Source organism: Chinchilla lanigera, unplaced genomic scaffold (assembly GCF_000276665.1).
Source record: "Chinchilla lanigera isolate Chin_1 unplaced genomic scaffold, ChiLan1.0 scaffold00022, whole genome shotgun sequence".
Lineage (NCBI taxonomy): Eukaryota > Metazoa > Chordata > Mammalia > Rodentia > Chinchillidae > Chinchilla > Chinchilla lanigera.
The window spans coordinates 56681-128769 of NW_004955423.1; the positions used below are offsets into that span (position 1 = coordinate 56681).

At 40.7% G+C, this 72089-nt stretch overlaps 2 long non-coding RNA genes and 1 pseudogene across 2 annotated transcripts in view; 1 reads left to right on the plus strand and 2 right to left on the minus strand.

Moving 5' to 3' along the window:
* LOC106148527 overlaps positions 1-2281 on the minus strand; it is a 4975-nt gene extending 2694 nt beyond the window's left edge. Inside the window, exons 1-2 of the long non-coding RNA XR_001234063.1 lie at positions 2201-2281; positions 193-351 (exon numbers count right to left, since the gene is read on the minus strand). This is a non-coding gene — a long non-coding RNA (uncharacterized LOC106148527). The remainder of the gene's footprint in view (positions 1-192; positions 352-2200) is intronic.
* A 12465-nt stretch (positions 2282-14746) lies between these two features.
* Positions 14747-43338, minus strand: LOC106148508. Its single transcript, XR_001234045.1, has 6 exons — positions 43254-43338; positions 42815-42883; positions 40257-40401; positions 16759-16839; positions 16273-16347; positions 14747-14844 (listed from the first exon to the last, which is right to left on the minus strand). It is a non-coding gene; the product is annotated as an uncharacterized LOC106148508 (long non-coding RNA).
* A 16503-nt stretch (positions 43339-59841) lies between these two features.
* LOC102018615 lies at positions 59842-61777 on the plus strand (annotated as a pseudogene).
* The last annotated feature ends 10312 nt before the right edge of the window (positions 61778-72089 follow it).

The window sequence follows — 72089 nt, forward strand, 5'->3', positions numbered from 1 at the left end:
GCTTTATAACCACAGCATCATGTTCTTTATGTAGATGAAACTTAAGAAAATTATTGCCCAACTTTTTATTTGCTTGGAGTTGCAATGTTGGCTTGCAGGAAATGGCCTAGAAATGTGTGGGGATACTCTGCAAGGCACCTTCCATTCCTCTCTTCCTTGGTTTTCAAGGACTGGGGCTGTGATGTTACTCACTCTTAAATAGAGGGAATAAGTTAATCCTGTTTCCAGGGTCTAGCACAGCACTTCATGCAGAGGTTAAAATCCTCCCACGGACCATTGTACTGTGTGCCAGGCAATGCCAGTGCACTGTTGAGTCTCTGGATCTCTTAAGCTTAAAAGCTTTTTTCCAACCTGGGGAAGAAAATACAGGCTTTGTAATTCATGTACATAAAACCCCAGTAACATTCTTTAGAAAACTAATTACTACTGTGACATGCTTGCTATTTCTCATATACAGTATAATGTTAGTTTTGCCATCCAAATGCTAACTCATTTAATCCTCAGTTCCACACGGTAGAATTTGTATTATTCTAAATTTTGTGACTGAGATGACTGGGGCTTATTTACTTGTTCCAAGTGACAAGCAGTCTGGAGTCAGGTTAGCTAACTGCAAGCCCTTCAATCTAGAAAAGATGATTCCTCACTTCTGAAGTCATGACATAGGGTTCCCTGAGATGAAAGACTCTTGAGGTTGGGCTGCTATCTCTTAGGAGATTCCAGACCCTGTTACTCTATGTTCAGACTTTAGAAGGGGGTGGGTAGATGCTTATTCATCTCTGCCTTCTCTGACCCCAATGCTGCATCTTATCCTCATGGAGGGAGGAGAAGGAGGAGAGGAGGCCAAGTCACTTCCACCTCTCCTCTGGATGTGTAAGAGCAGTGGCCATGGTGATTGGCAGGGCCTGGACTCTGGTGCCATAGCCTGGTGCATGTTCTTGAGTTTCCGGTGCCTGAGTTTGGAACACAGTTACACTTGCTCCATGGAAGACAGAGGGATGCTGTTTGCAAATATTGAGTATCTGAATTCATTTCAGTTGCTTTAGGAAGTCATTTTCCATGGGAATGCAAGTTATGATGAAGGAAATTTTTTTTGCTCCTTTGTACATGCCTAGGCCATGTGTAATTTACTATTGGCACTTGTGGCTTGGCCCAAGGCTTTTGTCATAGTCTATGACACTGTTTCCATGGGAAAATGCATTCTTAGTCCAAAGACTGACTTAGAAGTAACCTTTGGAAATATAAAACTATCTTAGCTGAGACCTGCTTGAAACTCTGATGCAACTGGGGCTATTTTGCAATTTTCCCACAAATAAAACATTGGTAGAAAACTTGAATGGCCTTTGTTCTTTTGGCTGGCAGGTTCCTAGCAGAAAAGGTGGTATAGGGTCAGGGTACTTCTTTTAGTGGCCCAGGGAGTCTGGAGGATATTAAATAGACCAGAGAGGGATCCTTGCAGGTATGTTAACATCTCAGATGATCTGGACAAAGAAGAATGTGACCCGGAGACATCACCAGCAGTCTTGATTTTCAGTGGACTACAGATGAACTGGAGCAAATCAAGGTGTTCTCCTGAAGGATCATAATGTCTAGTCAGCTCTGAAAGATGGCTGTGCCATTGCACATAATGACCAGCAGAGCAGTGGTGGTAAGGCCATAGACACGCAGGCAGAAGCCTAGCACCTAATGTTCTACATGAGGAACCTGAGGCTTCAGGAACAAGTGGAATGTCTAAGGCATCTGGCCATAGGGTGAGATCAGCTGGTGATGGAAGTGTTGGCAACAAAAATCTAACCCTAAGGCAGAAGAGCAATTTTTAAGTAGTCAGAGGGGTTTGGTATCCCAGTCAGGATGTAGAGCACCTTAGGTAAGAGACAGTACTGACCTCTTAAATAAAGTCAGTATCAGCAATCATGTGTCCAGCAGTTGGACACATAGTTGTCTCCAATAGTTGTCTCATGTTTTAGCAGGGGGAAAACCATAAAGGATGTTAGCCAGATTAACTAACCTAAGCAAAAATATCAACATTGTGTTACATTTGTTTGCAGCTAGGCTTTTCCCAAGTGATGACCAAGATGGGCACCTCTAAACCAAGTCACCATGCCAGCTGTCCCCTAGTTTGGTTGCCCAAAATGAGAGATATTCACTTCTTTCCCAAGAGGATTAGTGAAAGTTAGAAGGGTGATGCTTGACCATGACCTACCATGGATCGTGACCATGACCTCGAGGGGCAGACTTTGAGTCCTCAGACTGATCTTTGTGGAGAGGTGATTCCCCAAAAAAGTGGAGTTCTTTTCTTAAAGAGGAGGGTAGAACTGGGCATAACGGTACACACCCATAATCCAAGCACTCTGAAAAGCTAAGGCAAGAGGATTATAAATTTGAGATTATTCTGGGAAATTTAGTGACTTGGTAAGCTCCTGTCCCCAAATAAAAATGCTGAGGATGTAACTCAGTGCAGAGGCCCTGAGTTCAATCCCCAGTACTGGAGTGAGGGTAGCAAGGAGAGGAGAGGATGAGCAGAAAAACATCAAAGCATTCATTTCCACCCTGCCTGACTCCAAAATATGTGACCAGGTGTAAGTCAAAGTCAGAACTTAAATGAAGGACCGATCACATAAGATTTTTCAGTAGCTATCACTGTTCCTAGAAAGTGAAGAGGTTTTCCTCAATCTCTTCTTGAACACTTCATAAGTAAAGTACACTTAAGCACGTGCCCATAACATTATCACGTGATTTACAAATGTGTAAACTAGAAAATTGGAGAAGTAGGAAGAAGCCTAAAAGAACTCCTGTGCTCCGTCAATAAACGTAGATGGCATCACTCAGCATGAGGGAGGAAATGAAGCAAGACCTGAAACCATGAAGTCGGGATGTGTGTGTGTGTGTGTGGCAAAAAAGGAAAGCACTGCATTGTCTGTTAACACGTAGCCTGATGAGGCCATGGGTAATTTCCTTTATTGTGATGTGATTATATGGTAGTGACATGGTTTGCTTTCTTGTTTTTTTGTTTTTTTGTTTTTTTATTATTTTTGTAGTCTCAAGTTAATCTTATTATGCATTTAATTGTTCTCAATCAAGGGAAGTCTCTTCCATTTTTCGAGGGTGCCTTTATTCAGGAGGCTTTATCAGGTAAGAGCTGTGGGATTTGAGGTACATCCTTTGGTTTCTTTGAACTTCAGCCTGGGATATCAACATTTCCTCCCACTCAGGGATGCTGCTTGGACTAAATGAAATGAGTTGATGCATGCAAAGCATGTAGCATGGCACCTGCACAAAGCAAAGCTCAGCCGACATTGGCAATTCACTCTAGTGTTTGTTCCATTAAAATAATAGAAGTTGTGGTAATTATTATTGATACATTCTTTACTAGATAGTGAGGTCACAGCAGGTACCCTTATGTGGAAAGGAAGAATGAAAGAGAGAGGAGGGAAGGATTCAGGGAGGAGAGGAAAAGAGGAGGGAAATATGGGAGAAACAAAGAAGGCAGCGATGCAAGGTTTATCTAGAAGCAACAGTTCCAAGCAGCCAGGACGTCCTATCAGCTGGGTGGGATCTTTATGACGTTGTGTTTCATGGGTGAGGAAGCACAGGGGTCAGGCAAGGCGAAGGAGCACATCCATGACCACTGAGTCAGTAACAGTGAGGTTGGGACACAGGCTCCCTCCTGAGTCACTCCCTTTGGCCTTGGCTCAGCTTTATTAGCCTTTATTTTCTTTGGTAAATACCCATGTATCTATACGGAAGATAAACGTTGGCTGATAGATGCCCCTTGGAGAATAGGACACTCCTATCCAGAGGGCTTTCACAAGGGGCACCTATCAGCCATCTCATTTATTTGTCCCAAGTGACATGACACACTAGGTACAGTCTTTTGCCCTCAGTGGAAACTCACACCGTAGGGTAGAGAGCTAGCATTCTAATTAGGTAGCTAATACTCCGGAAGCAGCTCCCAAAAGAGATTCCATGATCTTTATCTATGATCAGTAGCACAGGCTTTGCTAGTTGATATATTTAATGCTAGAAATAGGTTTTTATTAATGAAATCAGTGGCTTTTAAATTAACAGTTGCTACAAATGGGGTTTTCTTGATAAGCTTATAGTAGTGTAGATATGTAGATTAAAATATTCTAGCTTGAAAACAGTATTTAAAAATCGACCCATTCTGTACTTTTATTAATATAATCTCATATCCAGATTTGGATTTGGAAGACTGTAGTAGCTTGATGCCTATTATAAGATTAATGGAATTTTGAAAATATTTGTTTACCTGAAATGATGTGATATCAGAAGCTGTAGCAGCTGCACTCTAATCATGAAGGGACAAACCCAAGGGCAACATGCCCTGTGTATTCTTTACCCAGTGCTTCCTAATAAGTTAGTTCGAAACTTCATGGCTTAAAACAACAATAATCATTTATTACCTCTCCTCTGAGTCAGGAATTTGAGAGCAGTCCTGGTTTGAAGGTCTCTCATGAGGTTGTAGTTGCATGTTTGCTGGAGCTGTGACTCTATGAAGGCTGACTGGGGCAGAAAGACCCCCCTTTTGAGATAGTCTGGCTGGTAAATTGCTGCTGCCTGCTGACAGGAAGCCTTTCTAATCGGATTGGCTTCTCATATGTCCTGGGCTCCCTTTCAACGGGATGGCTGATTTCCAAAGGTGAGTATCCTATGAGAGAAAGCCAAAGTAGATCACGGTGCCCGCACTTCCCCTCATGAAGATGCTGTGGACTTGTGAAAGAAGGTTTTCTTTCACAAATCTACACCATCTCTGGTTTTCTGGAGAAAAATAGCCTGATCACTTTATTTTATGAATACATCCTCTAAATAGTTGGAGAAGCAAATGAAAAATAAATGAACAGAAATGTGTGCTCCAGTGTCCTTTGAAAATGCCTTTATAATTGTCCATAGAATATTTTTTATTTGTTTGTTTAATTAGGGAAAACAAATTAGCTACCTTTTCTGGTAGCCTTGCATTTTCTGATCTTTTATTCCTAAAGGAGTCATTTAGCTCACTCAGGAGTAATTCCACTGCCCCAGCAAACACCCACTGCCTTGCTTGGATCTGGGTAACCCCTCAGGGGAGGTTGTGGGATATGCGGGCTCAAGAGCAGCCCTGAGGGAACGGCTCTCCACTCAGCCCTCTAGGCTGCTGCGCCAGGAGTCCAAGATAAACTGAGAGTGGCCAGGAGAGAAAGCAGCACTGACTTCACCATTAGGCCGGTCAGCTTCCCTCTGCCGCTTTGCATGCCCTAAAATGTCAAGTCTTCCTGCCAAGAAAATGTCCAGGCTTGTGCAGATACAAGAAGCAAGGCAGAAAGGTACTCAGTTTGTTTTGTTTGGAAGTTAATCTTGAACTCTCAGAGGGGTATTTAATGTCACGCGGAAACAACATCCTCCAAATAAAACAGCCCCACCCTTGGAGGGGAACAGACTGCCATTAACCTTAGTCTCCCCACACCACTCATTTGCAGAAAAGCTCTTTGAGCAAAAGGCAGATCACAAAGCCCAAAACCTTTTCTCAGGTCAGAAAGTGCAGGCAAATTAAGGAAGGAGCTGTAGGAGCACCCGGTCAGTGCCTGGGATACTAGTTTTGAAGAAGCACTAAAACCCCACTGGAACAAACATGTGATGGAAATTAACTCAGGATTCTGCTTACAATGGATTCTATGAAAGTAAGCAATTCTTTGTTGCAAAAACCACCCCTGGTATCTCTTCAAAGCACTTCTTTCTGCAATACCTTCATGCAAGTATTGGTGTCCAGCTGTAGCTAAAGACCTGCACCCACACCCAAGACTAGAGTCTCATATTGGTCAGCTGACATGTAAAATTGAATAATGTACGGTGTCACAGTTCCTGAGAATGAATGGTTTCTTTTAGCTTTTATGGTTAGAAAGATAAACTTTCTGACATGCTTCACTATATATATATAGCTTAGAAAATTGTCCATAACAAGTCCATATAGTCATTCTCTTATTTTAAATATAAAGAACTTGATTATTTATAGAAGATTCTGGCTCCCACTGAAGTTGAACAAAGTGACTTAAAGGGAAGTTGTATTATCAAGTGTACAGGGAGTCCTGGTGTCCCTGTGGGCCCTGCAGAGCAAGGTCTGGACTTGGTGGTTTGAACTGCTCATCTAGTGGGCTACTTCGCCATCCTTGACAGCCAGGAACAGATAATGGCAGAGGGCCAGGGGGCCGTAAAAGTCGAGGGTTCTGGCACAGTGTCCTCTAGCGGTCTAACTAGGGTGACCAATTGTCCCTGTCTTTCTGGACTGAGGGGTCTCATAGTGCTAAAACCAGGACCAGCTGTCACTGTGTCTTAGGTGAACTTGTACCTAGAGAGGGAACAGAGTGTAGGGCTGAAGACATGGGCCCTGGAGCCCAAGGACCTAGGTTAGGGTTTAATCTCCATTACTTAACTTGCTCAGGCAAGTCACTTAATCTCTCTAACCCTCAGTTTTTTCACGTGGAAACTGGGAAAACAATACCTACCTCTCAGGAATATTGTGAAGCAAAAATGATGTACACAGAGTGCTTCTGGGTATACAGTACTGGGCATATAGAAAGTGCTCCTGAGAATTAGCTCTTATTATTGTTGTCCTTAATATTGAAATAGAGTGGCTTGCCTCTGCAGTACTGGGATGGGCAATCCTGCAAGAAAACAGCAAGTAATATACATGCCATTAGCTTGGCTCTATCAAGAAGAGATCAGAAAGCACGTGGACAGTTTAACAAGGTAGAGTGTTGTGCAACTGCATGATTCCTTTTGGAAACTGTTACACCAAAATAAGATTTTACTTTTAAAAATTTTGGTGCCTGGAGGGCAAGTTTTGATTATCTGGGAAAATCTTGGCAATTGAAATTCTTGGCCCAGGGAGGCACCGTTCTGTTTACCTGCACAAGTCTCTGTAGGACCCTTTGTCCTCACTGGGGACAGATGCCAAGGGTGCCTGTGGGTCACAGCCCTTCCTGGGCACTGTGATAGGCTGCAGACCCTTAGTGTGTGCTCAGAAAACCTCTCAGCTCCAGTGCTGGGGCTCCAGGCACATGTGTTTTCCATCAGTGTCAATGGAGTCTGCTTTTGAAGATCTAATTTCCTGTCATTTGGCCTGCAAGTTTTTGCTGAGTCATTTAACATCAGCGATCTTCTGAGGCAGTTAGTCATGTGACCAGAGGAAACTGCTGTGGGCCCATGGCTTGGCTGCGGGCGCATATTTTTCCAAACTCTTTCAACCAGTATTCACAGATTAAGACAAAAGCCATGCTCTGCACTGAGTTAGAGAACTGAGGCTTACTGTGAGGCGCTAGACCTGGCTTTGTTTACAAGCAACTTGCTTTTGAATGAGGACCACAGGCCCACATTCAAGGACTACACACTGGACCATAAAAAGTTCCATAAATGAAATATATAGCATGTACTAGGATGCCCAGAGTAATCCCTTCTGACTGGGGAGAATCACAAGGCAAGTTCCTTTAAGCTAGGCTTTGGAAGAAAAAGAGAATAGGTAGGATTTTGACAAGCTGAGACAGGGAGGACTGTTTAGGAAAGTTTGGGCAAAGGATAGTCAGAAGCAGGACAGTGTGTACTGGTTTATGGCATTAAACCTGATGTTTAGTGAGTTTGATTGGACTGCAGGAAACACAGAGTGGTTTAGTGAGAGATCAATGAAATCAGCTAATGGTGGACCTGAAATAATTGTAAGACTTTGGAGACTTTATTTCATATGCAGGAAGGAAGGCTTTCAAACCAGGGAATAGAATGGCCAGGATTAACCCTTAGAAAATGCCTAGGTGGAAGAGGGAGGCTTTGTCAGCAGTTATATGTGGGACACAGGAAGATAGAAGAGAACAGAAGTGTTGGTTATGAAATACAGGTAAGAACTGATGAGGGGAGAGAGAAGGGGAAAAGGGTTGAGAAGAAATGTTTTGGAGTAAAAAGAAGATTTATTTCCAACCATTTTAATGTGGCAGTTGAGCAGGGAGGAGGGCAGTGGAAATGGAAGAACAACCTGATCACAATTAAGTAGAGACAAAATGAAGATACAGGATGAGAAAGTGGGTCAACTAGCCTAGAAAAACCCGCTGAACAGCACCTTAATGACAGCACATATGTATATGAAACACTAATAGTTAGAGATTGATCTGAGAAAAAGGTGGAAGTTCTGAGGAATGTAGATGAGATATAAGAGAGAATTTCCATATGAGAAGATATTTTACCTGCCGGGTGAGTTTTGTTTTCGTGCTTAAATCTTTGTGTCACTCACTGCCTCGAGACAAAAAGAGATGCCTCTTTTTCTCTTTCTTGCTGGAAGTCCAGCTCAGCTGTCATTAGTCAGTGGTTTCCTCTCTGACTAAAGACAACAATGTTGTTACTTTAAGCAAAAGCAATTGCTATGGATTTTCCATTGGAAAATGGCTGTACTAAATACCTTTGGGAATCTAAAATAAGAATACTAAAAATAACAGATATGAACCAGCTCCTGGTTGTGTAAAAAAAAAATCAAACCTCTTTGGAGAGCTTGGCAACAAATCACTTCAAAACAGCTTTTGGTAGAAGAAAGGATACAGAACCATCTGCCATGTAATGGGCATATGTTGTCAGAAATGCATCATTGGGAGATTTCATTGTTCTGCAAATATCACAGAATGTACTTACATACACTAAGGTGGATGTGATGTCAGTATGTGATGCAATCTTACGGGACCACTGTCATGTATGTAGCTGGTCATCCAAACATCATGATGGTGTGCAATGCTGTACTGAGAGGCTTTGGGGGATTTTTGTCACCGAAGACAAAAAGTGACTGAGACTCGTCTGGAGAACTGAGAGCACAGTTTATTCCCTGTTTCTCCCAGAATCTCCTATCTTCTCTTTCTGCAGGCTGACCTGACAGCACCTAGGCCCATGCACAAATCACAGTACTAGCTGGAGCATCTCTGTTCTCTGTTTCTTCTCCTTTGCAGTCTGTTAATATGCAAAATTATATTGGTTACTATTCAAACGTCAAATCACCCCCTATTCCTCAGATAAACTCCACTTGGCTATAGTAAGTTATTCTTATGTGTTTTTGGTTTTGACTCACTAAAATTTTTAAAATAATTTTTGCAAATATGAAAGCTACTGGTCAGTATTTTTCTTGAAAACTGCGTTTAGTTTTTGTATCAGAATACAACTGCCCTCATAGAATGAGTTGGGAAGATATCCCTCCTCTTTGATTTTCTGGAAGAGTTTGTGCAGCATTGATTTTATTTCATTGTCTTTTTTTTTTTCACTTTTAAATATTTGTTGGAATTCCCAGTGAAGCTAACTCTTCTTGGAATTTTCTTTGTGTAAAGGCTTTTAAGAATAAATTCAATTTACTTAATAAATACAGTGGTTATTTGTATTTTTGAATGAGCTATGATACCAGGTCTTTCAGAATATTTGTCCACTTCATCTAAGTTGTCAAATTTATTGGTATAATGTTGTTTATAATGTTCCTTTTTATTTTTTGAAATCTGTAGAATATGTAGTGATGTCACTGTCTTAAATTTTACAGTGGCAAATTGTCTTTTTTTCTTTTCATCCTTAGTCTGACTACAGTTTTTATTTTTTATTTTAAAAATAAAAGGAGTGACTACAGTTTTTAAAATTTCACTGATCTTCTCAATAAATCAGTTTTTTATTTCATTGATTTTCACCATTGTTTTTCTTTTTTCCCCATTAGTTTAAAAGATTATTGACTAAAACACCTATTTAGTTTCCTTAGTTTTTACTTAATGTCCCTTTTTCTGTTCTAGGATCATGTCTAGCCTGCGTTTAGTTGTCATGGCTTTCTAGGTTTCTCCTCGCTGTGGTGATTTTTCAGACTTTTCTGCTTGTGATGATGGTGACAATTTGGAGGAACACTGGTCAGCTATTTTGTAGACTACCTTCTAGCTGGGATTTGTCTAGTACTTTTCTCCTAATTAGTCTGGAGTTATGGGATTTTAGGAGGAAGAGTACAGAGGTAAAATGCTATTTTCATCACATTCTGTCAAGAATGCACACTGTGAATGTGATTTATTACCGTTGATGAGAATCTTGATCACTTGACTGAAGTATTTGTCATGTTTCTCCACTGGAAAGTTACTCCAAATACTGTGCCCTTCGAGTGGAAGTCACTATGTGCAGCCCATACTTATGGAGGTAGTCACCCCCTCAAGGGCAGAGTATCTACATAAGTTATTTAGGATTATTCCATGTGAGAAATTTTTTTCTTTTTCTGCATTTATTTATTCAATTATTTATTTATATCAGTATAGACTTTTACATATTTATGCTTACGCGTATATGTGGTATTTAAAATTTATTCATTTCAAATACATTCTAATTTCTTTTATGATTTTAATTTTTGATTTATGGGTTATTTATAAGAATGAAATTTAGCTCCCAAATATTTGGGGATTTTCCAGATATCTTTCTATTACTGATTTTCTGCTTAATTCTATTTTGGTTAGAGAACATATTTGATATAACTTCAATCCTTTATATAACCTCAGTCCTTTTAAGTGTATTGAAACTTGTTTTATGCCCCAGAAAATGCTCTATTTTTGAAATGTTCTATATGCATTTGAAAAGAATGTGTATTCTTCTTTTGTTACCTTTTTTTTGGTGGATAATTCTATAAATGTCAATTACGTCAAGTTGGATTACAGTGTTGCTTAGGTCATTAATATCTTTACTGATTTTATTTCTGCTTTTATCCACTATTGAGAGGCAAGTGTTGAAATATCTGATTGTAATTGTGAATTGTATAACTTCTTTCAGTAGTATAGATATTTGTTTCACTATCATATATTTTGAAGGTAAGTTATTTAGAGATAGAAACATTTTTGATTCCTTTGTTCTGCTGAAAATTCAACCCTTTTATTCTTTGTTCTAATACCTGCTGTTAATAAAGTCACTTCAAAACCTTACTCTCAGCCATTCATTCATTCAACAAATATTTTGGAGCATCTGGGCATGTATTATGTTTAGTCCTCAATGTCTGCTTCATATCATCTTAGCACTTTGGGAGTTATGTAATAAACTAAAACAACTTTCTAAAGGAAAAATCTAGGAGGAATTTTCAATATGATAAAAGAGCTCACATATCTCTTCAAGTAGAGATCCACTGCAAAAGCCCAGCACAAAATTTGGTACCTACCAGACCTGAATGCTCTGGGTTAAAGGAGTGGTTAAAATGACCTTGCTGAAAAGAACCCTGCATGTCCTTTAAGCCCACATTTAAATTTCATAAATCCTTTGGCAGTCCTTACACTAATGCCATTTATATTTCCTGATGGAATAAATGCCAAACCCTTAGGTTTGTTCATTCATTTCTTAGAAAACATTTATTTTGTTTCTCTAATGTCAGTCACAGGGGTAGCCCCTGAGGATTCAGAGGTGAAAAAGGCAGACCCCTCCCTGCTTTGTGACCTGCTGCTTAAGATGCCCCTGTCACTGCTGTTTGGAGGCACAGGGTGGCTGGTCAGACTAGCATCCAATTAGACCCAGGTGTTCAGACAAACTTGGAACAGGCAGTAAAAACACATTCCACACAACTGCAAAAGATCATCTCCCCCAAGGCAGTTGAAGTGAGAAAGGCATCTGGATTCCGCATTAGTAAGATCTCTCTTCTGGCCAGAATTGCCCAAAGGCAAAAATGAGCTTCCTTGGAGGATAAGAGTTTCCGGTCATAAGAGCTATTCAGTCTCTGGCTTCATGCCCACTTGGTGAGAATGCTGTTGAGGGAAATCAGACACGAACTGGTAAGAGAGGGACTGGACAGCCTTACACTCCGTTCCAGCTAGAGAGCATGTGACTCTATGAACTCCATTACCTTCTATTCCCAATCGAATTTCCTGTCTGTAGCTGGGAGACAGGCTGGTCTCAGGCTCCCACCTGTGGTCGCTCAGTAACAGTGGAAGGGCTGGGCACTCTGATTGCTGCCCAGGAAGCATCCCTGGGGCCTGCTTCAGAGTCTTGAGACCCTGAGCTAAACTGTTCGCTGGGCCTCATATGCTGGACACCACTACTCCACCCTGAACTCCATCTCCAGGGACTTCTTTCAATGACCTTGGAGTCACTGTGTGTTGTGTCTGGCAAAGCAGAAACCAGACAGCAAGACAGGGTGTTTTATAAGCATTCCTTCATTTTTCCAAGTTTGTACTTCCTTTAAATGACTTTTCCTTGTTGGTCCTCCCTCCTCCATTTGCATTACCTTGGATATAGCAAATTATATTTGGCTCCCTCCTCACCAAAGAATTTCTTTCAACTCATCACTTAGTATGCCAGTGTTTCTGAGTGGGTTTCTAGCCTGGCTGACACTGGTTCTGCCCTTGACATCGCTCATAGCACTTAAGAAGACAGATTTGGGATATGTAGCCTTGATCTGAGAGCCACCCTGTCTCTGACCCTGTTATATTACAGACCAGGAGGCAAGGGATGCCTCTGGGGTGTGTGTGTGTGTGTCTGTGTGTGTGTGTGTCTCTCTCTCTGTGTGTGTCTGTGTGTGTGTGTGTCTGTGTGTGTGTGTGTGTGTCTGTGTGTGTGTGTGTGTGTGTGTAGACTCAAGTACTCACTCTTCTGCCAGGTATTGAAACTGAATGTCAACTGTCTTGACAGGGAAGGGCTTGTGGTCCAGCAGCTCCTGCCTCACCTTGTTGAATGAACTCAAATTCAGACACCTTCCTGTGATGATATGAAGTACCCCTGGTGATCTGGTCCCCAGCTTTTTCTCTTGGTTCTTTTCCTGCTTATATGATATATTTTCCTAAATGGTCTGTCAAACTGCTTGAAGTTTTTGCTTTTAACAATGCTATTTACACATCTCCAGGAATTCTAGTTAAAAGGACAGGATAGCATGGGATGGATTTCTTATTGACCTTTTATTACTCCTCTTAGCAGAAATTGCTTTCTCACATGGCTAACCAGACAGCTTCAATTTCAGAGTGGAGATAGGATGGAACTAACACAGGCAGACTCCAATGGAGAGGGGTGGAAGGGAAAGGCCCTGGCTTGGACAGTGTAGGGAAGGAGGCAGGCATTCAGAGGCTCTGAAGGGCAGCTGTAAGGATAAGACAAGAGGCGAACATGCTGGCAAACATTGTATTTCTTCCTTATCCCATGCAAAGGTATTTCTGTGGTACATATTTGAGCTACTCTCAGCCTCTTGATAGCAACCTGTGAAGGGGGCTGCTGCTCAAGGGTAGCATCCTAAAATTAAAAAGCCAGAAGGCCTGGCTTCAGTCTAGCTCAGAAATCCTAGTGTTGGGGATGTTTCTGAAAGCCAAAGGGTTTAGAGTAAGGTATTTCTGTGGTACATATTTGAGCTACTCTCAGCCTCTTGATAGCAACCTGTGAAGGGGGCTGCTGCTCAAGGGTAGCATCCTAAAATTAAAAAGCCAGAAGGCCTGGCTTCAGTCTAGCTCAGAAATCCTAGTGTTGGGGATGTTTCTGAAAGCCAAAGGGTTTAGAGTGGATATGAGCAGTCCAGCTGTGAAATCCTAGGCCACCCTTATGCCCTCAGGCTTCTGATCCTCCCCGCTGGAACCCACATACTTCTGTGATATCAACTATTGCCCATATGGCAGTGTGTTCCACATCCTTATTTCCAAGCCAGATTTCTCCACTGAGTTCCTGAGCCTTGAACCAAAACTCCTCTGAACATTTTGCTTTGGATTTTCAGGCACCTAAATCCAACGTATACAATCAATCATCTGTTTGCTCTTCTCATCCAGCACCATCATCCATTCCTGGACCCATACAGAAGTCAGGGTATCTTCCCTAGCTCGCCCTACACTTCCCCTGTTCATTCAGGCACAAGTCCTGTATAGGCCCCTTAAATGTCTCTCGAACTTATCCCTGCTCCATCTCCTCACTGCTGCTGTCCCAGATTGGAATCCCACCTTCTCCTTCTCCTATCACTTCAGTGTCTTCCCGTCTCCCCCTCTCCTAGTCTAGCATCCCCATTGCCTGACTACTCTTATTAAATTGCAAGCCTTGTCTACATGTCTCTCTTGCTTAAAACTCTGTGAATACTATTTATTTCTCCTAGAGCTGAAATCCAAAGTCTTTAATATATCTTGACATAAACTCACTTGAATCTGGTCTCTTCACTCCTTTTCTGCCCATCTCCTTCCTAGGCTTTGCATTCTACCTCTAACCATGCCTCAGGAGACCTCCTGGTCCTTCTGAGCTGGAATGGGTTTCTTCTATGCTCTAACCTTTTTTCCTGCCACAGCCCCTAGCACACCAAGTGGCTATGGCCTCTACATTATCTCTGTCCCCAGTGGCTTCTGAACTCCTTAAAGGTGGACAGCCTGTGCTTATCTCCTCTGCACCTGTCATGGTGTCTAACTGTCCATTGGTGCTTGCTGAGTGGATGGCTGAGTCCCTGTTGTCTCATAAAATACTTGTGAAAATTAAACAATAGCATGTGAAAACACTTTGCAAAGTGTAAATGTGTTGGGGATATTTCTGAAAGCCAAAGGATTTAGAGTAGATATGAGCATTTTGGAATCCTTTGACAGTGAAACAACAATGAGCTGTGATATCCTAGGAGGTCAGGAGAGTCCTGGAGATGACCTGGGTCCACTCATGAAAGGGAGTAAGAAACTTGAGAAGTCACTCAAGGTACCAGAAACATTCCACTATGGTCAGGCACTCAGTGTGGGAGCAACACATTTATAGTTCAAAACCAGGGCTTTCTTATTTTCATACGATTTTATTAGGTGGGACATACAATGTTTGGATCATTGAAAATGATGTCCATTTTAATGCCATTTTGTGAGAGGCTCAAGAAATGTCCACGTTCTTCTTGCTGAGGATGCCTCTTCCCTGTGAGGGGAGAGAGAGGTGCAAACAGAGAGCAGAGCACAGCTATTTACTCACTGTACCACTGTGGTTGCTTTCACTTTCACCCACAGAGATCTGGGGAAGAGAAGCAGAGCACACAGTCAAGGGTGTAAACCTAAGTGAGACTTCTGCTTTCCCCCGAAGATGCATACAGCGCTCAGGCTGTTACTACTGTATGTGGGTGGGTGTTTGTGATGCTATAACAAAAATACCTTAAACTGGGTCAATTTTATACATCAGAAACTTGTTTCTCACAGTTCTGAAGGCTGGGAAGTCTAATACCAAGGGGTCAACAGTTTCCATGTCTGGTAAGAGCCCACTTCCTGGTTCATAGATGGAGCCTTCTTGCTGTCTACTCATGTTGGAAGGGGAAGGCAGCTGTCTCTTTTTTAAAGGCACTAATCCATTCTTGAGATCCCCACCCTCATGACCTAATTCTCTCCCAAAGGCCTAGCTCCTAACACCAGCATACTGGGGATTAGGCTTCAAAATATAAATGGTGGGGCATACAAGCATTTAAAACACAGCAGTGGTAGAGGAAGAATAGATAAGTCATGTCCCAACATTGGGGTAGAGTGTGGCTGAAGATGATGGACATGTGCATGTTTGTTGAGTGATGAATGAACAAGTCCACACCACCTCACAGGAACACTGTAAAACCTGCAAACTCGATAACCTTGGAAATGTAATCATACTATCAATGACATCCACCTTGAGGAAGAATAAGAAGAATGTGGACAAGAAATGCAGTTTCACTGTCCTTATGGTTTTTAAGGTGGCTTTAAAATTCACAGGGTGGCTTTTGCAGACCCCCTAGAAAGTAGCCAGAGTATTAATTAATTAATTATATAACCATGGGTGCTTATCCAATACTGTTATGAACTAAAATGTGTCACCCCAAAATTCATATGTTGAAAACCTAATTCCTTACCCATAGTGCGACTATATTTGTGGAGAGGGCCTTAAAGGAGGTAGTTAAGGTTAAATGAAGGTAAAATAAAAGTCGGAAAGGGTAGGAATTCACCTCTCTCATTTTCCAATCTATCTGTTCCAGCAAAGGCATTGGTTTTCTTCTGCCCTTGGAATAAAATAACATCACTAGTTTCTCCAGATCTCCAGCTTGCAGAAAGTAGATCATAGGACTTCTCAGCCTCTATAACTGTGCGAACCAACTCCCTCTACTAAATCTCTACTAAATTTGTTATGTTTCCATAGAGAACCCTGATTAATTAATGCAGGTGCCAGTCTCCAAGTTTACATAAAGAGAAAGTAGGAATGGGTGGCCAATCAGGATAACTATTTGAAGGATTATTTGTGGGGCACTCCCCCACTTCTCCAGCTGTGGGTGCAAAGCAGCTGGCCATGCACTGGTTATGTATAAAGATGGGTCTGTCATTCAAAGGTATTTACTGGTCTATCTGGAGAAGTCTATGGTTCCTTGACAGAGGGTTGGCCTTCCAGAGTGAAGTTTTCCTTGTCTTGCACCTGAGAGGGAACATGCAAGGCTATAGGAAGCAACTGTCAGCATACTTTTCACCCTTATAATCTAAAGTCAGCAGTGTGAGTTCTTATGAATTCTTAGGCTCTACCAACAGACATGTACTCCTAAGTGTGGATCCGTAAGGATGGCCACAATTCTTGAAAATTATGCATCAGTGGGAGAAGACAGTTTGAGGAAATATGAGGTATGATTGAAAAATGCTGTAAATATTTAATTTTTTAAAAATGTATTATAATAAAGGACATGAATCCTCCTCATAATAAAACTTACTTTGAAGAAATTTATCCCATCATTCTTGCCACTTCTTGAAGCAGTTCTGGAAGTCCTCTTTCATGAGGATCTTTAGTCATACTGTCATAGTCACCTCAATGTCCCAAGCCAATTCAAATGTTTACCTTTCATGGTCATTTTGACATTGAGGAAGAGCCAGAAGCCCCACGGTCCCATATCTGGTGAAGAACATGGATGAGGATGCACTGTAATGTTATTGGACAGAAATTACCATAAACGGTTGATCAATGAACAGTGATCAAAACTTACAGTGTATGTTTAAATAAAAAGGTTTATTGCTATAGAAACACATTGCCATTAATCCCTCTCAAATACTCATAATGCTTCCTCTTGCTTGGAGCACTCTCATGCCATTATTTTTTGGCAATGTGTTTTCTATTTTAATAAGTTTTTTAAAAAGACTCAAACACTTAAACCTTTACCACACCATATGTTTCAGTCACTCCTTGTATTTCAGAATGCAGAGCATAAGAAAAGCTGAAAAAATGTAATGGAAAAGGTGAAAACACATAGGATCAATTCAAGAAGTCAAATATCCATCTAGCAGGAATTATAGAAAGAATAGAGAAGATGAGAGGAAAAAAACATCAAAGAAAACACAGCAGTTTCAGATTGGAAAGATTCATGGAGGACTGAGTAAAAATAATACACAAAGACCCGTACACAGCACGGTAACATTCAGAATATGAAGTGTGCTGAAAATATTCTTAATGCTTGTAAGGACTGAGGTATAAAAATAGAATACCAAGTAAATATAAGAACTAACTTGGCTTTGTCTTTATGACAGGAATTTGGAAGCCAGAAAGTAACTTGGTAGATACAGCTGCAGTATCAAGAAAATGTGATTTTCCATCTAGAATCATCATTTCAATCAAACTATTCATCAAGGTTGAGGGCAAATAGAGAATATTTCAGAGTCTTACTACTTAGTTCTTCGAAAATTATATTACATGTCTCCAATTATAGTACTAAAAAACTGGTTATTAATTTTTGATTTTTAGAGGTAATCTACAGACAAAACAAAGCTGAAATGCTTATTTATCTATTTTGAGGGTTGCTTGTGTATTCACACCAGTAAAATGAAAGAGGAATCAAAAAAAAGGAGGAACTGGGTCCAAGAAATATTGAAATAACTTGAGTGTGTAATTAAAATTAAAAAGCATAGTGATAACTGTGTTACATACCTAGAAGACAGTGATTAAATTTTAAAAAATAAGGTGCTTAAGAAATTAGGTACTCTCTAGCCTGATGTGGTGGCCCATGCCTATAATCCTAGCACCTCGTGAAGCTGAGTCCAATCTAGGTTTATTTAGCAAATTAGTGAGATCTTGTCTCAAAAAAATGAGTGATCTTTATAATATAGTGAGGATATATCTTCCTATTGTCAACTAGTTAAAAATTACATGCAAGTATAAATCTCAGAAAATAAAAACAGGTAAAATCCTAATGCAAGTAAGAAGCAACACAAATTAAACATAGTTTTGAGGATTAGCATAAGAAATGATGATTCATTTGATTGTTGCTTTTCATTTTCTTCTGAGAGAACCAGTATTATTTTCCTTTTCACTTAATTTTTCAGTAAACCATTTATATGTTTACAAGATTATAAAAACTCTATATTTGTTTTTGATATTTACAATTAATCCTTAGACAAAGCATCTTTGATTTAATATTGAAAATCAAAAGGAATAATGGGGGTGATGGAAGTTAGGAGGTGAAGGAAATGGGAAGACAGAGTGAAGGGAAAGACTGGATGATGAAATTCTCATTTGTGCAGTGAGGATCCAAGTGGAATACAGAGTGAAATTATGAAGAACAGAAGAGACAGAAAGTGAGACAATGACTTACCACAAACCTTCAAGTAACGGGAGTCAATAATTATGTCAAAAGTTGATAAATAAGAGAATAGAAGTGTAAGCATAATATTTAGAATTTTGTGGCAACCATTATAAGAATTGAAACCAGAGCTGGTCAAGTTGGTTGTAATAGGGAATGAGATGGAGCAAGGAGTAGGAAAAGGAGAGTGTCATGGTGTTCTGCACAATTTTAGTGAAACTGTACATGTAATACACGTAGGTGTCATTTTAAAGTAAAAAAGGAAATGCTACTAAGTGCTACTAAGTGTTTACATTAGTGAAGAAAACAGACCATCTTTTACTTTGTTTGCAGGAACAGAGTGAAAATGGAATTGGTCCAAAATTTCTAAAGGGCAATTCTTTAATATTAAAAATAACTTGGCTCACTCTCTAAAAATAATACTGTATAGGTTTCCAGTCACTTGGTCAAAGAGCAGCTGGTCAGCCACCCAATAGGAGGCAGAAGCATACACAAGGTTCCCATCCATTGCACATGATCATGAACATGCACACACATGCATGCTGTCATTCCACATGTTTCACATATTGATTCATTAAGATGGAAACATCAGCTATCCATGTTCTTAGAGTTCTTCTATGTTCATTTTTTACTCTTTACCGTGATCGTTACATGGAAAGTTCTCTCTGGTGGTTTCTCCATCCTTATCTGACTCATTTTCATTTACTCTTATGGAAGCAACTCATTTGGGAGCAGGGACGTTTTCCTCCTGCCAAAGTCTGAGACAAACCACAGAATTCCAAAGTCCCTGAGTGCAGCCCAGCCACTTGGAGATGTGCCCTTAAGTCTGTTTGTCCTCATCTTGTGGTTACTTAGAAGAGCCTTTAGCTATGTTCCAAATGTGGTTAGCCTATTAGAGCAATGGCTCCCTTAGCCTGACCCTCCCTGTGTCATTGCTGATGTTATGGGAACAAGAACATTGCATTTGAACAGTGATGGTCTGTTCAACCTGACTCGAGTATGGAAGCCAGGTTCTTCCCATAGTTTGTGATAAAATTCCTGGGAAATGTCTATGGCTAAATTACATTTTTGTGGAGAACAGAACAGTTCACACATAATTACTCACCACAGCCATGTAATCTCCATTTTAGATGAGAAAACCAATGCTCAGTGCTAAGTCACTTGCCCACAATCTTTCAGCTAGGAAGTAGTAAAGTAGGGAGTAAGATCTTGATTCCACATCTTTTATGTTTCATACTTCTCTGCGACATTTTTTTAGGACTTCTTTCCTCAGTGCAATAGTTGTGGGGACTAGGTATTATAGTTTACATCTAGAGGTCCCCCTAAAGCCTTATGCAATTTTAGAAGGGGCTTTTTTGGAGGTAGCTGAATCTAGAATGTGTGATTGATTCATAGGACAATGTTGGGATTAAAGGTGTTGTGATTAAGGGTGTGGGCAGGTAGCCTGCATACAATATAAGGGACAGAAAGAGACCTCTCTCTCTCTCTCTTTCTCTCTCTGCTTCCCTCTCTCTTTGCTTTTGCTATCTTCTCCTGCCATGAACTATTGTCCCTCTGCAATGTGCCACCCTGCCTTGGAGCCAGCTGATTATCGACTGAAACCTCTACAAACTGTGAACCAAATAAACCTTTCTTCCCTTAACTTTGAGCATGCGGTATTTTGTCTCAGAAATGAGTAAAATAACTAAGATATGTGGGAAGCTCTTTCCTGTTTTTCAGAGGTCAGCAGAAATTCATGTTTTGGATGCTGGGGCTAAGCATCTCAGTTTGTTGGGCTTTGGACTGAAACCCAAGTTTGTCATGCAACAACTCTGTGCCTTGGGTCATGTTCACACAACATCTTTAAGATGGAGATAATATCTCCAATAAAACCTTATCAGGACTGTTGTGATGTTTAAGTGAGATTATGTACATCAAGGACTAAGTTGGAGGTCAAAGTGCCAGTGGTTCTAGTCAATATGAAGAGATACCCACACATTAAACATCCATCCTATTCAAATTTTCTCCTCAGATGTCTTCCATATAACTACTACTCATTCTTCTCAGATGTTAATTCATTCTCAGAATGTTAATTTAAAAAGTAGCTGGCCAAACCTGTCATCTCAGTTACTGTAGAGGCTGAGGCAGTAAGATCATTGAGTTCAAGGTCAATCTGGACAACATAGTAAGACTCTGACTCAAAAAAGTAGCTAGAAAAAGTAGCTAGAAAAGTAAAACAAAGACTTAGATGTAAGATCTGAAGCTATGAAACTACCAGAAGGAAACATAGAAGAAATACTTCAGAATATTATATTGAAAAACTTCTACAGAGGAAAGGAAACAGTCACCAAGGTGAAAATACAACCTACAGAATGGAAGAAAATATTTGCAGACTGCATAAGGACCTGCAAAAACTTGTTACAAAAACAATCCGATAAAAAATGGGCAATAGACCTAAATAGACATTTCTTAATAGAAGATTTACAAATGGCCAAGAAATTTATGAAGAAGTGCTGAACATCACTAATCATTAGGAAAATGTGAATGAAAACCACATGGAGATATCATTTCACCCGCATAAGAATGACTATTATCAAAGACTAAAAATAACAAACATTGGTGAAGACATGAAAAAAACGAATGCTTATACAATGTTGGGGGACTGTACAATAGTACAGCCATTATGGAAAACAGCATGAAGTTTCCTCAAAAAACTAAAAACTAAAGATTTTCATAATAATCTAGCAATCCCACTACTAATTATACATGCAAAAGAAATGAAATCAGTATTTTGAAGAAACATTTGCACTCCCATGTTTACTGCAGTACTAGTCACAATAGTTATAAATGAAAACAACCAAAATGTTCATTAGTGGATGAATAGGTAAAGAAAAACTTGGTAATTATACAGCATGCAATACTATCCAGCCATAGAAAGAATGAAATCTTGTTATTTACAAGAACATGGATGGAACTGGAGATCATAATGCTAAGTGAAATAATCAGGGATAGAAGTTCAAATACCATATAATCTCACTCATATGTGGAATGTAAAAAAATGATCTCATAGAAGTTGAGAGAAGACTAATGTTACCAAATGCTGAAGAGAGGAAAAGGGAGGGAGAGAAAAGGTTAATAAATGGGCCTTAAATTACAATTAGAGGGCCAGGGATATAGCTCAGTGGCATAAGTGCCTGCCTGGCAAGCATGAGGTCATGAGTTTGATTCCTGGTACCAAAAAAAAAAAAAATTAGAATTAGACGGAGCAAGAAATTTTAGTGTGCTATTATATGGTAGGATAACTATAGATAACAATAATGTACTATATATTTCAAAAAACTAGACGAGGCTGAGAGTGGTGGAACACACCTGTAGTTATGACACTGTGCGAGGCTCAGGCAAGTTCAACCCCAGTTGGGGCAATTTAGTAACTTAGCAAGACGTTGTCTCAGAATAAGAAATAAAAAGGGCTGCAGATGTAGCTCAATATGAAAGCCTTGGGTTCCAATTTCAGTAGAACACACACACACACACACACACACACACACACATACTCACCATAAGAATGGATTTTGAAAGTTTGAGGAGATAGATATGTTCAATGCATGTGTCAAAACATAGAATTACTCTATTGGAATTTTTATGTTTTTATGTCACAGTAAAAATAAATGCAGTACAAGAACATTTTTTAAATGATTAGCTGTTGCACTAGTCAGACAAAACATGTGATTTCCATTCTAGGCATTATTTAAAAACTTAACTTACCTCAACAATGATGAAAGAAAAGCAGTACTTAAAATAGTAGAAAATAGCTGATCAGGCTACTTTGTATAGATAACAATTTGGAGCTCTGGAATCTCTTACCAAAAGAAATTCTAGGTGTCAGATACTGGCCATTCAATTTGTGCCATCATATGACAGAGAGCCTCTTTTTTTCTTGTACAACAATGTGTCCCCAAGAATGTGGCTCATTAATGGAGGATTGGGAGCTGCACTGGGTCATCTTCAGTTAATGAGTCATCAGTTTGCTAAGTGTGTGCCAGTATGAGTAGCATTTGTCCTTGGTAAATTTGCACTTACCAAATTCATAGGCAAACAAATTCAGGTGATTAATAACACCTTGGAGAAAAAGATTTAAAAAATGTGGTCTTCAGTACTTTTGAAAGCAGGGAAGATAGGAGATGGACAGGAAAGTAGGCATCTTGTATGTGACAAGAGGCCTATGATACTAGCTCCAACCATCAAGAAAACTAAGTCACTGCCTGTGAATTTAGGTAAGTCCATGAAGATAGGAAAGATGAGGAAAGGAAAAGAGGTGAGGACAAAAGGTACATGTGTGAAAAGGAAGAAAGGTATAACTTACTTAGGAAAGACTTGTTTGTAATATTAGACTGTGACCACACGCAGATGTACTGGCTGTAGACCGAGGGTCCCTCTAGTGCAGTGAGGCTTAGATTGGGCTTTGGTTATGTGTCTTCTTGGGGACTGGGAAATCAGGCCATAATGGGCCTTAAAGGTAAGAAGCTTACTTACTTCTTGGAAGAAATTGCCAATAGAATTGTAGGATTGATCTTCAAATTCTTGACCTAAAGCATAGACTTTAAGGCTATACCAACTCTTAGGACAGAGAAGAATGAAGAAAGAAGGTAAGACATTTTCTCTAGTATGTAGTCAGATATGTTGATGAACATTCACATTTCAAACATTATCAAAAGTGCTTTGAGTAGGACTGAGAGTGGTCTTATTTTGCAGCTATTGAAGAGACCCAGGCGCAGACATTTAAAATATTGAGAATGTTAATAGTCAAGATATAAAAGAAAAAAGTAGAAGTCAAAACTTCAGTGCTAAATAAGGAAAGTGGGGTGACTTCCTCCCAGGGGGAATGGAAAAACATCTGGAGATTGTTGGCTGTTACAACTAGGAGTGAGTGCTACTGGCACCCAGGGGCTGGAGGCTAAGAAGTGCTGCTAATCACCCTATAATGCATAGGCCACCCCCTTCTGTCCCTGCCACAAGAAAGAATTATGTAGCCCAAAATAGCAAGTGGGGATGCTGAGAAATCCTGATTCAGTGCTATCAGCCTTTACACTATATACATTGACCATTAAATAACTATTTGAATGAAAAAAAACCACTGATGAGAACAAAGCTATACGTTAGAAATGGCACATCACAGGATTAATAAGGTATTGATTGCAAATGATATATCCTAGTTTCTCATCATAAAATCCTCTTACCCTAAACTTTTCAAATATGAAGAATATTTTAATAGGAACACATATTTCTAAAAAGCCATACAAGTTAAGTACAATGACATTATACAATTTTTTCAAACAGATTTCATGGATACATTATAGGTATACATAATGATCACATTCATCCCGGAGAATTTGTACCTGTACATGATATAACTTAATACTTTTTTTTCCCATTCCCCTACTCTCTCTTCAGCCCCTTTTTTCCTCCCCATTTATGAAATCTTTGTTTCCATTTTCCCCATTTTTTTCTTTTCCCTTGTTTCCTTTATCCCTCCTCCTCTCTTGTTTGAACATTTTCTTCCTATTTCATAACACCTATTATATATTTTGGTCCTTATTTACACTTCTGGTTTCTCACACCAGAGATACAATGTGGTATTTACACATGTCTGTCCAACTTATTGCACTTAAAACTATGGTCTGAAGGTACATCCATTTACCCAGAAATATCTCAAGCGTATCCTTTTTACAGCAGAGTGGTACTCCATAGTTTAAAAAATCAAATCTTCATTATCCATTGACCAGTTGATGGGCATTTGGGCTGTTTCCAAGATTTGGCTATTACAAACTGTGCTGCTATAAACATGAGTATGCATATATTGCTGTGGTATGATGCTTTTAATTCTTTCCAGAAGATAGCCAGAAGGGGAGTAGCTGGGTCAAATGGAACCTTCAGTGTTAGTTTTTTTGAGGACTCTACTCACTGATTTCCACAGTGGCTTCCCCAGTCTACACTCCTACCAACAATGGAGAAGGGCTCCCTTTTCCCCACAACCCCACCAGCATTTGTTATTGGTTGTCTGGAGGGAGATGGAATCTCTGTTGTTCTAATTTACATCTCTCAAATTATCAGTGATACACCTTTTAAACATATGTGTTACTATCCTTTACAGTTTACAAATCACATGAGTTGTTTAATATTTACTATTTGGCATAATTGTCCCAATTGCATGGCTTAGGAGTTATTAACTTTTAATATTTAAAAAATATCTACTATGGCTAGGCTCTGGGCTTGAACCATGTAGATATAAGTTTAGTCTTAAGAAGTTCAAGATCTCTTAGTGAGCATGGCATGTGCTGGGCATATTAATGGAGTAGGCGTAAACATATTCACGGGAGAATAAGAAAACTGGGGGGCGGGGAATCCAAGACATTTGCCTAAGGTTGCAAAAGTGGTAGTTGGCAGATCTAGAATTCTAGGTCTTCTGTCTTCGGATAACTATACAAACCTCCTTAGCTTTTCTAATGAAATAAAAACAAAACTATTCACTTGAAAACACATCCATAAATTACTGAGTAGGCAAAGTATAGAAATATTGTTGGATCTGTGGTCCAGACTAGGACACTAAAAGGGAAGATAAGACTTGGCAGAATATGACAAAGTGGGCTCTGGTTTCTACCCCACCCTGGAGTGTTTTGGAGGTTGGATGTTATACCAAGATCCTTGCCCCTGTGGTCCTCTGACTTTGAGTTGGAAGAGCGGGAAACAAATCTCTTGTGACTAGGCACAGTTCCCTAAATGTAAGCCAAGGTCCCTTTTCCTCATGATGAAAATGGTGTGAAGAATTCTCCATTTAGGGAAATGCTCTTAGATGAGTGGGAGGAACCGCATAACAACAGAGGAGGTAAATAGGAGGGAGGACACAACAAAGGGCCAGCTTTTCCAGGACACGTTCTGCTCTGCGGCTCTTTCCCCGCTTCCTTCCTCCCCCAAATCTGGATGGAAATATGAAGCCACAGTCCACTCGCAGTTACTCATTCTGATGACAAACAAGAAGTGATTGCAGTGAAATATTTAGCAGCTGCTGGCTCTCATCTCCCTGGAGATTTGGTTTTTGCCATCTGGATTTGCTTAATGGCCTGGAGGCAGAGATACACTGGGGCTGCGCTGGCTGCTGGTGGAGAAGGCAGCCAGGCAGCAGTGGGCCTAGTGACTGCGCTGAGGGACCAAGTCGCTCCCTTTGTCCTCTCAGGCAGGGGTGGGAGTAATGGGAACAGTGCCAGTAACATAAAGTAGTCATTTTGCACTCTGGCCAGGGCTTTGTCCCTCGGGCAAGAAGCAAGAAAGGTAAACATGAAATCTCATTTGTCTGTGCAGTGTGGGACTGGAAACTCGTGATGCGAACTCCTCTTGTCTCTCCCTCTACTTCCTTAGGAGACAGAGCTACTGCCTTGTTTATTCTGTCCAGTGCCTGCCTCTGCAGGCCACAGTTGATTGGGTGAGTGTGATCACCTGACCCAAGCCGGGCCAATCACAACTTCTTTCCTGGGAATTTGGAAAAGAAGTGTCAGAGACGCTAAGTACGCCAAACTAGAGGCTCTTTGCCCTTGGTCTTTGTTGAAATTGCCTGGGGAAATTCTGAAAACATACACAGATTCTCGCACGACACCCAGGCATTCCCCCAGATTCTGATTTTAGTTCATCTAGCTTGGAATGGTGCAGGTTAGAGTTTGGTCTGCCCGACTTCCCATCGCAGCTGGGGAAGTGCTGTGGAAGCAGACACGCAGAGGACGGTGAGGTGAGCCTCTCAGTGAGAAGCTGGAACGAGAAACTCAGGCCTGAGTAAGAGTAGACTGCTTTAAATCCCGAGACCTTTCAAAGTTTGGGTTCCAGGCCAGCTTCAGCTTTGGTGATAGTTTCTGCCCTTGAATCTATTCTTCAAACTATTTCTTCTGAAGCTACTTCTGGTAGCTTCTATGCACAGAACAGAATGAAACTTCACCAAGCCATTCTCACAGCTTGTCCATCACCGGTTAAATCCCGCTGATTTTACCTTAGAAACCTTTCTCAAATATCCTTTCGATCTTGCGGTAGAGTTTGCATTTTTGTCCTGTCTCAGTGGATTCTTCTTGGTGTCTTCTCTCAGTCCCCAAACTAAGAATACTTCACTGGCTCCTCATTCCTCTTAAAATAACAGAACAGTTCTCTATATACTGATCTGTAAAAATATGTTACTGACTGAAAAAAAAAACAGCCAAAGCTCCTACTTCTTTTTTTGAACCAGAGAAAATGATTTCTTCCCCTAGTCTCTATGTCCACTATAATGCCAGCAAACTGTGTTATGGTTGATGTGCTCACAAGATTGTCTCTCTAACTGCAGGTGAAGTTGAAGCTGAGGCTGAGGCTGAGGCTGAGGCTGAGGCTCATTCATCTCAGTCTCTTCGGCATCTAGCAAAGAGCTGGAATAAATAATGGATTCACAGAATTCCTGACTGATTGGTGAATAAAATAATGGATGTACTCAAGACAGAGCTACAGTGTAATTGCAGGCTTCCCTGCTCAGATGATCTGCCAGCTCCAGCTCATCACAGCCCTGTTTCTGAGCTGATACCATATACAGGGTTGTTGTTTTGCCACCACTTAGCAGGCAGTTGCCAGGTTGGGTGGTAATTATTGTGGTATTTTAAACATCACAAAGATCAGCTGAAAATGTGTTGCTAGTGGTGACTAATAAGAAAATAACGAGGCTATACTTATTCTGAAAAATGTTAGCTCCACAGTGGCCTATACCAGAAAGAATGGATTTAAGTGGTGAAGGGTTATTTAATTCTGAGTATTCACTACTTCCTCTCTTTCAGCTCTTCAAAGAGAATCTTTCATTGCAAAGCCCTCCCCACTCCTGAGAGGAAAGATTCTTTACTGCTGGGAGCGAGGCTAAGTCAAGCTATCTAGTAAAATCGTAAGGAAGGAGCATAATGGTGCTGCAGAGTAGGGACATTCATGGAGCCAAAAAGTAGAAGAATTTCCTTCGAGGATTTGGGGGGAGCCTCACTGGAGCAACTATGAACAAAGGAAACAAAAAAGAAAATGGAAATTTTCTATTTTTGGTGTTTAGTAAATATTTGACTTTCTGTCTATTTTTTCCTTCTTTAATGACTTGCATAAGGATGCATAAAAATAGAATTCCTTTTAAAGTATGTTCTAGATATTGTCCTGTGCTTTTTAATGTGATACTCTCCCAAGGCCAACACACAGGAGTCCAGGCTTTGTCAATGTTATACCTATAAACGGGTGAGAAGGGCCTGCAAAAAGACAAAAATATGCCTTTCTCCCAGGGCTTTGTTAGCTCCACAGTGGCCTCTACCAGAGAGAATGGAGCCAGGGCAAGTAGAGGCAGCAGAGTTCCGGACCTGGCCAGTTCTAGTCTTGGGGAAACAGCATGGACAATGAAGGACTGGATTTTGAGGGTACTGGTGGAAGACCACTCAAGCAAGGCACTGTCCTCATGCATTCTTTGGGGCTCTTAGATGGTGAGTATCCAGGAGCTCGCTAGGGTGGGTAGCAGGGAAGGAAACATAATTTGGAATGGATTTATAGCTTGATGCTAGCATGCTAAGGTAGTGCTAGACTGGACAGGCACTCGGCCAGACCATGGACACCTGAGGAGCTATAAACTGCAGGGTCATGGAGGCTAGTACTAGCAGGTGGTGGCTCTGGGGCAGTCATGCTTCCCATCTCCCAATTAGAGTTTCCTCACAGAGAAACCTCTGAAATACACTTGGAATGTCTTAAAGTGGTTACAAATCTTTTGATCAGGGAGAAAGATCCCTGGGGCAAGGCCATGTTAGAGAGCGAAACAGTTAAATAACTGCAGAAAGAAGGACTCTGGATCGTGGTAACCTCTGTGGGTTCAGATGTATTGCTGAAGAGCTGAACTTGGGTGAAGGGAGGCATCATTTTAATCAGATAAACTGGGCCCCAAAAACCCAAAGATCTAGGCTTGAAGCTTTGTGCATTGCTGGCCTTATAAATAATAGCGGGTTCTCAGTTTTCTCACTTGAAAAACAAGATCTCCAGTATCTTAAAGTGCTTGATATATTGTGTACCTTCATACATTTATTCATTCTGTACAAGTATCGAGTACCTGTCATGTGCCAGCACCACACTAAGTGCTGTGAACACAGGGTGAGCAAGTAGATGTGGTCCCAGCCTTTACGGGCTCACATGCTACTGGAGAAATCAAAATATGAGATAAGTCTGGTTCCTTGGGTGTCTGCCACCTTCACCCCCACCTCTCCCTACTTCTTTGTTATGGATTGGGCTTTGTCCAGGACCTTTCAAAATTGTTAGCAGGGATAAGAGAAGACTCAGAGCATCACAGTTTAGGGTAGATCAGAAAGTAAAATTAATCTCCTGGCCGTAACTATCTTCTCCTGCATTTGTGGAGAAGCTGGAAAGATTGCAAAACAAAGCCAGGAAATGATACAGTCTCTTTCCAAGAACACTATAAAACTTTTTCCAGGCCTATGCAAATAAAGAATTAGTCTTCTGCCATTAGTGGGCTATTTGAGAGCCCACTTCTAAGGGGTGAATAGAGATTTGGAAAGAGGGAAAGAGGACCATAGGAGATAAATGCAAAGAAGTGTTATAGTCAATTATAAAGATAAAATTATTGTATGTATATATATTCTTTCCTGCCCTATGGAGAGCTGTTTAAGATACAGTTGATTTTTAGCCTAGTAGGAATCATTTAAATTAGGCACAAGAAGGGACTTCCTGTCTCTAAGAATGTTTACATGCCAACAAAGTGGAAAATTATAGAATAAAATCAGCTTAATTATATTTGAGGGAACAAATTGATAGCTGAAGTAACCAAAGTGTGTTGTCTGATTCTTTCCCCCAAGGATCATGCCAAACAAATCCAGTTTGATATCAATTCTTATCACTTCTGGTATTTAAGCAAGACTGGACACGTGTAGGCTAGGGGAGTCCATGGCACTTGGTGATTCCCTGTGCTTGTAGGTCTCCTTTTGGGTTTTCAGGCCAATCACCACCTTCTGCCGGCAGCTCTCTGTTCACAGGGCTGAACTGCAGAAATGCACAAGGGCCCTTGCCCCTGGGCTCACAGTTGGGTTGGGTTAGTGAGAAGAACTGGCAGAAGATGCACCAAGGAGCTGGAGGAAAGCAGGGTAGGGTAGTGCTGCAGCCCCCTGCCCATGCTTTGAGCAGCTGGATGGAGAGCTTAATGATTGACCTTCCCTATGACTGCTCTTCTCACTGAATTTGGGCAAGTGCTCCCTCCCTTGGAGCTGTCAGGCCCTCTTGTTGCTAGCTCTGGAGTTCCCTTAACCCTGCCCAGCCCACTGTAAATAGCTTTTTATAGACTCCCATTAGTCACCACTCTGAATATATGTACCATGTGCCTCCAGCTGAAATTCTGACTCATATGCTGTCTGAACTGGTCTTGAGGAATTTCTGAAATTTCATTCAACATTGATCTGAACAGCTTTTGAACAAATACTTTGTTATGTTTAAGCAATTAATTATAATACAAATTTTTGAGTCCCAGATCCTGCACTAAATAAATTTATATGATTTAATTATTATAACATCCTTGTGGTGATTTTTTAAGAAACTTCAGGTTTGAAAACTGATATTCATTGCAGATAAGTATGTTGCCTGAGGTCATAATACTAATAATTAGGGAAAGAAGAATCATATCCAGATTTCATTTTTAAACTTATACTTTAAACATCTATTCTTTATGGTCTCTTATATACAATAACTATAATAATGCATTGGGAAGAATATAAAAAGCAGAGAGGAGGAAGGACTTACCCCATACCAAACACTAAGCACAGAAAACTAGGCTCTGATTTTTGAACCTGAAGTCTAGTAGGGGTGGGTTTTCTCTATTCTATGCTTCCATAACAGAATATCACTGAACAGATGATTTGGCTGGGAATTCCAAGGTCACATTGCCTGCATCTGGGAAGGGCCTCAAAGCATCCTTTCTAGTGGCAGGAGGCAGAAGGTCAGGAGAGCACAAGTGCAAAAGAACAAGAGGAGGAATTCATTGTTTTATCAGGGCCCCCTCTTGCCATAATGACACAAATGCATTCATGAGAGCACAGGCCTGTTACTTAATCTCCTCTTAAAAGTTCCATCTTTCAACACTTGCTTTGGAAATTAAGTTTCTAATAGATGAACTTGTGGGGTGGGGAGGCACATTAAAATCAGAGCAGAACGTGAACATATACACCTAGCTGGTGATTACACCTAGTGAGCTAAGAGAGGGAGAAGAGCATTATAGAGGAGACAACATTAAGTGCACTGATGCGCTGGTGAGTGTTTAATATCTGGTCCCTCATCCCCCCAAAAGCTTCACTTTCTAGTGTTTGATGCTTTCGATAGTGTAGAAACTTACACTGTGGCTGATTTTAAGTTTCCAAATATGGCAGTACTAAGAGGGGAGTGAGGGAGAGATGTGCACCGTGGGCTCTTGAGAGCCAATATGAGCCAGACTCTGGACACCACTGCAGTTATGTGCAAGAGCAGGAGGTCATGAACAGGTATGGTGCATTTAAGATCTGATAGAGCACAAGGGACAGTGGTAAGGACAGGGAAACAGGGTGAGGATGAGGCTGGACAGGAGAGAGAAAGACCAGGAAGCAGGCTAGAAGTATGCTATTCAATTTGGAAGCCAAGTATTGCCACTAAATGCTTAAAGGATTTTGGGTATTGAATTAATTATTATTATAATTCATTTCATCTGTTTATTTTTACTTTTTAAATGTGGCTATCAGAATATTTAAAATGATATATCTAAGTGGTGTTATGTTTCCTTAAAATAGCTCTGGCCAGAGAACTTGGATTTTATTTAACAGGAAACAGAAAGCCTTCAAAGAGTATTAAACATATGTGGTCTCCTGCCCATAAAGATCAATTTAGTGTAGTGTTGAGTTTCCTGAGTTAGGGCGAGAAGAATACAGGACAAAATTAAAGCAGTGGAAGAGGTGATGAAGGTAAGAGGAAAATGGATGTGGTAGTGTGATCGGTTAGATGTGGAGGTAAACACAGGGAAGAATCAAAATGTCTGGCTTGCACAGCTGGAAGTGATGTTAACAGAGAGAGAAGTACAGGAAGGTAATATCTCTTAGGGGAAGGTAATGAGTTCAGTTTCTGATATGTTGAGTCTGGGATGCCTGGGATCTTGCAGGTGTCCAATAGGCAACAGGAAACAGGTGTCTGGAATTTTATTGGTTTCACCTTTAAAAAAAAAATTTCTTCTCCCTTCCACTGCCACCACCATAAGCTAATCCACCCTAATCTCTTATCTGGATTATTGTCATTGGCTACCAGCTGGTCTTGGCTGAAACAGATGCTCTGCTGTTGCCAAGTCTCAATGCAGCAGCCAGAGTAATCATGATAAAAGCCAAATAAGAACTTTCGTGCCTCCCATGGGAATTCCTTCAGGGAATTCCTCTGCATGCAGAGCAGTGACCTGAGCTGCATACGAGCTGGCCCCTGCTACTACCTGAGCCCCACTACTCTGTCCTCATTGTTTGAGCTTCCCAGAACCCTCCTGCCTCGAAGCCTGTGTGCCTGGTACTCTACATTGAAGGATTTCTGAGGCATTATCTCCCTCATCTCCTTTAGGTCTGTTATGGTTTGTGGCTGAATGTCTGCCCAAAGCCTCATGCAGTCATGGGGAAGGCTTCTAGAGTTTCTGATTGATTCATGGTCCAATGTTGGAATTAAGGATGTGAGTGCTACACCCGCCCTGGGATGGGTAGTTTGCATACAATGTAAGGGAGGGAAAGAGGCTGCTTGCCACCACTCTCCCTTTTGCTTTTGTCTTTGCTGTTTTCCACCTACAGGAACAGTTGCCCTCCTCCATGTGCCACTCTGCCTTGGAGCCACCCAAGTATGGACTGAAACTTACACAACCTGTAAGCTAAATAAACCTTTCCTTCCTTAATTCTGAGTGTTGGTATTTTGTCTCAGCAGCGAGAAAAGTAACCAAGACAAGGTCCTTAATCATTCCCTTTTCCAGAAATCTACCTCTTCACCCCACCCAAAATGACACCCCTACACTTTCCTTCCCTTCTTTATCTTGTCACTAGCTCTTAGCACTGTTGGCCATGCTATAAGTGTTACTTATTGCATGGAATGTAAATTCTGTGAAGCAGAGATGGTGTCTGTTTTATTCTCTGGATTAACATTTGTTGAATGAACAAATAAACTGAAATCTGTCTACAATAAGTACATGTGCTCTAGAAAGAGACTTGCCTTTGGAATTCCAGCTCTATCACTCGTCATTGCAGCCTTGGGCTGGTTATTTACCATCTCTCAGCCTTCATTATCTCACCCATGGATTAAAGAGATTAATAGTCCTTTCCATAAAAGATGATTATGAGTACTCATCCAAATGCTGGAACCTCATCTTGTTCCCGGAGGTGTCTTAACTGGGTTTGAGATATTGTCTGTAAGACCTAGATGCTGTGTCTGAGATCTTGTAAGCCCTCAGAAAATGCTAATGTTGACCTAGTATTAGTGGAAGAAGGACAGGAAGGAGGAGGACCAGGCAATGCAGAGAGCTGCAGATCCAACTGCGGGCAGCTGCCCCCTGGGGGGTTGGGCAGGGGAACTGTTTCTGCTCTGCTGACTTAGCAGGAGACCATGAGGGGAACCAGGAAGGAAAATACAGTGGAAAAGGCTCAACAGGATGGGAGGGGAATTCCAGCATTACTATCAGCCTAAGAATCTATCCTTCCAGGCCAAAGTCCAGAAGGAAAGAGAATATGGGATGGGCTCCCAAAAGCCACAAGTCATTGCTTCAGGAATGCAAAGAGGGCCCCCTGCAAGAAGTCAGGAGAACACAGTATGGCAGGGTCCTACCTTCCTCAGACTGGACTAGGGCTGGACTTGGTCTGTGCCTCACCACTGAGAATCCCTTGTCACAGCGCAGCCCTTTATTCTAGGCAGCAGTGGCCAATGGCTCTTCACCCCTTCCAGAGAGGAATATGTGCAGGCTCTGCTGGAAGCCAAGGCCTCAGGGCCCTGTGCCTGCAAGGGTCTCTGGGAGAGTAAAGATGCAGGACACAGCACTGGGACCTTGCAGGTCAGACAACATAAGAGCATGGAATGTGGGAAGCCTTGTCTGTTTCTTTTGGCCCAGGATGGCTCCAGCCCCTGCATTGCCTGGCCTTGGGTACTCGGGTGGGCCTTGTCCTGATTTCTCTGATGGATTTTGCTAGAGGGCTTCCCAAGGGCCTCGACTACATGACAGGAAGTATGGAAAAAGTCCCTAGCTCACCCTGAGCTCCAGGTCTCAGAGGAAGGAGCCCCAAGCAGTAGGTACTTCAATGCTATGAGCCAGTGCAGCTGCTTTGGAGTCCATAAGCTGCTTCCCTTTAGAAGGCCTGGTGATGACAGCGTCCCAACCATGAAGCAAGGGACCCTAGAGTTGTGTGAAACGGAGCAGTCAAGGAGGATTGAGAAGTCAAACCCTGTAGTGTAGCTGCTTGCTTTGCACTAAAGTAAAATGCAAACCATAACTGCGTACTGCTAAGTGCTCACGTCCCCACCCATCAATATTTTGTGTTGCATAAGAGTTACACAAAGTTGCACAAATAATCATGATGTGAACTCCTATCTAAACACCACCTGGCAGGACAGGACCGTTGCCTGCATCCTGGAACCTCCCCCACATCCCTCTGATTCAATCCCCTCCCTTCCCTGAGGGTAATTACTACTCTGATTTTTAGGGATAATCATTTCCGTGCTTTTCTTTTCTTAAACAAAGTAACTCAGGACAGCAGTGAAGTATGTGGATTCTAGATCCAGAAAGTATTGATGTCTTTATATGTATTTTTGGGCAAACCTGTTCATCTCTCTGTGGTTTCGTCATCTGTGATAGAAGGATAATGACAGAATGCAAGCGGGTATGGTTGTTTAAATAATGTGAACATACATGAGTGAAGTGCTCTGAACAGTGGCACCATATGGCTATTGTTCTTTATAATAACCCACCCACATGCGGCCCCCTTTACTATTAATGGGATCTTACTATAAAACACAGATTGGCAAGCAGTGCTGGCGTGTTGGAAGCAGCAATAAAAATGGAAGGAAAAGAAGGATTTGCCAGTTCCTGAATCCTGGAGGCAGGAGCTGGCTGTCCTTGTGGGCTGGGGCCACAAGACAAGGAGGCACAGTAGGGGCATCAATGCACAACAGAGGCCCCAGCGGAAGAGTGCAGTTAAAGGTGCAGCCCAGGTCCAAGGAGAGGAATGGGTCTGTAAAATGAGGTGTCTCTCTCCACTCCCCTGAGAGAGGCCGTGCACAGGAGGAGGAAGAAGGCCACAGACACCAGGGCGTGGTTCTGCCCAGGTACAGGGAATCACTGCCTTAGACGAGGTGGGAGGCTGCTCCAAATCAAAGCAATGGCCTTGGAGCTTTCCTCAAATGCAGCTGGAGCCCCTTCCTTTATACAGCCCCTGCCTAAAGAAAGCAATATTGAAACTTATTTCTTTTGGATACCTCCCAGTATCACACTTATCTGAAATGATTGGTTTTAATTATAAAAATAAATGATGGAAAATATGAAACACGAGAAGATCAAAATTTGTTCATAAACTTACCCTATCATATCCACTTATTAAATTCGGATGTACTTCCAGCCCTTTTTCTATGCAAAAATGAAAGAGTAAAGTCAATTCTGTTTTGGTTTTTAATTGCATTCATGTTAAATTAAGCCAAGCAGAAATAAGTTATCAGGCTTTTGTTCTGAAATAAAAACTCTACTGCAATATTCAAACAATAAGATAGATTAATTAAAAAAACAATAGCAATAATCATGTATATAATACTTATTGTGTACTAGGCTCTGTTCTAAATGTTTTACAGGAATTATTTCTTTTGATTCATTCAACAACTCACAAGAATCCCTGCTCTGCCGATGGGAGGGCAATAAAACTAAGTGTGAAAAGTTACACAGTGCCCAAGATCACTTGGTTAGGAGAGTTGGAACCAAGACACAACACCAACCAGAGTGAGTTTACAGAAGCTAATACATAGTTATAAGAGGCTGGGATGTGACTTTAGGAATTGAAAAAGTTTTGTCCTGTGGTCCTCACTCTGCCTCGTTTCCAGTCTTGTGTTGACCACTTCCCCATTTGGCCTTCTGGTTGCATAACTTTGTTTCAACAAGGTATTTCCATCTGAGCTGCTGGGCCTGGCCTGCTGTCACTGCACTGGCAACAATGTTTGTTTTAGCACAGCCCTACCCGGTGTTTAAAGTTATGTGGGACTCCTCTTTCGGAGAGGATCAGTGCTATGCTTAGGGAACAAAAAGCGCCCATCTCCTGACTGCATCCTGGGTAGAATTAAATTGAAAATGTCATTGTTTAACCAATTTGTACTAACCACTTGAAGGTGGCAAATGCTTCAGTGAAATGACGTTTTTCTTTTGGTATTATATGTTTTCCTTTTGCTGACATTCATGAGCACTTGTTTTACTCCAAGTCTTGTGCTGTGAGCTTTACATAGATATTTCCATTGGGTTTTCATGCTGTGCCAAGCTGTGGTTCACTCACCATCCCCGATTCATTGAAGAGGAAGCAGAAGCATGGTGACCTGCTCAAGCTTGCATGACTGGGGAGTGGAGGAGGCCGCAGGGGCCTTGTGTCACAGGGCTGGCTCTGTCATCAGTAGGCCGTGTGAAGGGGCACACTGCTGAGCCGCTGTGGACTTGTTGCTCCTTTGCAAAGGGTTGAACTAGATGGTCCCTGTGCTCTGCATTCCCTGACCAATATCACGGTATCTCAAGGATGCAACCCATCCTGGGCACTTAGGGAATCCAAGAGTGATATCATGGCCTCTGACTCTGTAGGGAGTTTATAGTCTAGTTAGGGACACCATTGGTGGTATAAGAAAGTGAATAATTAATTTGTCAAAGCTTGATTTAGAACAGAGCATAAGGATTCTGGAAACACAGCTGAGTGAGTCTTGCTTAGTGGAAAATGGATCATGTTAAAGGGAGAGCTAATCTTCCTTAATATTTACCAGATATGACTGCTCTGTTAGGCAAGGTTCAGACGTGCTAATCTGGTAGACACATCATCACCATCTGACTCCTAGAACAGCATTTCTGCCCACGCCCACCCCCAGGCCAAGAGCCCCGGGCAGCTTGCTGATGTGCCATATTTCAACGAAAACACGAACACTTATTTTTTCCTCTACATAATATGCTTCCTTATGTTGCAATATTCTCTCCACGGTACTGTTTATGGGAAGAAGTTGTAGGTTGGAGAGGCAGAGATCAGGGAACAGAAGTCTAGTTGGGATTGTGTAAACGTCACTGAGGAAGCCAAGGGGTGGAGATGCTGACTACGCAAAAACAGTTTCTTGAACCATGAAGAACTGGTTGTGAGCAGTGTCTACACAGCTTGCCTGGGTTTACAGCCATGACCACAGGAAACCAAGCTCTTAGATTTCCTTCTGTAAACCAGCACTGCAAACTACAGGGTGTTTTAAAGTGTTGAGCTTGGGTTCGCTCAGTGAACTGAAAGGCAAGTCTTGGGCTGGTTTTGACTCATGACTGTGGCATCTCAGAGCCTGTGGAGAGAATATTGCAGCCCAGAGTCCTTGGTCTCCATCTTCTTCCTTTTTCTGTTGGTTTTCCCAAGGGTTCCGTGCCAGCTCTGTTGCTCATTATATACTTCAAGGGCAATAGCTTGCATTTCCAAGGTTTCTATGGTCAGCGACTGGTTAATGACTCTCAACTCCACAGGGCCATCTGGCTCATAAGCTCTGAACCTATGTATGCAGCTGCCTTTTAGGCATCTTTGCTCATAGCCTGACGGGTACATACTTAAGTAAACTCCCAGAAACCTGTTATTTCTCCTACTCCTCCTAACTCAGCAAATGACCAACACTAAATTCATTGTTTCCCTTGTCAGTCAGCCATTGGTCCTCTGGAACATCTGTCTTTCCAATGCATGTGCATACCCTGGCACAGGGTCTAGCATCTCCCTCTTATGGAAGCCCTTACATGGGTTCCCCGTCTTTCTGTCTTGCAACCCATTCTCCACACAGCAGCTAGAGAGCTACAGGGCACGTAGGCATAACTCCCTTACTGAAAACTCCTCAAAGGCTGTCATTTGTTTTGGGGATTTAGCCTACATTCTTCATTCTTAGGTGGGCCCTGCTGATCACTTCAGTGGTCTCCGGGCTCAGATCTCATTAGAGTTTCCCCATAGATTTCAAGATTAAAGGGGGCAGAAGAACATTATTTTAAAATGAAAATTAGCAACACACCCACTACCCCACTGTACCATATTTCTGAATTCAAAACATCCCAACAGAATCCAGAATTATGTTTTTAATGCTGATGAATCAGAGTTTCCTGCTCAAAATCAATGAGAGAAAGACAAATGACCTAAAATGACCACAGAAGATAACCAGGGAAAAAAGATGATATCTTTCCTGTCCTCCCAGCCAGGACTGGCCACTCCCCATTGGTCCCTCACTGAACCTTGCCTGTAACGCTCATGATATTTTCCACTATGTGGCATTTATTTATTTAATCTCTTCCTTTATACAGTCAGCAATTGGAGTTCAGGGAAGATATGTCTGCCATTATCTTCTGGGTAGCACATATCTTCTTTGTGTAGGGCTAAGCAGATTCTCAGCAGATGAATATAAAATTGTTACATCACAATATTGTAGTCTTTCCCAGTAGTTGCCAGGAACATTTCTTTCATTAGCATTTTTTATCTAACAAAATTCCTCCATATTACAAAGAATTAAAGCCTTTGGTCTCACAAAGTGATAAAAAAAAGAAAAATTCCCTAAGAAAAAAATTGACCAAGACATTGATAGGTAATTTCTAAAAGAAACAATACAAATAACCATTAAACATGGCAGATACTAGATTTCCCATATTAATAACTAAAACTATTGCTTTCAGTATGTAGAAACAGGCCCCCAGGTATAGTATTGGGGAAACGGTCAGTATGTAAAACTTTTTTGGATAAAAAATCAAGCAACAGTAATTAAAAATTTAGCATTTGACCCAGCAATTCTAGGAATTCATCCTACAGGAATAATCAGATAAAATTATCAAATTTTTGTGAAAGAATATTAATTGCAACATTGCTAATAATAAATAGTCAAAGTGAAAATAAGCAAAACTTTCATCATTAGTTTGGTACAATCATGGTACACCCATACAAACAAACCTCTAGAGATCTGCATTTTTTACATGGAAAGATGTTCATTGCATATTAAGTGGATGAGACAGATTGTAATGCATTTGATATATCTAGCCACCCATCCTTCCTTTCATTCTCTGATTACAGAAAAAGTGAAAGAATGTATATCAGACCTTTAACACTGGATTAAAGTGTTATCACTGTATAAAGTTGTTATCCAGTAATTATCACTGGATAAAGTTCACATATTAATTAGTGATGTCTGTATTTTATTTTATATTTTGAAGATTTTTCAGTGATTAGGTATTGTACTTATAATAATAGCAAAAACAATAAATTAGCTAATTTGGGAAAAAAGTTTTTCTTTTTGCTTATTAAAGGAGCAGTTTAAGAGATTTCTGTCTTCTACCATGTGGGAGACATGTGGCCACATGTCTTGTTATGAGGGACTTCAGTTTGGTGTCTTAGCTCCTCTGGGTGGCAGGGTCTCATATCAGATGGAGTTTGTGCTGGTCTTTTGATTTTCATCTTTCTACTAATTTAAAAAGATAACATTTTTATGGCCTATTTCTATCCCAGCAATAGGAAAGAAATTACCCTAAAATTTCAACTCTTTATGTATAAAAATTGTATAGATAAATGAAACCTATAAATTATAGACACTTTATCCATTCATATTATCTTCATCACCTATGCTTCTTTCAAATATCCTTTTCACTTGCTACCAAGACAAAATAACATTTCCAATTTCCCTTTTGCTCTTGCAATGTATTCTTGTTATTCTTAGCGAGCTCTTGGTTTCTACTGATCAATGATTTATTCTCTTCCTGATCAGAACAGGTTAACTAATAAAACTTCACTTTTCCTTGGTATCAATGGTATGATGATTTGTCTTTGGCTCCTTGAATTTCCAGCTTTTCACTTAGGGAATGGAAGTACTTTTCCCTTTGCTCCACCATATTGATGACTTTATGTTGATTGGATCTGATAATTTGTAAGTGTAAAAACATTCTGGTAACTAAGAGATGAACTCTTCAGAGATAAAATCTGTGTCACCTCAGCCAGCAATGTGCCTAGACCAGCATTAGTGCTAGCTGAGAGTGAATGCCATCCAGAAAGTGTAGAAGAGGACCAAGAGGATGGCTATCAGTCACGGCCTGGGTCCCAACTGCAATGGAGTTGTTGAAAGAAAGATGTGTCTTTTCTCATTAACTGTGCTGTTAGCTTTTCCCCCAAGAAACTCTGAGCACTGAAAACACAGTGGCAAGGCTGAAGTGAACGTATCAGGACAATGTGGACAATTCTGAGTGGTGCAGGGGATGGTCTAACTGGGCAGAATTCCTGCTCCCCAGAGGTCCTAGGACCTACTTTTGCTGTTGCTATGAATGCCACTGTGTTCTTTGTGCTTTGGCTTCTGATTGTACCCACAACCTCTCTTTGGAAGGCCACCCCCTTGGGAACTGGCCATGTCACCCACAGTGCAGAGCCAAGATGTAGCTAGGGCTTTCATCCCCTTGGGAACCCTTTCGCCAAGAGCTGACAGTTTGTCAGCAGGAAGCCCGGTTCCCTTGTTTCTGTGAGGACAAACTCACAAGTCTCTGCCTTGTAAACTTCATTTCAGTCACAGCGTCATTTGGTTTCTTCCGTTCCCCAGCCTGCCTTCCGCATTCCTGGGGCCAGTTTCTTCTGGGAGCCCATCCTCACCGATCACTTGCACAAGGACCTTCCTCTCAGGGCCTGCGTGGAGGATAATAGATAGTGTTCCCTGATGAATTGCCAGTGTCAGGTACTGCCACAGAGCTTTTCACATGCCCTGCCCCACCTAGTCCTCCACAAGGCCTTTAGGTGGACGCTGTACAATCATCCTCTTGGTTGGCTTTCTTAGACTTAAGAGGTCAGACTCTAGAGTCCAATAGCCTGGGGTCAATTTCGGTTCTGCCAGTTACCAACTGCGTGATCTTGGGCAAATTCCACTCCTCACCTATACACTCCTCACAATAATGGAATCTGTTTCACTGGTTGGTTATGAACATTTGATGCATTGGTGTTAGAATGCTATCTAGATACTTATTAAATGAACTAATACTTCACACATGGGGCAGTCCAGACTTACAATGATGAATTAACTTCCTCAACATCCCCCAGGTTAAGTGGGAAAATTAGAATTCAGACCTACATCTGTATGATTTCTTAACCCAGCCTCTTAGCCATGACTGCCTGCCAGGTCTGATCAGACCCACTGCCTGTTCTTTTTCCTTCGTATTTCTCGAAAAGGCTAGTTTTCTCTGAAGCTCCTGGCTCATTTTACCTTGCCTTTGCCATTACTGTCTTTCTCAGCAGGAGGACACCGAACCTCTTGGAGTGGAGGCCAGCTGACTGTGGCCACAGAGGGGTCACTGGTGCTAATTCTCCAGGGATGGTCTCTACAGACCTATGCTTTGTTCCAGTACCCCCCACCCACCCCAAAAGCAGATTCTCCTTCACTATGGAAGTAATAACTTAGAAATACTTTTTTTTCTAATTCAAACATCCTTTTTCTTTTCCTAATTGCAAAGGCAATTTGGGTACTAATTTAAAACATGTGGAAACATGCAAGGGGAAAAGGGAAGTGAAAAAACTCTCACTTGCTGCCCATGTGGCTTTCTGAGGCTGCTTCATCCATCCAAGCCTTGACTCACTGGGGCCAGAGCTGCACCTCCTTGCAGGCTCTGCGATGACACACCTGGTAGGCCCAGCCAATGCCCTTATAAGGCAGCTGCTATGCCTGGCCCTGGCCGCTGCCCTGGCCTGCATTTCAGTCCTGACAAAGCAATGTCCCTGGCCTGGGAAGGGCGGGGGACAACTTGCTATTAATTCTCTATAGCTTCAGTCAGGAGGCCCTACTTCCTCTTCTATTGAATTGAAAATGAATAATCTAATTTGGGGGAGACTATGGGGAATGAGGCCATTTATTTCCATGTTAGGCATTTAGCAACATTATTGGGCAGCTGCTATGTGCCAGGTAAATAGCCCCGTCTCTAGTTATAAGGAAGGGAGCAGGAAGGGAGCAGATCTAGTTGCAGTGCCTGGATCCAACATGATACTTCCTTCATGTGTGTCTGGTGAGGGGAAAGGGACCTCAAGGTCCCTTCAGGTTCCAGGACTTGGGACCAGAAAGTAGAATAAGGGAACATTCATGATTAATGTCATATTTATCCCTGTACCGAGCACAGTGATTTATATACACTACCTCATTTATTCCTCAGGGACTAAACACTGACTGAAAAGTAAGTATTGGAGTCAAAGTGAAAGTCCCCTAAAATGTCTACCCCGGTTAATCTTGTTTTTCCTCACATCCCAAAGCCAGGCAGGCTGTGGGGCTTTTGGATTATTTACATTTTAACCCCAAGGGTTATTTCCTGTTTCAAATGTCTGGCTCAATCCCAAAAGTTTCCTTCGAATGCTGATACCCAAATGACTTGTCCTGACCAGTGGCGGCTGCTTGACTCTCAGGACTGCCTATGCTACCCGCTTCTGGTACTAAATCACTGCCTTCAGCTTACTGCTCTCCAGGCTCCCAGGCCGTGACCCCACATGGCCTCCTTTGGCTGTTCTGCTCAGACCCAGTAGCTCTCCTGGGTAAAGGACCAAGATTAGTTTGCTGTCTGAGGTTTCTTTTGGAGAATGGGTGCTGCAGAGTAAGGACTCCAAGGCCCAGATCGGCTCCCCTGCGATGGGTTCTCTCCTGTCTCTGCTTTCCCAGCTCCCAGCACGATGTCTCTGTCTATGAGAACGAAGTGCACTGGCTGGCTTCTCTGGGTTTCAGATGTCGGCCTCCCCCCGCCCCAAGCTCCTCCAGCCTCATTCTCCTTCTCCTTGCTCTCTCCACCCTGGCCACATTGGTGTCCCTACTGCCCCTCACACACACAAAGTAGGGTTAAAACACCAGATACTGACTTAAATTTGAGTTTCAGATAAATGATAATTAACTTTTTTAGTGTCAGATTAGTTGTCATTTCAATGCATGTCATGCCCAAAATTTATGTTGAAATGTAATCTCCAGCACAATAATATTTTGAGGTGAGGCCTGTGGGAGCTGACGAAGGAATGAGCATGCAGCGTCATAGCTGTAGTTAGGGCTGTGGAGAAGTGCCTCAGGGAGTGGATTTACCTCTTCCATTCTTCTTCTGTGTCAGGACACAGTGTCTGTTCCCTCTGGAGGATGCGGCAAGGTTCCACCCTAAAAGCAGAAAGTTTGTGTCCGTCCTCACCAGATGCTGGGACTTCAGCACCTCTGTCTGGACTCCTAGGCTTCAGAACTGTGAGAAACACAGTTCTGTTCCTTGCAAATCACACAGTTTGTGGTATTTTGTTGTAGCAGAACAACAGACTAAACCAAGTATGTCTCAGAGTTTGCCTGGGACATATGCTAAAATATTCATTGTTTATCTGAAACCCAAATTTAATTATAGGTGTAAATTTTCTTTTTCCCTTTTTCTCTTTCCCTTCCTCCTCCTCCTCCTTCCTTTTGCTAAATGTGGCTATGTTATATGCCAAGCTTGTTTCTATCACTAGGATTTTCTTCCCCTGAAGACACGGCTCTGTCCTACCTTGACTTTGGCCTCTGCCAAGATGCCTTTCCTCAAGTAGACTCTTCCCCTGATCCCACATCTGAAGTCCATCTGCAACCCTCCGCCTGGCTCTTGTCTCATTTCCTTCACAGCCTTATCCTGCTTGATGTTACCTCGTATGTTTGTTTTCTTATTTGCCTCCCGCCAGCAGGAGCTCTCCAGGAAGTCAAGGTTTGTGTCCTGTTCACTGCCATTCTCCCACTGTTTAACAGAGTCAATAAAGTGGTCATCCAGAAACTATTTCTTGAGTGAATGGCTTGTTATGCATGATCAAGTGAGGAAAAGTTTGAGTTTCCAGGTCAGCCTACGAAAGAGAAGTTAGGAGAAGGTTCTGAGAGTATCGGGGAAGAGCGGGAATGAGGCAGAGAGTGAGACAGAATGAATTACAAGAAGAGACAGGTTATATCTCAGGGTCTCTGTGCTCAGAAATGCTTCAGGAGAGCACACAGCCTGCTGGATCGCATTGCCAAGCAGGGCAGTACAGTGTAGAGTTTCAGCACTCCAATTCACAATCTGAGTCTGGACTCTCCCATTCATTTCTTGTCAGACTTCCAGTAGTTCATTAACCTCTTGAGGCCTCAATTTCCCTAACTGTTGATGGAAGTGTATAAATGAGATACTATGTGGAAAGTACTTAACATAGCACCTAAAACCTTGCAGGTACGTAACAGAGCAGAGCTGTGAATGTTATGCCCATGGACAGCCACACTCCTCATCATGAAATTCATACTCATGGAATTCATTACCTCTTTAAGTTTTGCTGACTTTCACCTGATGATTTCACTTTTCAAAAAGGAAACATTGTTTTGTTGTTTTTGCATTAAATCACTGAAGAAGAGTTGTAGAGGTGGGGGGGATCGTGATTGTAGAATGGCAGGCCAAGTGTGCTGTAGGCACGGGAAGGCCAATGAGGCCTCCCGCCAGCTGAGTGACTCTTTCCCTCAAGCCAGTCTCACTGTAGGAGGATCCAAATTTAGCCATGGCACAGGGGTAAGGCCGTTGCTGCCCCGGGGCGGTTGAGATTTCTAGGAAATAATTGAAATTGTGAGTGTTAAACCCAGGGATGGTAAGGGCCCATTTCACCGAGCACACAGGACAAAATACAACAAAATACAACAGTTAATGCAGAAGCTGGTCTGGTTTTGATGAGGACTAGCTCTGTAGCCCTGTGCCTTACTTAACTTTTGATCCTCTTCTTCTGGTGGGAAAAAGGGTGATAACTCCTGCTGTCTTTCTTATAGGTTTGGATGACTGTAAAATGAAATAGGGTATGACACACAGCTTTGGCAACTGTTAACTACTATATAAAGTCCAGGATCATCTGATGTCATCAGCATTGTTTGCAGGGTGGGGGGCTTGGTTGGCCTACTGGGGATGGATAGTTCCACGAACGACTTGTCACCCACACCCTGCACCTCACAGATACACACCCTCTTCCTGGCGCCGGGGTAAAATACCAATCAGTGATGTGTCTCCGTGGGGTTACATGACACAAGGCGATCACACTCTGGATCCCTGCCACTGCATTTGGGCCCACGAGTATCTGCCAGATGTGGGCTTCCAAGCATACAGCCAATGCAAAGGCAGGAAATTAGCACTGGCTCTGAGTAAACATCTCTGTTCCACATGTCCAGAACTCAGTGCTTGGCTACATTAGTAATGTATTAGTCCACTTCTCTAGACTGGACACCACACGTGAAAAGTCCCACAGTCCCCAGCACCAGCAAGAAAAACAGGGCTGGGCAGCCTTTGCTGCTCCAGCCTCAGCATTTCTGGTCAGTTCTCAAGTAGAGGTTGTCCAGCAGCCTCATGTTACAGGCAGAAGCACTCAGACAGGGACAGGATGTACCCAGTCCATGGCTTCGGCCTGTGGTCCAGGATCCGGGCTAACCTATGAAGCCACATCACCCCTGACAACCAAAATGCCCTTCCCCCATTTGGATGGTCACTGGTCAGCAACACTATATCCAGCCCGCAGCGCTGTACTGAGCTGCAGGAGGCAGGGGCCTTGCCTTAGGCCTTACAGCGGCATGCATGTATCAGACAGATAGTAACCAAATGACTATGGGGACGAGGTGCTAGAAATGCACTGGTGAGCAGGACATGCTTTGAATTTCCCTTCCTCTGTGGAACTTATTCTATGGGTAGAAAACAATACTTAGCTAGATTATGAGGTACATCAACAGATGAGAGTGATGGGGGAAACCACAGTGTAGGGAGGCAGAAGTGAGTAGAGGGAGGACAGAGCCCTGGGTTCCACCTCAGCAGGAGAAGGGGTGCAGGCCTCAGTGAAAAAGTAGTGCTTGAGTAAAAGGGGTGAGCACATTCTATGGCGCCGGAGCCCAGTGAGTCAGGGCAGGAGAAGCTGAGGAAATAAGCAGGCCAGACCAGGTGTGCAGAGTCATCCTGCAAGTGGCAGCAAGAGAAAAGTGGCTCAAAATTGGCCAGTGGCAAGGCCTGGCTTTGGGGCCTTGAAGGCTACAGAATTTGGGAATATCTTTAAGAAAAAGCATATGAAGTTAGGTATGGGATGTTGGAAATGCAGTGTGGGCTTCTGCGTCTAAAGTTCCCTAGCTCTTTTGGGTGGAGAGATGGCCCCAGAGGCTGGGCATGTGGGGCATCTCCAAGGAAGCCTGTGTCTTCCCTCCTTCCTTCACTGTAGTGCTGCCTTTCTATGGCACCTTTCCTCCCTCCAGACTTCCTGTGACATTCCTCTCAACTTGAGTGTGAATGAAGACAGGGAGAGCCTCCAGCCAGGAGCCACAGCACATCTCAACTCGGCCCAGAGCCGCACTGGTCAGCATCCAGCCTGCAGGAACAACAGCAATGTGGGGATGGCAGGGGACTTTCTCCTAGCAAGCCAAGGATGGGAATCACTTCTCTGAGAGGACATTTATAAAAAAAAACTTACTGGTTCTATTTCCATCCAGGAAAGAAATGCAGAGGGCAGGACAATACTCACTGCAAAAACCACTCAGGGGCCTCCCCAGGACCAATCACTGTAATCCAGGGAGTTGGGTCCCAGAATGGTGAACAGGGAAACTCCTGCAACTCTCCTTCAGAAACTTGGACGGGATTGGGAGGGGAGGGGAGCAAGTGGGAAGAGGGAATGTGAGGAGTTATTTAGAGGCCAGTTGTTAACCATGAGCAGAGGGGAGAGAAAGTAAGTCATATAAAGGAGCACCCACCTGCTCCTCTATGATGAGTCTACCAAGGGGCCTGGTTAACACAAACCACACACTTGCCCCCCTGCCTCCACCCATTCTCCTTCTCATCATCACTTTTCTTCCCCCTCTGCTCTCCTCCCGTTCCCTTCCTTTCCTCCTTCCTTCCCCCTTCCTTCTTTCCTTTGCAAGAAAAGATACCATTTAAAAGTAGCCAATGTGCTTATATTTTTCCCAAACAAATAAACAAATTCTTGATAGTAATAATAATAGTGCAAGCTGCTAATTCTGTCTAGTTAGAGATATTTAAACAAATTTGGGGATATGTAGAGATTTTGATAAATTTGTTTAATATATACAATCATATATTTATATATTATACAATTAAACATTATATATACTTAATATATGTAATCACTTCTATACCACAAATATCATCCACCTCCCGCTAAGCTTGCAATATCAAATCTGTATCTCTAGCCTGACTTTGGGTCACTTGCCAGTAGGCTCAGTCTGTCAGTTCTCTGTCTACACAACAGCCGAGGTGACCTGTCTCAGAAGTGCACCACTTGCCTACACCTAGGTAGGAATCTGCAGTGCCACCATTATCCTCATCAGAAGTCCCAAACATTTGAAAATATAAGTCTTCTCTCAAATGAAAATTACATTCAACACCAATAGAAGCAGCAAATGAAATGTCCTATTTATAGATGTGCATGATTTGAACACACAGTCAACCATTCTGAGCAATATGGCTATTTTGGAAGTACAAACTTTTGACCTTATAATTATAGTCAGGGGTGCAGCTGAGGTTTATATTAGCCTCGGAATATGATTTATTCCTATACTTGCTTCTGTTGCCCTGTGCTGAGAAAATTTGATTCACAGCAATAAGTTGTAAGAGGAGATGTTCTAAAGTAGAGTCCCCAACCACCAGACCCATCAGTGGCATGTTGGGAACCAGGCTGCACAGCATAGCAGCATCATTAGCATTACTGCTGTAGCTCTGCCTCTTGTCAGATCAGTGGCTGCAGAAATGCACATGTGAAGAACTTAGGTTGTATGTTCCTTATGAGAATCTAATGCCTGCTGATCTGAGATGGACACTAGCACTGGGGAGTGGCTGCAAATACAGATTAACATTGGTAGAGAGGACTGACTGCACAGAGAACATAATAAATCAATTGCTTGTAGACTTATAAATTTGTTTAAAGGGGATTTTAATTTAACTCTATCAGTGAGTAGTGACAATTAAGCTGCATCTAGTGGAAGGCTTACAGTGCCAAATGAGTTGCTGTACTTCAATTGTACAGTTGGATCTAGTATTTACCACTTCTGCCCATGCCTCTTTCTTGCACTATGCACTTATCTCAGTCACAGTTTTAATAAGCTCACAAGCTATCCCTAGTCAAAAGGAGTAAAAAACAAATGTCACTGGAAAGCTTCTTTGAACAGGACAAGAGACCAAGAATAAACTGTTAATAACAACCAAAAAGGCTGCATTTGAAAGAAAATTCCAAGGGTCTTACTTAAATTACAGATTCATTGCTATAGGTGGTTTATATTTGTCAAGCTCACTTTGTGTAATAAGTAGCAACTTGCTAACCAATGAAGCCATGAAACCTTCAAAACTACATTACAATGTGTAGACAAGCACCCTGCATTAAAAAACAGGTGTTGGAATTTATCAAAAGAAAGAATGTGAACAGAAGCAACAGAAGCAATTATGAACGCCACCACTTCATCAGATATGTCTGCACTGAGAATATGTTTCTTAGTGGCTAAATGCATTGCTGAAGCTAAGAAGCTGTTTACTATTGGTGAAGGGTTGATCCTGCCTGCTGCTAAGGACACTTGCCATGAAATTTTAAGTGTACATTTCAAAAGGTGGCACATGCTTCCCTTTTGGCTAGCAACATAACTAAATTGATGAAAACCAGAGGATATTTAGGCATAAATATTAGAGAGGATTAATATGTCACTGTGGTACACAATCCAGGTGGACAAGACTACTAATGTTAACAACAAGGTAACAATATTGATTTTTTGTGCAATATAATTTTCAGGAGGATGTGCATGAGGATAGGTTTTGTGAACTCTTGTTGCCAACCAGCACCAGTTGTAGAACCATTTAAGTCTTTGAATGGCTACATATCAAGACAAATGAACTGGTCATTTTGCATTGGCATAGGTGTGTTTTGTGTTGGGATAGGTGTGGATAGAGTATCTTGCAAGACTGAATGTCTTTCTATTTTCACTACTCAGTCAAAGAAGTCACTTCTGTGTGGGAGTCTATGCACTGACTCATCCATAAAGAAATACTGACCAGTCCAAAAATTTTACCAGAACTTAACATTTTTCAGCATGTGATTAAAATTACCAATCACATTAAAGTACATGCCCTTAACTAATGTTTGTTTGTGCAGCTCTGTGAGGAAATTAACACAGAGCACACATCTCCTCTTATACACAGAAATGATATGGCTTTCTAAAAGAAGGTCACTGATCAGAGTTTTTGAGATAAAAAAGCTTCTCCAGAGATTTCTTTTAGAAAAACAATCGCCACTGGCAACTCATTTCACTGACACAGAATGGGTTGCAAAACTTGCTTACCTGTGTGATATAGACTTCCTGCTCATTGAACTTAATTTGTCATTTCAGAGAGAGTGACAACTGTGTTCAAGTCAACAGATAAAAGTGAATGAATTCAAAGCCAAACTGATGCTATGGTGGTAATGAGTGACTGTTGGGACTTTTGACATGTTTCAAGTATTAGAAAAAAATTTAAGAGATTGAGCCAGGAGTTTCCTTCTCCCAGCTGGTGAAGTCTTGCCCATATCAGCTTTCAAAAGAATTTGAGCATTACTTTGCAACCAAAAGATCCCTGAACTAAGAAGGAATGGATTCACAATCACTTGTAAATAAACCAGGTGAATGGCCTTTGTCTCTTCCAGAGGAGGATAAACTATTTGTGATTGCAAATAACAGTGGCTTTAAAAGGGGAAGGGAGAAGGGAGTGGGTGAAAAAAATAATTAAAATGTATTATAAACATGTACCAGCTTTCCAAGAGGAATGTAAGCATTAAATACTGTAAATGTGTACTAATTTTAAAAATTAAGAATGAAAAAAATTAGTATAGTTGAGACTACTGAAATCTCTACATTTTCTGGATTAAAGTCAAGGTAGAATATCCTGAGATTTCTACAAAAATATGAAAAACCTGCTTTCACTTTTAACATCGTATCTTTGTGAAGTGGGGCTTTCTTCAGTGACAGCAATGAAAAGGAGATTTATGGAGTAGACTGAACATAAGCAACACACTTTGGGTGTCATTGTCTTCTATTATCTCTAGATGGGACCATCTATTTGTAGGAAGACAAGCTCAAAGCTCCCACTGATTCTGCAGTATTGTGAGATGCATAATTAATTCATTATATATTATTATGTTATAATAGTAGAAATATAGTACACAATACATATAATGCATTGAATCATCCTGAAACTGTCCCCCTAATCCCCATCATCTGTACAAAAGAACTGGCTTCACAAAACCACTGCTGGTATCAAAAGGTTGAGGATTGCTGTTCTATAGCACAGTAGTATAACTGTAGTTGAAACAATTTATTATATATTTCAAAACAGCTAAAAGAGAAGATTGAATGTTCCTAACATAAAGAAATGATTTACACTTAAAGTGATGTATCTGCCAATTGCACTGGTCTTGTCATTACACATTGTATACATGTACTGAAATGTCACAATGTACCCTATATATATGTCCAATTATTTTCAGTCAATTAAAATTTACAATAACAATAGATTTATTCTATTTTTTTACTTCTAAAATAAAAGCTGAGGGAGCCAAGCTGAACCCCAGACAGCTTCAGCAGCTTCGGTGACTAAGCCCTCACTGCCTCCCCCACCAGTGTGTGAACAAGGTTGGGTCCTGGACAGTTTTGGGAGCCTCAGTGACCACAATCTGCCCATGCCTGCACCTTCATGGAAGCTGCACTGAACCCCAGATAGCTTTGGGAACCTAGGTGACCATGACCTGCCCACACCTGCATCCTCATGGAAGTGGGGCTGAATGCAGGACAGCTTTGGGAACTCTGTGTGGGAGCCAAAGTGAGCCCCAGATGGCTTTGGAAGCCTTGGTGACTGTGCACCCATGCCTCCTCCACTGGTGTTGGAGCCAACTGAGTCCTGGAAAACTTTAGGAGCATCAGTGACTGTACCCTATCCCCACACACCATTGCAGGAGCCATGCTGAGCACCAGGGACCTTCACTTCCTTGCCCCACCACTCCCACACCATTGTGGGAGTGAGGCTGACCTCCAGGGAACCTCTGGATCTTCAAAAATGACAAGATGAAGGAGAAAAATGCAATCTCAGACCTCTGCCCCACCCAGAATAAGTCCAGTAGACACTGACACAGAAGAGTTTGGAAGTCATACATCTGGAATTTCTTAATTGATAGCAACTGAAGTAAAGAAACCAACTCCATCAGGTCATAAAAGATACCAGATCAGAAATAATCTCTCAGGCAAAACAAGAAATGACAACAATAATGAAAGAACTGTTCAGCACATATAAAGACATAAATAAGAAAATAAAGAAGCATACAAAAATGATGGAAACCTTGAATGAACAACATAGGAAAGACTTAAATGCATGAAATAGATCCAAACAGATATCCAGGAAATTAGAACTTCTATCAAAAGCTGGCAAAACTGCTTGAATGAACCTGAAGATAGACTTTCAAACCTTGAAGACAACATTGCAGCTAACAATCGTGAAAGGAAGGATCTCTCAAAAATAACAAGGAACCAGGAAATAACAATTCAACAGCTGCAAGATGAAGCAAAGCAAAACAATGTAAGATTAATTGGTGTCAACGAAGCAGCAGGCATCAACAGAAATGACAAAAAGACTATTTGCAGAAGTAATAGCAGAAAATTTCCCAAGCACAAAAAAAGAATCAAACATACAGTTAAGTGAGGCATATAGAACTTTAACTAGCCATAACCAAAATAAATCTACACCCAGATATATAGTGATCAAGATCCCAGAAATTCAGCAAAAGAACAGAATATTAAAATCTGTTAGAGAAAAGAAACAGATCGTCTATAAAGGAAAGCCCACCAGAATCACAGCAAATTTCCCAACAGAAATCATCCAGTCAAGAAGAGCTTGGAGTGAAGTATTTCAGGCTCTGAAAGAAAACAACTTCCAACCCAGATTGATGTATCCTGCAAAACTATTCTTCAAAATTAATGGATAAATAAAATATTTCCATGATAAAGAACAACTGAAGAAATTCATGAGTGCCAAACCAACCCTACAAAGAGTACTAAAAGATATTCTAGAAAGAGATAAAAATGGCCACAATTTCAAGAACAACACCAGAAAAAAAAACACCAAACAGAGCAAGAAATTAAATGGAAGGAGAATGGAGGAACCAACAGCAGGAAAATAACATGACAAAGATAAGCTAATACATATCAGTTATAACCATCAGTGTAAACAGTCTCAATTCACCAATCAAAAAAAGCAGAATGACAGAGAAGATCAAGAAACAAAATTGAACAATGTGCTGTATATAAGAAACACATTTAACTCAAAAAGAAATTCATAGACTGAAAATCAAAGGATGGAAAACAATACTCTATGCAACAGAAACCCAGAAAAAAAGTGAGTGTAGCTATTCTGTTTGCAGACAATGTGAACTTCAAACCAATAATGATCAAAAGAGATAAAGCAGGTCTCTACATACTTGTTAGGGAAAAGCTGCAAGAGGAAGAGATAATTATCATAAATATCTATGCACCAAATACAGGAGCACCCACCTATATAAGACAAATTTTAACAGACATGAAAAATGAAATAAGCAGTGACACAACCATAACAGGGGACTTGAATACCCCATTGTCACAAAGAGATAGATCAACTAGACAAAAACTCACAAAGAAATAACAGAACTAAACAAACCTTGTGAACAAATGGACTTAGTAGACCTTTACAGAGTGTTCCACCTAACAACATCAGAACACACATTATTCTTAGCTGCACATGGGATGCTGTCTAAAATAGACCATATACTAGCACATAGAACATGCTTAAGTAAATACAAAGGAATTGAAATTATCCCAAGCATACTATTGGACCATAGTGCAATGAAATCAGAAATCAATGACAAAAGAAATCACAAAAACTCCATAAACACATGGAAATTAAAAAATACCCTCCTAAACAACCAATGGGTCACAAATGAAATTAAAGAAGAAATTAAACAATATTTACAATCAAACGAAAATGCAGATTCAACTTATAGGAACCTGTGGGATACAGTGACAGCAGTCCTCAGAGGGAAATTTATAGCAGTGAATTTCCACACCAGGAAAACAGAACAAGTATCTAAAAAAATGAAATACTTAGGAATCAATCTAACAAAGGAAGTAAAAGATCTATACAATGAAAATTACAGAACTCTGAAAAAGAAGATCAAAGAAGATTTCAGAAAATGGAAAGATATTTATTGCTCATGGATAGGGAGAACACATTGTGAAAATGGCCATACTCCCAAAATTGTTTTACAGATTCAATACAATCCCAATTAAAATACCATTAATATACCTCACAGATCTAGAGAAAACACTCCTAAAACTCATCCGGAACCAGAAGAGGCCTAGAATAGCAAAAGCAAAAGAAAAAAATAGCAAAAGCAATCCTGGGAAACAAAGGAAAGGCAGGAGGCATCACAATCTCTGACTCAAAATTACACTACAAAGCTACTGTGATAAAATCAGCATGGTACTGACAAAAAACAAACAAACCTGAAGATCAATGGAACAGATTAGAAGACGCAGACACAACTAAAAACACACTCAACCAGTTTATCTTTGATAAAGGGGCTAAACATTTTCACTAGAAGAAAGATAGCCTGTTTAATAAATAGTGCTGGAAAAACTACATTCTGAAGACTAGCTAGACCTGTGTCTATCACCGTGCACTAAAGTCAAAATGGATCAAAGATCTAAATATTAAAACAGAAACACTAAATCTACTGGAAGAGAAAGTAGGTAGAAATCCTGAAGGCATAAGGGTAGGCAGAAAGTACATAAACAAAATCCAAACTGCATGGGAAATACTTCAAAGAATCAATAACTGGGATCTAATCTTCTTGAAAAGTTTTTGCACATATAAAGAAATCACCAACAGAGAAAAAAAAGAAAGCCCACAAATTGGGAAAAAATTTTAGCCAACTGTCTCTCAGGCAAAGGATTTTTATCTAGAACATATAAAGAATTTTTAAAAATCTGGCCTCCCCCAAATTCAAAGATGCAATCCAAAAATAGGCATCTGAGATGAATATAGACTTCTTGGATAAAGAAACACAAATGGCAAATAAATACATGAAAAAATGTTCAACATCATTAGTCATTCAAGAAATGCAAATTAAAATGACACTGAGATTCCATCTCACCTCAGAAAGAATAGCTATCATCAAGAAATCAACCAATAACAACTGCTGGAGGAGCTGTGGGGAAAAAGGAACTCTTCTCCACTGTTGGTGGGAGCGTAGACTGGTGCAGCTTCTGTGGAGATCAGTGTGGAGATTCCTCAATAAACTAGGATTGGAGACCCCATTCAACCCAGCTATTCCCCTCTTGGTTATTTTTCCAGAAGAACTGAAAACATCATACTACAGAGATATATGTGCACCCATGTTTATAGCAGCACAATTTGTAATAGCTAAATCTTGGAAACAACACAAATGTCAATCAACTGAGGAACAGATGAAAAGGATGTGGTATTTTTATACAATGGAGTATTACTCATCTATAAAGAAAGATCAACTTGAGGTTTTCATAGGTAAATGGATGCAAATAGAGACCATACTCAAGTGAAATAAATCAGATCCACAGGTGTAAACATCATAGTCTCCCTAGTGTGAGAACCTCAAAGAGTAAATAAAACCCAAAATGTACAACAGATATTATGAAAGGGAAGGAAATTGCTCAAAGGAAGGAACAGCTAGGATGAGGGAAAGGAGAAAAAGGAAGAAGGAAGGAAGGGAAAAATATATATGGATAGCTGGGATAACTCTACTGCTGATGTCTAATGGTTTATTGAAAGGACAGCTAATGCTTAACTTTTTATCATGATGCACAGTTAAGCACTAGGCAGTGGCAAGGGCATAGTAATGTACAAACTGGGATAACTTACATGGACCTGAATTTTGAGAAATCATTTCTACAGAGCTACTATCTTTTAAATAGGTGACACCCCTATTAAGTACTCAAAGTTATGAACAAAGTAGTTGAAAAGATTAATCTGAGTACACCAAAGAGCATATGTCTGGCAATATGCTAAAATTCATGCACATCATATATAACTGTTGTACAATTACCATTGATTTTTTATGCATTGCCTCTGGTGTGTGTGTGCATGTGTGTTTGTGTGTGCGAGTGTGTGTGTGTGTGCATGTGCATGTGTGTGAATATGTGAATGTGCATGCCTGTGTGCATATGTGTGTGTGAGTGTGTGTGAGTGTGTATGTGGTATCTTAGTTTGAGTTACTCCAGAAACATATTTAGACATAAATTCATCTGACAGGTGTCTTAGGAAACACCTGTGGATTACAACAAATGACTGGGAAGGGATAACAGCCAAGGAAAGAAAGATGATCAAGTAAATGACCACTGTGGGCAAACAAGCTAATTGTGCTGGGCAGCTCTGGGAGCCAGCAGAGGACCTGTAGGTCAGTTATTACTCCCAAGGGGAAGTGAATAGCATTTTCATGGAGTTTTACAATCAGCTGCATTGTTTAAGAGCTCTGGGGTATGGGCAACCAGCCAACTGGCCCTAACTAGTAGACTCTGGTGGTTAGAGAAATCTCTGGCTAAAGAAGTGCAAGGACTGGCATGCATTTCAGTGTTAATAAGCAGGCAGTGTGAGTAGGGCATCAACAACATATTCTGCAATATTTTCTAAAAACACTTTGAATGAAATTTAAACCAGATATTTGTAGCAATAGTAACCCAGCCCCCAGGCCAGGCTTCCACAGAGCCAAGTGTGAAGGCCATTGTTATATATTAGCACGGCAAATGAAGCCTTCCAGGATCTGACTTCTGTAAATAATTTTTAGCACCTTTCCTACCTTAATTTTTGTTAAGTTTCCAGCCCAATAATACAAATGAGCCGTGTTTATAGGCCCTCAGACCTCCTGGGTGTTCAAGCTTCATTGTGCAGTGCCTCTAGTCATGATGTTCTCTTGCCTTGGGGGAAATTTTCCCTTCCTCTTACCTCCCAAATTCTTCCAGATTCAGGAAAGAATAAAACCTACCTTACAGATTGTGGAAAGCTCAGTGAGATGATGTAGGCAGCATTTACCACGGTATCTGGCATAGAATACTTGCTCAGTGGTGGTCATCTGCATGTTTGCCCACCTGCCTGTCCCCCTTGCCTCCTGCCTCATAACTTGGAAGGCCTGCCCCAATATCTCTGGCCTGAGTTCACCTGCTGGAATGATCTTATATCCTGTACACATCCCATCTGACGGTGCTAGGAGTTTCTTTTAGGGGCAGGAAGCAGACTGTGTTCATCTCTGACACCCCTTGCTGGCACAGTGCTAGGGCACTAAGTGCTTCTGAGTAGAACTGAACTAAATGTACTGCACAGTAGCCAGTCCTTGGTGTTTGTAGGAATGCTGAAAAAGAAGAAATTATTGCAAACAGTGAATCCCAGCGAGACTTTTTTAGGTGGACCTTGTATAATACATGCACCTGTAATGATTGCTTCTTTCTTCTTACTGGGGTGACTGTGATTTAGTTTTTGAGCAAGACTTCTCTCTCTCTCTTTCTCTTGGTCTCTTCCTCCCTCCTTTTCCTTCTCCCTCTCTCTCTCCCTCTCCCATAGTAAGTCAGTTTACTGTTATTTTCAGAATCTCTCCCATGTGTTGGGTACTCTTCTCAGAGACAGGATGCAGTGACACACATGACAGGAAACCCATCTCAGGGTTTACACTACCTTGGAAGGTACAGAATATACTATTATCCCCCTGGGCCAGCTTCTGTTGCCTGCAGGATCTGAAAGATATGAAAAACATGTGGCTCATCAGGGAGTGGCCAATGGAAACGTCAGGTTGTAGATAACGACACCAGGGCACATATTTCAATTGAAGAAGATCAAGGACAACCATAATTTAGAAAGCTCCTGTACAACCATGGAAACAATAGAGTGAAGAGACAATTTTCATAATGGAAAAAATTGCCAGCTACTCCTCAGACAGAGGACTAATGTCTAGAATATATATAACTAAAAAAATTAGGCCCCAAAAGACACAATCAAAAAATGGGCAACTGAAATGAATAGACACGTCTCAGAAATATAAATAGCCAATACGTACATGAAAAAATGTTCAGCATCTTCAGCCACTAGAAAAATACAAGTCAAAATAATACTGAGAATCTGTCTTACTCTAGTAAGTGTGGTTATCATGAAGGATTCATGAAGAAATGGTGACAAGGTGGGAAAAGAGGGACTCTTCTATACTGTCGATGGGAGTGTAAACCAGTACAACCATGGTAGAAATCAGTATGGCAATTCCTCAAAAAAACAACAAAAAAGCTAAACTAAAATTAGAAATTCCATTTGACCCTATCATACTTCTCTTGGATATCTCCCCAAAAGAGTGCAAGTCATCATATTATAGTGATACATGCATACCCATGTTCATAGTAGCACAATTCACAATAGCTAAATTATGGAAGTGTATGCCCTTCAACAAAAGAATGGGAAATGAATGTTTTCTCAGCCATAAAGAAGAATAAATTTGAATCATTTGTAGGAAAATAGATGGCTCTTGAGATCATAATGCTAAGTGAAATAAATCAGACACAGAATGTGTATGAGTATCACATGGCTTCTCTTATATGAAAAAATGCAAATATTAATCACTTAAAGAGCAAATAAAGGACAGTTGGTAAGAAATAGGGAGGAAGAGTTTTTGGAGATGAAAAAGGATCAGAGAAAAGGGGCAGAGGAGGGGGGTGCAACAAAAACGATCAAGATGTGATAGTGTTTGTACCAAATATTCAATCTAAATGTAATTATTATGTATTATAAACATACAAATAAAAATAAACTTTAAAAAGGAAACATACTGAAAACTTTAGTGTGATCAGAATATGGAGTTCACAGTGACACATAAGCCCTTTCCTACCTGTAAAGACCTGCAGTCTAGAGGCCGACAATAGAGTTATGTCTCAGTTACCATAGGGGGATTCCCAACTGTGATGATCATTCAGGTAACAATTTTTAAACCTTTTTTATTTTGTAATAATTATAGACTCAAAGGGAATTGCAAAAAATATTATAGTATGGGCCTGAGTACTCTTCACCCAATTTTCTCTAATGCTAACATTTGCATATTTATAGAACAATATGACCACCAATAAGTTGACAATATTACAATACACAGAATTTTTTCAGGTTTCACTGGCTTTTTATAAGATTCTTTGCAATCTTATCACATTTAAATTCATATAGCAATCACCACAATCAAGATGTAGAACTGTTCCATCACTTCAGAAATATCTGTGGTGGTATACCTTCCTAGTCACACACACCCTACCGTATCCCCAGTCCCTAATCCCTCAGTACTGTTGAGTTTGGAGAGATTTTTATATATTTTGGATACAAGTCTTTTGTCACATATGTGATTTGTAACTATGTTCGGCTGGTCTGTAGCATGTTTTCTCATCTTTTATGGAGTTTTTCACAGAGAAAAATATTTTAATTTTGATACAGTGCAACTTATCAATTTTTTCTTTTATGGATTATGCTTTTAGCATCATGTGTAAGAACTTTTCACCTTGCCCTAAGTCCTAAAGATTTTCTTCTATATTCTTTTCTAAAACTTTTATAGTATTCTAACTTTTATATATTTGTCTATGCTCTATTTTGGGTTAATTTTGCATAAGATGCAAGGTAGAGATCAAAATTATTTTGATCTACACAATTCTCCCTCCACTGATTTTTTTTTGTCAAAAATTAGTTGACTGTATGTGTATGGGTTTATTGCTGGCTTCTTTCTTATGTTCTGTTAATCTATATATCCCTATACACCTTATCTTGATTACTGTAGCTATATAGCAAATCTTAATTGGATGGAGTAATTCCTACCACTCTATTCTTATTTTTTTAAATTGTTTTAACTACTCTAATTAATAAATTACATAAATTTAATATTAATCTTGTCTAAGTCTGCAAAATATCTTGCTGGGGGGTTCTGATAGGAATTGTGTTAAATTGATGGAACAGTTTCAGGAGAATTGACACCATTACTGTGTTGAATGTTTTAATCTATGAACAAAGTATGTTTTCCTATTTGTTTACAACTTTTTAAATTTCTCTTATTATCACACTTTACAGGGTTCAGCAGCCACATAAATGTTTTGCTATACATTTTGTTGGGGGGGTGCAGTAAATGGTAGTGTGTTTTTAGTTTTAGTGTCCATTTGGCCTTTGACAGCATAGAGAAATACAATTGATTTTTGTATGCTGATTTTTTATTCAGCAACCTTGTTAGTTTTAAAAGAGTATTGTTTGCTTGTTTTTTGTCTTTTAGATTCCTTGGGATTTTCTCCATATGGCATTATATCACTGACAAGTAATGTAGTTTTATCTCTTCTTTCTTTTTTTTTTTTTTTTTTTTTTTTTTTTTTTTTTGTTTTTCTCCAGTACCGGGAACCGAACTCACGACCTTGCACTTGCCAGGCAGGCGCTTTGCTGCTGAGCTAAATCCCCAGCCCCTTTATCTCTTCTTTTCAAATTGTATGCCATCATGATAGTGCTATCAACTGTAAGGCCCATCCAGGCCCCTCTAAAAATAAATCTCAAATTACTTCACTTTTGTATTCATTTATAGATTATTTCCCCCTTGTTCACTGTGAGCACAGGGAACATAGAGTCACTCTTACAACACAGCAAATAACTATTATTAGGGAACACATCTGGAAAGAATAAGACACATTCCAAAGCCAACCTCCCAGGGATTAGGGAAATTTTCTCATCATGTCTTCTCCGTGAACAAGGGTCATTGAAGGGTGATTCTGTGGACTGTGTTTTCCCTTAGGTGAGAACACTCTGGGCTCAAGGGTGACCTTCTCAAGTGTACCCAAGGAAATGAGTTACTCTTTTTCTACTATCATGAGGAAGCCAGGTCCCAATGCCATGAGGAACCAGCCTCTCACTCTTTGGTCTTTGGTTCTTGTATTGCTGATGAAAGATTTCAGTTGAGGCACAAAGGTGCATGCAGAAATATAGGTAGAGTTTAATGTAAAGCAGATATAGGGAAGCTTATGCTTTCATATGAGAAGGCAGGCAGTGCCAGGAAGGCATGAGTACCGAGTGCAAGTTTGGGTATCTTCTTTTGTATGTAAGAGTTACCCCTGGGGTTCAGGAAACCATGGGAATTATCATTATTTTATTTTCATAATGCATGCATTTATTGATATTTTTCTGAGAGGTTACTTTGGAATGTCAATATCTCAAAAATGTCTTCCTTGTTCTTTTCAGGTGCTCAGTGTTCCCTCAGAGGCCTTAGTCATACAAGAAACTTAGGAAAGAAATTTATCAGAGATGAGTTCTAATCTAAATCAAGTTTCAGCCCAAGGCAGGAAGATCTTTAAAGACTGTTTCTCTTCCCAGTATCACTGGGCCATCAGCTGTGACAGTCAGGAATGCTGTGTGCCTTGTTTTGGAAGCAGACAGCCAAGTGTTCAGGTATGGGAATGAATGTGTACAATGTGTAACCTTAAAATGTCCTGCTGGGACTGCTTTGGGTCTGAGATGTAACAAATGATTACAAAAGTATTACACACTGAGGTTTTCATTTCTTCATTTAACTGTAACTGCCACCACACGCTATGTTGGGCTCTTCTTTGTCTCTTAGGTGTGGTCTACCTTTGTCTCTTAGGTGTGTCTCTGCTGTGGTCTACCTGCCTAACACCTCCACTAGCAAACACGGGACCTCCTTTCTCAGGTTGGGACAGGAACTGACCCCTGAGTCTGAGCAAAGGATGGAGTGAATTTGAAAGCTGGAGACAGTCTCCCCACACCCTACATCCAAAGGTGGGTTTTTGGTGGATAAGTGTGGGGCATCATTGCTTTCTTTCCCTCTGAGCTGAGAAAACAGCTCTTATGGTATCCTGTAGGTCATGTACTTAGGTGTAGTTGCAGAAAAGGAAAGTAAAACAATGGTTCATGCCCTTCTCCCCAGTGTTAAAAAATCTGTGTGGAAAGGAAAATTATAACAAAATAACACAGCAAGAGCACCTCAAAATCAAGTCAGTAGGATATTACAGAAGCAGGACTCAGGTATATTCCAACTGGTGTCTGGAATGTGAGCTTTGGTTTTCCCTAACCTTTGCAAAAGGTATCTGAGATCATTTAAACAGCTGAACAGTTACATTATACCCAGAGACTTAAGGTGCACATCAAGAGGCCATGGGACTCGTGTCTTATAAACATTTCCATTCTGTTCATATATTCTTTATCTTGTACATCTCTTAGCCCCAGTTCATTTTCAACATCCAGTAGCCCACATAAGCCTCCACTTTTCCTTCCTTTTTCACAACACTAATTCAAACTTATCTGACTCTGCTGCTGCATGAGCTGTGGTCAGTGCAGAGCGCAGGCCCTAGGCAGGACTGCAGTTGTGCAACTGTCCACAAGGCACAGTCACAGCTTCTGAGTAGCTCCTTGTTGCCATGTCGCAGGGCAAGGTCCCTGAGCCGTGGGAGGAGAACCTGTAGGGTTAACTGGCAGTACAGGGGTGGGAATGGGAGCAGTGTTCCAGCCTTGGTTTCCATTTATAAGGGTGACATGGAAAAAATACTGCTACGTGCTTAGCCTGAGTCTGGATGAAGTAGCTCCAAGAGTTCTTACTGTGATACTTCACCTCACTCACAGATACTAACAGAGCTTCTGAGACAGATACATACAGCATAGGAGAAAAATAAACAGTTCTTAGTCTGAGGAAGGTTATATTGAAAGAAGAAAAGAAGTTGAAAATATCTTGAAGAAAAACTCAAATTACATAAGGGATTGGTCAAGTTGGCCAGAAAATATGCCCTCTAAGGAGTTGCTCTTTAAATCCCCCAAGTGTATGGCTACTCAGCGTGAGCAACATGAATGTTTTGAATAAAGGGTGCATTTTCTCAGCATAATTTCTAAAGGGTTTTTCTTCTGTCCCTGCTGCTGTCCATCCACCAGCCATTGGGTTGGGGGTCTACTTTGGAAGGTGTCTGACACCCTCCACCAGCACTTTTTGATAAAGAGTTGGATCCAGTTTTGTTCACATGGTGAGAATTTATGTCTAAACTTGTGACAGTTAGCTTGAGCTATCATGATCCTTGGGTGACTGCACCACTCTTTTGTTCTGTAAATGCTATGCTTCTGATTAGTGAAATGAAAGAATAGAGACTAAAATCATGCTGATCTATAATTATACATATGAGATCAATTAATAAGCATAACAGCCTAGTGTCTACTGTAAGATTTTGGTAGCAAACTTTCTTTGATTACTACATAGAAATAGTATAAATAATTTATGAATCTAGCATTTTAAAATGTGCAACCTTAATTCAGTTAAAAACACTTTATATCTCAAAGAATGAATAACTTTGATATTAAAATCACTAATTCAGGGGTTTGTTCAAGAGAAATATTGTGGCCTTATAATCATACTACTGTAGAAAGTACATTTAATTTAGATGGATGAAGATTGTCTATAAAGACCAATGATACAAATGATTCTTAAGTAATAAACATAAACCATAATACAATTAGAAAATTCCAGTATAAGTTAGTGCACTAAGCAGTTCTTGCTCTTGCAGGCTGAGGACTCCTGGTAATTACCTTGGGTGGTGAGGTTTCTGTTGAAAGCACCTGTTCGGTATCTTTTACCTTTCATCACCCTGATTGCTGGATTTAATCTCATTGTTTGTGCTCTACTTTTGTGTGCTCTTAAAAAAAATAGCTTTCTTGTGGGCACATCTCTGGCTACTTTAGAAAACCCAATATAGAAAAATAACTAGTGCCAAATTTAAAAAACTTATCTAAAACCATGTCTCCCAAATTGCAAATTCTAAGACTCGAGATAACATCTGTTTAACTTTTGCAGTTTCTGGGTTTGGACCGACTGACATCTGGGAAGCGCAAAGAGACCTTTATCTTTGATGCCACCAGGGACTTGGCTGGGAGTGATGAGGAAAAGAATGTCTTCAGTTTTCCTAAATGCCCTTTAGACAGCAAGATGTTTAGAGCTAAAGAAAAGATAATTTACTATTCCTTCCCAGATAATATCAAAGGAAGGGCTGGCTGTGAGGATCTCAAGATTTGTCTATGGACATAAGCATATGCTGTGGGAGTAGAGGGATTCTGTATAATTAAATCTCTTGTTACTCAAACTACTTGGAATTTGTGTGTGTGTGTGTGTGTGTGTGTGTGTGTGTGTGTGTGTGTGTGTGTGTTTTAAGTCACAGTAGTACTTTTCTGATAAAGTACTGGGCAGTTAATGGTTGGAATATACAGAAATATTTAACTGTATGCAATGCTGAACTGACATATTTGTTAAAGGTGAATATGTTTAAGGAAGTGAAAACAATGAGAATGCCATTCTCTCTGACACATGCTTGGCTGTGGAGGCATTTATTTCATCTAGAATAGTTAGTATCTTCATTTGTTTCTGTAAAGCAAAGATAGCAGTGAAATAACAACATTTTTTTAACAGCTCCAAAAGTAGCTCCACTGATGGTAGTAGCCAAGAGAATTTTTAACTGAAATGCAGATCCCGACAGTATGAGACTGGAAGCAAGTCTCATGTTGGAAGCAAGGAAGCAAGTTTTTTGTTCCATTACCTAATGGTAATTTATAAGACTCATTTCTTTACACTCTACCTGGAGTTCAACCCAATTTAGTTCTCCATTCATTGGTATCTGTAGCCCACTAATCTACTCTCACTGCTCACCCCAATACTGGTTCTTGGATGTTGAGACTCCCCACTGTCCCGGAAAACCTGTGTCACCAGATAAGAGGCTGAGACTGGGGACCTCAGTTGTCTTCTGTCTCAGTACTCCTAGGTCCTCCTCTCCATGTCCAAAATTCCTTCTCCCTGACTCACTTTGTGTCTTCTGCTATCTCTTCTCTTGGTTTCTCATGTTTTGTGAGTGTCCCAAGAATAGCAGGAAGTGTTCCATTTACTGCCACTTGTGATGCAATTCATGGTGCTTCTGAAGCAAGGAGTAGCTGCAGTTATCTGAACCTCAGGTCCCATAGTCACACCCAACCTCAGTCTACCAGCATCATAATACTGAGCTATGGGAGGTTTGATTACCTCATATCCTTAGCGTCACTTTGCCTGATCTTCCCTCTAGTCCACCATAGCACAGCTACCTCTATAACAGGATGGGAATTATCTCAAATTGTAATCTTGGCTTCTGAAAGAGATAACCCTGTTCCCTACTTCTACTCTAAATCTGTACTGCTTCTCTTAAAGCTTTCTTTGAAGCCAATGACTAGTGACCCCATGAGTTCACTCTTTTGGCTCCATAATACTAGAATTAATTTTCTCTTAATGTCTGTGTTTTATATTTTATTTGAAGAAAAATATGTTTCATTCATTTGCTCAATCATTTATTCATTCAGAATGTTATTAGTTGACCCCCTGCTATGTAACAGATATTATGCTAAATATGGTGAATGGTAGGACAACATTCTACCACTGAGGGCCCCACATTCTAATAATGGAGCCAAATAAAGACACAGCCAGAATAGATGGAAGTCTATAGGTACTGGAATGAAGTATGCATTGGTTGACATAAGAGAATGCTCCAACTCTAAAGAATACAATTCTGAACTGAGTTAGACTAAAACTGAGTTGATGGATGAGCAGGGGTTAGCCCTGGAGATTAGAGGAGAGGAGATCTTTTGTAGCAGAGGTTAAGTTTGTGCAAAGGTAGAAAGTCACATGAGAGCATGGCAGACCATGGGGCCTCATGGGTTTGGTCCAACTGGAGTATAGAGTAGATTATAGGGAATGGTGAAGAATAAGTTGAAGCTGGAAATGTATCAGAGTTCACAGTAAAACAAATGTAACTAGTTCATGTGATCATGGAGAAGATCAAGTTTCAATCTGTAGGGTGAATAAATGAGCTGGAGACCCAGAAGAGCATGTGGTTTTGTTTCAGTCTACATCTGAAAGCTGGAGAACCAGGGGAGCTTATGGTATAGCTCCCACCTGAAGATCATTGAGTTTGCCACCCAGGAAGAACTGATGTTTTGGTTAGAGTCTGAAAGCAAGAAAAAAGCCAATATCCCAGATCAAAGGCTGTTAGGTGAGGATAACTCTCTTACTCAGGGGAGGGACAAACTTTTTATATTCTATTTAGGTCTACAACTGATTGGATTAGGCCTACCCCATTAAGGAGGGTAATCTACTTCACTTAGTCTACCAATTTAAATATTAACCTGTTATGGTTTGTGTCTGGATGTCCCCCAAAGCCTCATGCAGTCATGGGGCAGGCTTCTAGAGTTTTTGATTGATTCATGGTCCAATGCTGGGATTGTGGGTGTTAGTGCTACACCCACCCTGGGGCAGGTAGCCTGAATACAATATAAGGCAAGAGGGTTGCTTCCTTTGCTCTTGTTGCTTTTGCTGTTTTCTGCTGCCATGAACTATTGCCCTCTGCTATGTGCCACTCTGCCTTGGAGCCAGCCAAGTATAGACTGAAACCTCCACAAACTGTGAGAAAAATAAACTTTTCCTTCCCTAATTCTGGACATTAGCTATTTTGTCTCAGCAAGGAGAATGAAGTAACCAAGACATAACCTTATCAAATCATCTTCATAGAAATATTTAGAGTAATGTTAAACCTTTGACACATTCAAATTGACACATAAAATTAACCATCACTGAAACATAAGAATGGAAAGATAAAGTTCTTGGGCTGCTTTTAGATTACTTTTTCAAAAAGATGAGATTTTTTTTACCTGCCAGATCAAGAGTGATAGATTGAGAAAGTGTTCCCCACTTCTATTTAAAATCTGAATATTTTATTAAAATTCCAATAATGGCTATTATTTACTGTCACTTCTCCTGCACTAGGTATGCAGTAAAGACCTCACTTAATTTTTTCAGTAATCTTATCTCTTACGGAGTTTACTTTGAAGGGAAGGAATACTAATGCTATTTATATATGAGTAAACTAAGGCTCAAAGAGCTGTGTGCTCATCAGGGTTATAGTACCTGTAATACAGTAGGTATTCTGTAAATATTTTTTGAATAATACCAAGCCCCTTGTTAAAGGCCATTAATAAGTGATACATTAGATCTCAAAAGCAGATCATTTTACTTTAAAACAAACAGACTTTAGAAGAAACTAACAAGCAAAAGCAAAGAGGAAAATATGGGGTTATGTTTGGGCAGTCAGATATTCTGTCTAACTCCTCCATAAGGTAAGCTAATGTGACTGGACCTGAAAAGTTCTGGTAACACTAGCAGCACCTGTCAGTATCTAGCACATCTTCTTGAAAATGACCTTGAGCAATTAAACCACACACATTGACAAATATTATTTCTGGTTCTGGTCGACTCAAAAATTCATCAGTCACATCCCAGTCATGCTTTGGGTTTAATTTCCTCTCTGTTATTGATTCATACTAAAATCCTTTGGTAATAGCAAAAAAAAAAAAAAAAAGATGTTGGAGAATATATGCTTCAAAATTGTCTTATTTCCTTTGATTTGTTGGTCAGTTGGTGAGGGGTAGAGAGAGGAAACAATGGCTGATCACTGATTTCACAGAAATACTGTTCAGCCTCAGGGAAATACTTATTAAAGGGCTAAATCTTTTCCTGCAAATGTATCACCTGCATTTGGAAGCATAAGTCTTGGACATCACAAGACACTGTTTGATGCTATTTGTCAGTAGTGACTCAGGTCATGGAAAGGTTCCTTAATCACTCTTCTCAGGTTCTTCCCAACTTTCCTTCTGAGGAAAGCTTCACACCATAAGCATTGGACTTGAGCCTCCCTCAGTCTTTCTTCTTTCTTCTAAAGTCTAGAGGGAAACTGTTTTTCATCTTCAAAAAAATGTGTGGGCTAATTTTAAAGGGGGATTTTGCTAGTTCATCTGAAATTGCCAAAGACCTGATAAGGATATCTAAAAAGCTATTTTTTTTTGATGTGACTTTTTGAATTATTTTAGACAATTGGGGTTGAACAGTCAAAAAGGAGCAAAGTGGGAGTGAACAGTTTAAGAAAGAAGATTCTTCCAGGCAGAGGCCTTTGAAAATGCTCTATTGTCTAAAAGCAACATGAGTCATGTTGTACAGAAAGATCTATGACTCTTGTGAGCTGATCACACTCATTCTGGCTCTTCCTTTCCCTCCCTGACCTCCTCTTTTGCCCAAAGATAGAATTTAAAATAAAGGCTCAGTCTTCACTTTCCAGTCATAGGTTGAAGGTTAAGGTTTCACCTCAACATGTTACCTCCCCCGCCCAAAAAAAAACAATGACCTTTCTTGTGCTTCCCTTGACCTCAGTCTCATCAGGTTCAACACAATTCATATGAGTCTTAAATGTGGGCTCATTCCATGGGCCTCCCACTCCCCTTGCTTACTATGCTCCAGCCTTAGTGTTGTCATTGCTTTTCCCCAAACACAGTAGGCTCCCTTTGCCTAAAGTCATTTGTCCTTCTTGTTAACTCCCTGGAGTGTTCTCCCTCTAATGGCATGGATGCTCCTGCATCTCTCCAGAGCTCCACTCAAATGTTTCCTTCATAAGGTGGCTTCTTGGACAGCACTATTTACAATTGCAATTTCTGCTCACCTTCTTCCACCCTGTGTACTCCCTTTCTTGTTACACTGTACTTGCCCTAACATATACACTTAATTTATTTTATTTTACTGTGTTTCCCTGGCCCATAAACTCAGGGATTTCTTGATCTGTTTTGCTCAATGTTGTGTCTCCAGGGCTTAGAAGTGTACTTGGCACATTGGAAATACACATTCAATAGTTGTTGAATCAAGAAACGAATGAATGAAAAATGAAGTACAGTAAAAATATGCCCAGCCTGGATCTACATGTGTTTGATGCGGAAGGCATGCTGCCCACCCTACACAAATTTGCGGTAACCTTGGAAAGAGAATGCTAAGAGAACTGACTGGTCAGTTGTTTCATTGAGAGACAGAGACTCATTTAACACTTCTTCAGAAAGGTTAATTTTTAAGGATACCTGTAGACTAGCACTGGTCCAGGAGCCAGCAAGCCTGGGGGCTGAAAGTGACACTGGGAGCCTCCTTTTTTCCTTTCCTCTCCTCCCATAGCACCTCCGGTCTTTCACAGAAACTAGTTTGTTCCTTTCACTTGCTAGGCTGCCTGCTCCATTCCTTTCCCTTTGTCCAGATTCCAAAGGGAGCTTCTCTGCCTGATGTTCACCACCCTGATGCTGTTAGATGTCACCACACCTCATGGGTTACCGCACCTACATGTGTGTGAGCAGCTCTTGGCAAGATACCTACTCTCCAAACACCCTTGCTTTAATCCCTGAACTAAGGATTCAGGTTCGAGTCAGTCAACCAAGTCTAGGATGTAAATGATGCAAGACGGTTAAACGCTGAATTTTTACATAGGTTACTTATAATTATAGACAATTATAAAAACTGTGTTATAATTAAAAGAACAGAAAACAAATATATTCCAAAATCTTAACCACTATTAAGATCTTAAAATATATCCTTTCCCTTGCATAAATGTTATTTCTTTTTAGAAATCGTATGCTAGTCTGTTTATGCTTCTATATCAGAAGACCAATGACTGAATAATTTATAAAGAACAGAAATTAATTTCTTTCAGTTCTGTGAAGTGTATATCATGACACTGCAGGTTGGATGCCTGCTGAGGGCTGCTCACCTTTTCTAAGATGGTGCTTGGGAGGAATTCTGTGTCTTCACATGGCAGGAGGTGACTGGGCAAGTGAACCTTACACTGCATTAAGTCTTCTTTCAAGGAGGAATCCTACTCTCATTCACAAGGTAGCAGCCTTCATGACCTAATCACATCTTAAAGTCCTACGTTTTAAGGCTATCATCTTGGCAACATCTGAATTTTGAAAAGGACAGTCAAATCAGTACATGGCATTCACTCTACCTATTGTTTTATATTTTTGCTTTTCTCATTTAATTATATTTTATGAGCATCATTCTATGTCATATACAGATAATGATATTTGATTGAAGAATAGTATTTATTATTGACATACTAAAATTTATTTAAACTTGGATACTTAGATTAATCCAGTTTTCAATATTATAAAAAAGCTAAAGGAATTTTATATATAAATCCATGATTGTTTTCTGAGAAGCAGAATTTATGGTTTAGAATATATAATTTTTTAAAAATATAACTACCATTCATTGAGCAGTTGCTGACTTCAAACACTTAGTTACAACATTCACATTTACAAACAAAATATCATTATATCATTTTCAGAAGGCATTAAATAAGTTGCCTAAGATTCTATGATACAATTTGAAAGCAAGGACTTTGGCTCCAAGCTCTTGGCTTTTGTATGGTACTGCTTCTCTGACTAAGTCATTATAAGAAATTAAGGTGTATTGCTTGTACATGCTACAAGATTTTTAGGAAGAGGAAATAACTGGAGAAATTAATGTAAGTGGGAGAGTGAGAAAGAGATTTTTGTAACAAGGTGTGATTTATAAGGACTTGGAAAGGTGGCCTGACACAGGCCATGTGCTACCACTGAGAAGGCCATGTGCTTGCTACTGGAGCACAGGCCATGTATAACCAAGGAAAATGTCCATTCACTTAACAAATGATAGCTCATGGACCTTCAGTTAATCCCCTTTCAATGACTTCAGATACAGTAGTTTAATCAGTGAGATTTTACATCTATCTCTAGGAGTCCATTTTTGTCCCTTTAAATGTAGAATTTTCATGCTGTCCTCTTGAGCTCAGCCAATAGCCTTTGACGGAGAAGACATCGCCTTTGACTATGACAGAACTACCAGTAGCAATTAGGCTGGCAAGACCATTTGTCTCAGTAGCCTGTACTTCTGGAAAATTAACCTGTACACAAATTTTACAAAAATCCACTCTTAAAAATCTCAAGATGGTTATATTAGTCAGCTTTCTATCACTGCAACTGATATCTAGGAAGAGCAATTTAAAGAAAGAAGCTTATTTTGGTCCTCAGTTTCAGAGGTTTCAGTCCATGGTAAGCTGGCCCCAAGGCAGAAACATTATGGTGGAGGGCATGGTGGAGGAAAACTGCTCAACTCATGACATCAAGGGAGCAGAGAGCAGGGAAAGAACACCAGAGGGGATGGGTTCAGGGGCCAGATATAGTCCTTAAGGTCACATTGCCATGACTAAGAATCATGCTTTATTAATATCCGAGATGTCTCTCAAGCCGATCAAGTTGACAATCAATATTACCCATCACAATGCATTTATAGCTCCACCTCAGTTGACAGAAAGGACAAAAAGGGGCTAAAAGGAGGTTGGAGTGACTATCAAGGTGTACACTGGGGTGGGGAGCCAGGTGGTTGTCAGCTGTTCTCTCCTGGTGGAGTCATAGAGCAGGCTGGGGTGTGCTTGATTAAGGAAGCAGTTCTTCAGCCAGCAGTAGCAACATGATTAGCTGTGACCTAGAAAGGAAAGCATGTCCTCTCAAGTGTGGACGAGATATAATGAAATGAAAAATTCCCCTGAAAGCACTTAGCCTCCTCATAGGTGCTGGGTCCACCTGTTCCCAATTGAGAATTGAAGTCAATTAGTCTGGTACATGGTTGTCTAATGCGTCAGAATACTTAGAAGACCTGCTGGGACACCCGAAAAGGGATATATTACTGTTAGAGAACCAGAGTACTTGACACTGAAATTCTACTCCTTCCATCTTTTTTGCTCCTTTTTAGATCTGTGCCCTTGGAGAACATCCACTGAGTTTTTCTTTTTCAACCCGATTTCCCAGAACAGAGGTCCCCCACATGTGTGAGAAAAAACCTGCCCTCAGTTCACTGACTTGGCTATCACCTCACATTCTCCCACCTTTCTCACACACGTAGCTAGATCTCTGCAGGGAACATTGTGAGGCTACCTCCGCACCCAGGCAGGGTACACATGCTTTGCTTAATTGAATCCCAATTTCTTTAGCATTGCCTGCTCAGTAGCAGTTCCTGTGCCTAGACCGCGGCCTCCAGAGTCTGTCCTGTTCCTTTTGCTACTAATACGTTAAGCCTGGACATATGACGAAATTCTTCCAATAGGAAAAGAATGGAATCTTCTGAATGGTTCTTAGGATTAGTTCCCTCTTCAAAAGAGACACAGGGACATTTCCTCTGACATTGTCGTATAATCATGTGTTACCACAATGGCTGCCACTTTATAACCATGAGTTCAATAACCTGAGGACAAATGGCCAGATTTGGACTAAAGATAAAGTGGAAAAGTGGAGAGAAGGGAGTCAACCTACTCAGGGCTTTTTGCTATATGCAATAAGAATTTTTCCTTGCTGTCTGGGGCATGGTGACTGATGCTGTAATCTTAGCCATTCAGGAGGCTGAGGCAAGAAGATAGCAAGTTCAAGGTCAGCCTGAGAAACTTGGTCCTACACTAAAATAAAAAGGTCTAGCTCAGGACTCCCAGCATTCAATTTCTAGCACTGCAAGAAAAGAAAGAAGGAAGGAAGGAAGGAAGGAAGGTAGGAAGGAAAGAAGGAGCAAGGAAAAGTACCTTGTTGTATCATGCTTTTTCACTTGGGATCTTTAATTACTGAAGGCATTCTAACTAATATAATCCCACATTGTTTCACACCTAAACTTTCTGACTAGTACTCTCTAGGTGAAGTTAGAAGCATAGAGATATCTTCCCCAGCTCCCTATCTTTAGAGGAAAAGTCATTTTGGCTATGAATACAGGTTAGATGGGATTTCTCCACAATTAGTTGGAGGTGAGAAAGGTGCAAGCTGATTCACACATACTGCCAGGTCAATCAAAGTGGGTTGGAGGCTTGCTGCCAATGATGATACATCAAGATTCTGGGCTCCAGACTTGAAAGGTTAGTGGAAAGACTCTATGAATCATAATCTTTACCATACTACATGTTTCCAGGTGCTTATTTGTCCTAACCTGGGGGATGCCTGCAAGTTGCCAATTTCACAACCATACAAATACAGTACAATTTTATATTTGCATTACAAAAATATGGATTATTTCTGTACAGGATGGGATTAATAATAATAGCTGAGGAATAGATGATAGGTTTCTAAAACTCAAAATCCAGTCCCTGAAGGATAGGTAATGGCTTTTGGAGTAAGAACTGATTAAACTTCTCTCTCAAATGGCCATGAAATTTCAGAAGCAAAATTTCTTCTCATAACTTAGAATTATTTTTGTTTATTTTCACACCTCTTCATCTTCTTTACATTTAATTCATATGGAACCTGGATGCCTGATACCTCATCATCCTCATAAATAAAGACAAGCTTCCTAATGTAGTATCTAGTAGAAGGACACAGAACCAATTCCTTTTTCTTTTCTTTTTAAAATTTTTAATGTACATGTGG